This window comes from Pundamilia nyererei, unplaced genomic scaffold (genome assembly GCF_000239375.1).
Source record: "Pundamilia nyererei isolate P.nyererei 1_Seehausen unplaced genomic scaffold, PunNye1.0 scaffold00052, whole genome shotgun sequence".
Taxonomy (NCBI): domain Eukaryota; kingdom Metazoa; phylum Chordata; class Actinopteri; order Cichliformes; family Cichlidae; genus Pundamilia; species Pundamilia nyererei.
The window spans coordinates 1,885,947-1,949,971 of record NW_005187453.1 but is presented as its reverse complement, the minus strand read 5'-3'; the positions used below and the strand labels follow the sequence as shown (position 1 = coordinate 1,949,971).

General features: G+C 41.3%; 1 protein-coding gene across 1 annotated transcript; it reads right to left on the bottom strand.

The window, feature by feature from the left end:
* Positions 1 to 4,025: 4,025 nt before the first annotated feature.
* On the bottom strand, positions 4,026 to 37,821 carry sema3aa (sema domain, immunoglobulin domain (Ig), short basic domain, secreted, (semaphorin) 3Aa). The gene is made up of 17 exons (XM_005733468.1): positions 37,061 to 37,821; positions 25,427 to 25,587; positions 23,989 to 24,051; positions 18,166 to 18,285; positions 17,318 to 17,408; positions 17,106 to 17,225; positions 15,089 to 15,231; positions 14,467 to 14,581; positions 14,292 to 14,361; positions 11,782 to 11,926; positions 11,464 to 11,683; positions 9,949 to 10,040; positions 9,811 to 9,852; positions 9,412 to 9,569; positions 6,187 to 6,254; positions 5,942 to 6,090; positions 4,026 to 4,790 (listed from the first exon to the last, which is right to left on the bottom strand). The coding sequence occupies exons 1-17, from the start codon at positions 37,164 to 37,166 to the stop codon at positions 4,074 to 4,076; spliced, it is 2,580 nt and encodes an 859-aa protein (XP_005733525.1). The 5' UTR covers positions 37,167 to 37,821; the 3' UTR covers positions 4,026 to 4,073.
* Positions 37,822 to 64,025: the final 26,204 nt, after the last annotated feature.

The window sequence follows — 64,025 nt, the reverse complement described above, 5'->3', positions numbered from 1 at the left end:
TCTATCTATCTATCTATCTATCTATCTATCTATCTATCTATCTATCTATCTATCTATCTATCTATCTATCTATCTATCTATCTATCTATCTATCTATATGTTTTAGCGTTATAAGGGTATAAGGTGGTGGGCCAGCAGCGACCTCTGGTGGATCTTCATGAGAAGCATATTTGGGTCTGAGTTTAAGGCTGTCTATAGATGGCACGTGATCACTAGAAAACACATAATTAACAATATTTTTAAAGAAAGACGAGCGTTGCAGTTTCAGGATATGGAACAGGAAGATTGCTGATATTATAATAAACATCAACAATGCATCCACTCTGGCAAGTAAAAAGGTCAGTTTTGCAAGTCATCAAAACTCGAGTTAACTCCCCAGAAAGCTTCAAATGTGGGTGTAGATGTTTGCTAGCAGTGAAGAGCTAGTTCAGTCAAATTCCAGAAATAAAAATCTCACTTATCTCAAGTGGCATCGAGCCTTGCAGTCAGTTTCTATTGCACAAGTTGCCCCTGAGATTTTTGGCAGCATCACAACACAATAAAGGCGCATTCATTATTAAAGCACTATGCAGATTGCACTTTAAAAATGTAACACCAAGACATTCCAGCTTTCCAGAACAGGCAGACATTTGGACACTTGTCATAGCCGGGCACGCACAAGGGACAATATTTTGGTAACGATGCCTCAGTAAACAGTGCCAGTGAGCCGACATGCACAGAACCTTGCAAACTAATTCACCTAACTCATTATGTGCTGTGCCAGGGATATTCCAACTGTGGTTTGCCAGAATGTCTGTAATGACTCTTTAAAACCAGAAGCTTATTATGCTAAACTTTTATTCCAAGAAATAGTCCCGATGGAAAGTGTTTTCTGCGAAGTTAATAAGCAGAGTTTAATACACTGCTGTGGAAATGTTAGCTATGCTCCCTTACCATCACCAGTAGAGCTTTCATCTGTCTAAAATACACTTACTGGCCACTTCATTAGAGATACCTGTCCAACTGTATGTTAATGCCAATTTCTGGCAGCAGCTCGATGCATTTAGGCATGTCAGTATGGTGAAGACTACCTGTTGAAGTTCAAATAGAGTATTAAAATATTTCACCAACTGCTGATCTGAATGTTTTTTCCACACAATCATCTCTCGGCTTTACAAAGAATGTTGAGGGAAAAAAGAAAGAAAGAAAATATCCATTGAGAGGCAGCTCTCTGGGCAAAAAATGCCTTGCTGAATCCAGAGAAGGGCCAGACTGCTCCCAACTGAAAGGAAGGCAACAAATAACCCAAATAACCACTACTAAGGTATACAGAAGAGAATCTCTGAATGTCAGACCTTGAAGGAGATGGGCTTCAGCAGCAGATGACACACTGGGCACCACTCTTTTCAGCTAAGAACAGGAAGCTGAGGCTACAATTCATACAGGCTCACCAAAATTGGGCAACGGGAGATTGGAAAAATATTGTATGGTCTGCTGATTCTTTATTTCTGCTGCAACATTTGGATTGTAGGGTCGGAATTTGGCATTAACAACGTGAAAGCATGGATCCTTTCTGCCATGTAGCAGAAGTTCAGGCTGATGGTGCAATGCGAACCACCTAGTTCAGCCAGTTTACCTAATGAATGCTTTTTTCCTTATATCAGTAATAAAGTGCCTGAATGAGCTGTTTTGGTTGGCAGCCTGCTGTGATGTCTTGAAAGGCATGGCCAGTCACCTCTCCTCAGGAAAGTCCAGCTCTGGAATGGCGGAGTGTAACGCAACAGACATTAAGAATATCAATTTTAGAGCATAACTTGAAAACAAACAAGCAAACAACAACAACAACAAAACAGGTGTATACACACATGAAAGAATGAATCTACATGGTGTTATGAGCAGAAACCTGAGAGACACATTCCAGGGTCAGAAGGGTGCCCTTGGGACCTTTAATTGTAGGATCGAAAGGGTTTTTTTTGGCATGAATGAGAACAAAGACGCTTGTTCTTGTAACAGAGATGTTTATTTAGACAACTGAATGCATGCCAAAAAGAACTGTGTTACAGCAGTGGTAACTTTCAGCTCTCTCACATTTCTAACTCTGAGGGAAAGACCGGATTAGGGACACAACAAACTTTTGAGCGTTGGTAGGGAACACTATCTTGCCCTAATTTATTGCATTGACACATTACTCTTGTCATGAACTCAGAGGGCGCGGGGAGACAGGAGGTACCATTGTTGAATCGAAGATTAAGGAGCTTGGACCTTAAAACAGCTTTGGCTAGGATATCATGAGTTGTTAATATCACTGTTTGGCAAAATTAATTCACACATTGCGTTGAGGAATTTTTTTTTTCCCTTTCCTTTTTTTTTTAACCTCTCACACAAAACACGTAAAAAGACAATAAAAAAGATGCACTTACTGTAGGTAGCATTCACATGCAGTATAATGTGTCTTCTCCTCAGACTAGATTTAACATTTTTCTCCACTATTTCTTACAGAAATTCACAGCTAATGTTTTTCAGTTTGGGGAAATTATCTTACACATAGTAGCTACTGGATGAAAAATGTTGATGGGATCGGGAGAAAATAAAAGAAGAGGAAAACAGTGAGATGATCTGGTATGAAAGGCAAAAAGAGACAAAATTGTGCTTATTGTTGGTGGGATCTCTGTCAGACGTTTTGTTTAATGAACACACAAACCCCTGCACTCGTGCTTCTAATTAATTCATGTTCAGCTCCCTCAAAAAGGGGGATTCCTTCTTGACACACAGACATCCGGCCACTTGGTCCATCAAAGATTGTTTTTTTGTTTTTTTTGCTGCTGTTGCCATTGTTTCTCCAATATACCGATGAGCCAAAAATACCATAATATCAAAAATAAATGCAACCCTTTCACAAAACAATGAGCAAATAAATAATAATCAAGTGGTGTTCTTGTACTGTATATGTACTGTATATACACAGAGAGTTACGTTTGTCGTATATATGTACACAAACAACTGGCAGTCTTGTTTCAGACTGGGCTTTTAGCATAGCGGACAACTGGGATTTGTGCCCTATAAATCCCAGAAAAAGCAACAACAAAATAACTTATACACAGAATCCTTGGGAGCAGAAGGGGTTACGCACGCTGAAGACTACTATGTCGCCTGCAATTTTTGCCCCCCAAAAGTAGAAGCACTGGTTTCGAAAGGAAAGCAAATTTTAAAAAAAAAGTAGTAACTTTTTGCTTTTTAGGAAGGGTGTAAAAAAAAAAAAAAGCCTCTTAAAATAATTAGCTTATTATTAAAACATAACAACAACATGCACGATGCTTTCCGAGCCTCAGTTGGAGAGGGTTATGATGAAGCACTTTTGCACAGTTGCATGACTTTGCAGTGTTTTTTTCATTTCTCCGTCTAATAATGCTTCTGTCCTGCGAAAAACACCGGTGCCATCTGTGCACATGTCGAGGCGAACCGCAGCCCCTCTGTGCCCTCCTGTGAGCGTGCTGCTCGTCTTGAATTGAAAGACGACATGAGAGGTTCTATTCTCCTCTCAAGCAGTTCTTCAAAATAAGAGTTTTGAATCCTTTTCTTTTAGCAGTTCTATGCTCAGGTCAAACGGGCCAGCGGCTCGCACTGAATTCCCGCTTCTTTCAACGTCTCCACGGCTGTCCTCCCAGCATGCTATGTCCATTTGCTTACCAACAAACACCTCACTAAACATTTTTTTTGTCCCGGTCTTATTTTAGTAGCTTATGTACAGGAGGTTGAAGTGTCTGCCAGCCAGTATCCCAGGCAACCAGCATATCCTCACACATTTACAGTATGCATTCCAGTTTTTCAGTCCTCTTCTCATCTTTGTCCTTTTCACAGGTTGTGTGCTTTTGTGTCTGAATGAGAGCTTCACTGACGTTACATGTGCGGAGTTCATGTTTCTACCTAAAAAGTGTTTCAGATGTTTTGCTTTTTCTGCTGTTATGGAGAGGTCACTGAATCACACATTGCATCTATAGAACGTATTTGTGTGTTTTTGTGTGGATGCGTGGGTTTGTGCTTGCATGTGTGTCGGTCTGGTATAATGTGTCCTTTTTTTTTTCTTTTCTTTTTTTTCAAACGCTGCGTGGAGGTCTTTGAAGCTCATGGGTCCTCCTGTTGCGTCCCTTCTTATTTTCCTGCATCCGTCTCCACTTGGTTGCATGTTGGCTGCTCGCCCGAGATCCCCCTGCGAGCTGAGAACCAGCTAGCCTGGCCTGCCCCTTCTGGCCATTTTGGGTTTTCTGGTTGTTCTTAGGTGCCTCACTGCTCAATATACCCTTTTGGGTATTCTGACTGAGTGTTGGCTCTTCTACTGTTAGAGCTCCAGCCTGATGCCATGGCCGACTGAGAGGTGGACTGGCTTGCTGTTTCTGAGCAGTGGGAGCTAAAGCTCTAGGCTGTAATGCAGAGTTGGACCCGCCTGCGCTGTCAGGCTTGCCCTGACTGTTGCCGTTAGGTGTCTTCACCCTTTTCTGTTTGCGCTCTTTCTTCCACACTCTGTCACAAAACTCCTCCACGCTGTTTAGCTCTGGGTGGTCCAAGAGAGACAGGAAATCTCGGTACCACATCCTGTGCTTGGCCGAGTGACCTGCGCCACCTCCCGCGCCAGGAATTCCAGGCAGGATGTCACCCAATCTCTGGGTGGGGATGACCTGGAGGTTGAGGCGTAGAAGAGGCTGGATAAAGCCGTGTTCCACAGCCTGGCAATGGTAGACCCCGGTGTCAAACTGAGTGAGGCTGCGTATCAGCAGACCTTGGTCTGTACGCAGCACTCGGTCATCTAGCTTTATCTGAAATGAAACAAAGAGGAAGACAAAGAACACAATGGGTGAAAATACTGAAAAAAATAAAGATGGAACATGAGAATGAACCAGAGTTTTTAAACGTACATATTCGATAATCTATATCAGAGATGTCTGACTCAATTAATTCACACTTGTCTTGCACTGCTCAAAACTACCCAAAAATAACCCATTAGAAAAACTCTTTCCAGAAATCATGACCCAGTTACTCAGAAAAATCCATGAAGTTTGATGTGAGAAGTTTTGTGACAGAACTATACAATATTCCTTCTATTAAATTACACCCCCAAACCAATTTGTAATAATCAGATCAGGATTTCTGGAAGGAGATACTGCCATTTACCCCCCTTACATTCAGGGGAAGGGATATATCTCTACAGCTGGTATCACTTAACCGAGGAAAGTCACATCAGAAAAAGAAAACACGTTTTACATTATAATGTCAAATTTGGTCAGGAAAGAAGAAGAACAATGAACAAGGGTTCAAAGGAAATGCCTTGTTTCAGGTCTCACTGAATACATGAGTATTGGTAAGAAAGATTGAAGCAAACTCCAAAGGTTCCTTTCAAGCTAACGTTGCTTCACACTGGAAAAACTGCAGCTACATCAATCACCTGGGCTGTCAGCACAGAGTGATGTTGTCCAGAAAAAGTAGAAGCTGGCTTAAACTTAGCAGCAAATCATGCAGCAAGTGTGGGTGGGCACAGCAAATTCTTGTTAGGTTAATTTCTTAGCTGAACACTATTTTTTGCTGAAACAGTAATATCCTTCCATATAAAATTATTAACGGCTGTGTTTCACATTTAATACACCCTCTGACTTGTGGATCTATTACACAGCTGGACTTTTTTGTATCGTATTTCTCTTTTCTTATTGGTACCTAAAATACCACGCCTAGAAAGGCCAGCTATAAAAATACAGCCGCAGTACAAAAGTTAATCTAAACACCCACACCCAGTGGTTTTCACCCTTTTGGGTCTCTGAGGTTAAAGATTAGAAGTGTCATAAGTCACTAGATGATGGAGCAGGAAAGGTGGAGCCCTGGATGGAGATATTTTGTCTGAAGAAATCTAACTATGTGTAATATATTTTATAATCATCTAGCAGTTATATTAGCAAGTCATCTTAGGCATACACACCTCAAGCTTGCGCTCGTCGTTGGGCTTCTGCAGTTGCCAGTAGATGAGCGCTCTTTGAGACTTGGGGCTGCACTCTAGAAACATACTGCTGTTCTCCACACCAAACACACTCCTGTCCTCCACGCTGTCCCCTAAGCCATCCATGTCATCTGCTCAATGCAAAGCACATGCAGACAGACTAATGAGACGCAAATGGCATGAAGAGGAGACAGTGTGTATGTGCTTGTATGAAATTATTAAGGTACCGTGATGCTGAAGGTCTGAACACTGGGAAAGAGGATCTCCATTTCTGATGTCTTGCCGTCTGGTTCGCCTGTGAAAAAACGACAGTGAAACTGAATGGAAGTGGTGGAAACAGACAGGTATGAGGACCTGTGGAAAACTAAGTAAACTGCATGATTCAGTAGCTTGCAGCACTACCTTTAGCAGCAATAACTAGTTTTCTGTATGACTTCATCAGTCTGTCACATCATTGTGGAGGAATTTTGGCCCACTCTTCTTTACAGCACTGTTTCAGTTCATTCAGATTTGTTAGCATTCATTTAGGTCCAGCTCTCTTGAGATCAATTTCAATCAGGTTGAGGGCTGGACTTAGACTGAATTACTGCAACACTTTTCTCTTTTCTTTTTCACCCATTCTGTTACAGATTTGTTGCTATGCTTGGAGTCATTGACCTGTTGGGTGATCTTGTCTCGGCCAAGCTTCAGCTGTCGGACAGATGACCGCACGTTAGAATACCTTAGTACACAGGGGAGTTCATGGGGGACTCAGTGACTGCAAGCTGCTTAAGTCCTGGGGCTGTATAGCAAACCCAAATTAATACCCCACCACCGTGCTGGCTGTTGGTTTATGGTGTTTGCACTTATATGCTGTGTTTGGTTTTCTCCAAACATGGTACTGTGCATTATGGCCAATTCCAGAAGTCTAGTGGTTTGTTCACATGCAATTTTGCAAACCTAAGCTATGCTGTCATGTTCTTTTTAGAGTGAAGAAACTTTCTCCAGGTGATCACACCACACAAGGCATACATATTTGAGTCCTTTTTCAATTGTACTGTTATCATCTTTACTCTTAGTTGGCATGCTAAATGTTAGGGTTGGAGATGTTGCCCTTAAAGTTTTTACAGTTTATCTGAGCCTTGCGAGGTCTGACCTTGGGGTGAATTTGCTGGAAGATTGTGGAATTATGTGGAACACAACTCTTTTTTGTACATAAATGAGTTTAACTGTTCTAATTAAAGTGGATCTGGACAATCCTAAAATGTTTCAATTACTGTCAGTTAACTCTTTTAACCACATGTAACTATTAGCTTCCAATTCCATTGCTGTAAGCTAATACTTGATTTCATAGCTATATAATTACACAAACAGTGAACAGATTTGACCTGCTTCTCCATAACGTTTAGCTAAGAGTTAGCCGACACTGTTAGCTAACAAATTCAACAAATCACTTTTTATCCAAATGCTATTTAGCCTTTAACATACAACATTAGCTAATAGTTAGTTGTACATTTAGCAAAAAACCCCCAACAAAAACATCTTTTTAGTTACTGAATGTGTTGCAACTGTTTCATTTGTTGACCCATGTCATTAGATTTCTGTTTAATTTCTCAGTTTTCTTTATTGCAGGGTTATTACCTTATAATATAAAGCACATTGAGGCCACTGTTGTTGTTATTTGGGGCTATATAAATAAAATTTTATTGAAAATCATTACCCATGCTATCAGGTAAAAACTGTTCAACTGTTTTACAGTAAGTGAGAGATCTTAACCGTTTATTCACTTTGTTTCCATTGCTTTTTTATTTATATCTTCTATGAATTTCTTTTGGCTGCTACTACTTAGTAAATTATACTTTTACTTAACTTATCTAAGCTTAGCTTTGCAAGTATCCAGTGGTATATTTGTAACCTGGTTGGGAATCATTGCTGTACATGACAAGTTATTTCTTATGTACTTTTTTATTCTCACCACTTGGGGGCAATGTTTACCCAATTCCCAAGAAAACAGGCACTAACTCAACCTTTAACTCCACTGTTAAATCACACGGATGAAAAAAAAACAAACAGCAGAATGTAAGAAACATAAACCTGCTGAGCAGTGAAACAGTGCGCTTCATTGCCTTCCGATGAGCCGTTATTATGAAACACATACAGCATTGTTTTGCCCTTGAAACGCCTTGTAAAAGCAGGCCCAGTCTTTGTCCTCTCCATATGAAAAAATCTACTGTGTGATTTGGCTTTTTAATGCGATGGCAAGGCGTTTTCAAAGTCTGGCTTTACTGACTAGCTGTGAATGGCTCCCTAGTTCCTAGTTGTCATGGTTCAAAAAACGCTGATGGCCGCTGCAAAATTCAAATTGGGCGCAAGCCAAACATGAGGCAAGGGCTGGAAAGAAGAGAAAGAACCAAGGTAGGGATAAAAAGTAGAACCACTGAAGGTTTAAAAAAAGACTAAACAAACAAGCAAACAAAAAAACAAGATAAAAAATGCTCAGCATGTTTGTGTGAATTCTCCACACAAAATTATGACCACTTACATCCCACTTTTTTCACAGGTGTCCCTCGTCTGTACATTTCCTGGGCTAACATTCCTGTCTTTTTTGGCCATCTGAGCACGTGCAAGGTTGGGTGTCTGGTTCTCATTCTGGTAGCGAAAATATTTGTAGTGCAGTGGAGAGCTGAGAGAAGCCTGTCCCCACTTTAAACATGGGGTGTGCCACCTCGTCTGTAATCTTGCCAAGCTAGAGTATACCCACTGGCCTACTTCTGTTGGTGTGAGAAGTTCTAGATGAATGAGACGACGTGGGGGTGTCGCACCATGTGTGTGTATGGGAGGGTAGTAGTGGTGTAGTGGTCAGCTTAATCCTGCTGGGTACAACAGAGGGTAATTTGAGGGAGTGTATGTTCCTCCTGGCTGAAGGGTGAAGTGGTCAGGCAGCTCCTGGTGGCTATAATTTATTGTGTGTTTGCTTGTCTTTGGATATTTGTGCATATTTCTTAATGCGTCTTGGTTGGTAGGATGATTGAAGCACAACTCAGAACAACTGTTACTGGCTAAGTTGCTGGATTGTACTTTCTTGGAACGCATAATTAGTGCGTATGTGTGTTTAATGACTCAATTTCGTGCTGGTGTAATATTCAGATTACTTCCATGTTTAGAAGTTTTGGCATACAATGGCTATCTGTGTCTGTTTTTTGGGAGTCGCCACACTTACTAATAAGCCAGTGGAGGTCTGACGCTAGAGAAATGAGGCTGCACATCAGGATGCCCTTGAGCATAACATTTAAAACCAATTGTTTTAAAGCCAACCAAAACAGCAGAATGCAGGTGTACTGATAAGTCCCAGGTGTGACTGCATGTGACGACACTAATACAGGATGTTGTTGAAAAGCAGCGTGCATGCTCAGCAAACCCTCCGAGGATACATAAAGGTTAAAGAAGGGTGTTTAGCGATTGCCGGCTCCTACCTCTTGGCAGTAGGAAAGTATCTCGAGCACTCAGCACCGTCCCAGGCGCAGTAAGGGTCTCTGGCCAGGCAGCACTCAGCGCAAGCTTTCCCATACACTTCGCAACGGTGTAAAGACATCTGCGATACACCCAGGGCTGAGCCAAGGTACAGCTGTTGCTGTGGGAGTCAGAGAGAGAGCAAGGATGTAAAAATTAAATGTTCCTGTGCGCCTCAGTTGGAAGGGTTCTTGCAAAAAAGAAGGTGCTTGTGGGTTTAGTTCTCAGTGGGCACATTCTTTGCTTATGGGTAACAGTGTATGTTTAAAGACCGAGAATTTCTCGCTTTTTTGTTTCACGTGGACCTTTACCCTTGTCAACAGCTTTTGGATTAATTACAAAGTGAGAAAGCAAGTTTTTACCTGCTTGGTGGACAGCTCCATAGCAGTGATGGGAGTAGGCTCCTGTACAAAGCAAATAAACCCCATTTAACACCACTTCTACAGACAATATGTGTTTTTATAGGAAGGCTATTAGCACGCAATTACAAAACGTCATACCCTAAAGACAGTCATCTCTTCCAATACAACTTCCTCGAGGTCATGCCAGCTTTCTCTGGGGATCGTAACCACCTTCAGCACTGTTCCTTTATCTGAAATGCAAAAGACAGCATACAGTTAGTGTATATGCAGGCCTGTGCTGGTCATAGATTAACATCCGTGGTGCATGTATGTACGGTTTAAGTAATAGATTAGAAATACGTGTGTGTGCCTTCTTCAAAATACATGTTAAGTGCAAGAAGAAACATGGAAATAGATCAAAAAATTAAAAATGATTAAAATAGATTCTCTGGAATCTTCGACATGCCTGACAAGTGCATTAAGCTCTCCAGCATATTTTCCTTTGTTCAGTCACGTTTGGTTTTTTTTCCAGTCTTTCTCTGTTCAACGTCCGTGTTCTTTTACTCATCCTAATCTTTCTATTTTATTGCCCAGTCTAAAACACAGCTTGTTCTTTATAACTCTGCAGAGAAAAGCCAGCATCCAGGACTCTCTTCATTGTTGACACTGAGACTGGTGTTTTTCAGTTGCCATTTAATGAAGCTGCCAGGTAAAGGCACTGCGAGGCATCTGTTTGTCAAACTATAGATTCTGATGTGCTCTTTCTCAGATGTGCACACAGAGGCCTCCCACTTCTCTCTCTATTCTTATTTCCTGGAACAATGATACTCTGTGAGTTTCAAAGAAATGTCTTTTCTTTGTCCATTACAATAATCCAGATGCTCAACTATCCAAACATTTTGCTCCTTTAATCAGTACAACAGTTTTCAGCTGTGCTAACATCACTGGGAAAGGGGTTTCCCACCGATCAGTCAGCTTTATAAAGTTGATAAACTGGAATTAAGTACCACAAAGAACCACTGGAACACAGGAGGGGTCTTTGTGTGCCTAGACAGATATTCCATTAAAAATCCCTAATAATTTATGACTAACGGTCCTGTTAGTCGTTAGTTGTCTTTCCCCAAATTTCTGATTATTTTAATCCCATTTTAATTAAAAACAAATTGAGCTCAGTGGTTCAGGCCAAGAAGTTAATTGGAATCAACTGGTACATCAACTGATCCCAATGCCATGTGATGGCTCATGATGATATCCTTTTACACACTCGGGTTGCAATCTCAAAAAGTGAAATTTGGATTCTGCAAGCTGCTTTGAAACCCATCTTCACCCAAGCTCCCCCTATTTCAACATAGACATTTGTTAGTGAGATCAAGCTTTTTAAGAGTATTAGATACTGATGCCAGTACACTGTAAATAAAAATAAAATTGAAAAATTAATTAAAAGTCAGTTAAAAAAAAAGAAAAATATTATTGTAATTTTCAGTGTCTGTTTTTGAGTGGAAATATCTGTAAAAATCTATCTGTGGTTAAAAATGTCTTTCATTTTAAAACAATACACTGGATTTTATTTGAACAGATTTTGTTTGCAGTGTATGCCAAAAGTACTTATGGCGGACCACCCTGAAATAAACATATAGAAGCAGTATATTTATTGCAGTGTCATCTGTTGCATACCTGTGCCAATGAACATGACATCATATTGCCCATCCTCTGCCTCCACTTTGTCCACCACCAGCTGGGTAAACTGGTAGTCCACGTCTGTGCGTACCATTATGGGTCGTCCCCCTATTGGGTGCACCGGGTTGTACATGGCAGGGTGACCCCTGGCGAAGGTGATGACATCATCCGGAAGGTCCTTCGTAGAATCGAAACCTCCAAATGTCTTGCTGGGGCACTGAGATCAAGACGTGATATGTTTGTTTCTTCTAATATCGTCTTATAATGTCTCATTATTACTTAAAAATTTACAACATTTTTGCTAAATTGCCTTACAGTTCCAGGGCGAGGGTAGGGCACCCTCCCTTGGAAGGGCACCCACTGGTAGTTGGGTCCATCTCTGTGGGCATAGGGACCCAGGAAAACCCTCCTGATGTCTGCCATGTTGTACATACACACCGCTGAGCCTTTAAATATGTTACTGTGGAAGGAGAGAAAAAGAAATAAATCCAGAAGGGGTGAGTTTAAGGATCAAGAGTTGGAGGAAGCAAGAGGGTGGTGAAATAAAAGAGATGACAGAGACAAACAAAGGGGATTCATAAATGATCGGTCACAAGACAGGGATTAGGAGCTTGTTAAAAACTGAAGAAAGACAACAAAATGACCCATCATCGCACAAAGACAGAGCGGAGCAAAGTTGTCATTACTTGAGTACAGCAATGACAGATTGGAACTTCTCTCTGATTGCTTCCAGCCTCTTGAGAACAGACAGGAATTTGGGCACACCACCAACAAACCAGGAGACCTGGTTCAGAGCATATTTGAAATCCCCTCCAATATTTTGTGAGCATTTGCTTGAGCCAGATGGGTGGATTTTGCTTTCACAAGGAAAGCAGGCAAGGTCGATCAATCATGCTAAAAAAAAAAAGGGAAGTGATGTGGATTTTATTTTTTCAATTTAAGCTCTTTCGTGGGTCATCCAGAAGACAGCAGTTTGAGTCGTGAGTCATTAAATGGGAGAATCGGGGAGTTTCACATGAATATTCCAACATGCATACTCCACAAGAGTTATTAAATATTCTTGTGGAGATTATGACAGAATAAGCACGATGCTTGCAGTCTTTGGAGAGCGTGAAGTCTATAAACCTTCCGTCATATCTATTCATCTATTTCACAGTTTTATAGATTTAGAATTATTTACTTTATGAGGATAAATGCCCCCAAATAATCATTCATTTACTTTCCAGGTGTCACATTTTACAATTACAGATTTTCTTTTGGACAGCAAATCTCCTTCACTTGCAGGAACCGAATGCTTCAAAATGATTCGAGATGTCCTTTGTCTTGCTGACTGCAATGGGAAGTTGTATCAGCCTAATTAGGGATGTGGCTGGCAAACACACAGCCGACAGTACTCCACAAAGCATGGAAGATGAATGGATTAGCATTTGAAAATGTTAATTACAGAGAAATTCAATTAACTCCAGGGGCAAAAAAAAGACGCTCCAATATCTGTGCTTATGAAGAAGGGTGAAAATGTGTTTGTGCAGATACACACAGACACACAGAAAGAGGCATGCAAATTCACCCCTAGAATGCACACACACACACACACACACACAGACACACACACACAGAGGTACACAATCAGACACTGATCTGTCAGTGGCAGCTTCTTTGTGCCTCATTAAGCAGTGATATTAAAAGCCGGTCCCTCTGAATCTCTGCTCTATTCATCTCTGAAAACCGGCCACTTAGAAAACCAATTAAACCACTCTAATTCCTCAATGCCCCATAATTGAATTTTAAAGTGTACGCGTGTGTGTGCGTGCGTGTGTGGGCAGACGTGGATACGTGGGTGTACGCCCACCAGCGCCCACCAACCTCTGGGTTTTAATACATCCCTGAAAGCAGTGAAAAGCCAAACAGGTCTGGTAAAGCAAGGCGCCTGTCACCATGCGTTAGCCTGCACCGCTCCTCTATTCAGCTCGTCTTATCATTAGCAGTGATTGATGAAGCAGTGCAGAAACAGTACCGGAGACACACACACACACACACACACACACACACACACACACACACACACACAAAAAGCCCTCCTCCTTCCTGAATGCAAATTCATCATCTTCATCATCACGATAAGTGCCACCATCTGTGCCATTTCAACTCACTTATCTGCCCTGCCCCATGCCTTCACCTCTCCACATGCTTCAGTAGAGACACACCCGGCTTCTGAAAACCCCATTCGAAGCTGGGGCGGTGGCCGAGGGGGGTGGGAGGAAAAAAAACAACAACAACAAAAAACCCCCGTGGATTTCTGTTAAGTGAATATCATGTTTCTCTCGCTCCCTCCTGCTCCATAATCTGATTTTCCTACAAGCCTGCCAAGGTTTCAGTGAAAAACAGGACAGGTAGTGAGGAATTGGGGAATCGGATAAAAGCAATCTCCAAATCTGAGACGAGGGGAGGGCTACCCTCGGAGAGAAAAGCATCCGTGAGACACCTGTAAGTGGATTACGAGAGCGCCGTCTGGGAATTTGACAGAGGCGCACTTGGTCGCTTGCATCGTGCCGTGCCATTTAAAATGGTTAGGAAATTACAGATAAAGGGGCAGGATAAAGGAGGAGAAAAGAAAGGCTTCTTGAAAAGAAATACGAGGCGCGTGTTTTTCAAATGCAGAGGATGAAACCTATACAGGAAGGCTGACCGTTGAAATAATCGAGTCTTTCTGATCTCTTAGCAACACATCAACAAAACAATTCTGATACTACCAGCATCTGTCACGCAGTTTGAACATTTGAAACTCTTGCATGCTCACTTTGGAGGTCAAGGGCAAAAGACTGTACCTGGATGTGGTGAATACGGCGTAGATAACTGGATTCTTTGGGTCCTTGGAGCTCATGAGAAACACGTCCTCTAAACAGCGAGAAGAATAATGTGTGAAGGTGAAGCTCTGAGGTGAGGTTGGAATTTTTCCACATCGAATAAAGACACAAATAAATAAAATAAAAACGCACTTACGCAGTTCGTCGAAATGTGTGTCAATGCCATTGACGCCAGGAACCGCGCATATTAGCCGTGCTTTGAGAAAAGTGGTCCATTTGTTGACCAGGCTCCTGTGACCTCCCATGTCATTCTGCAACAACATTTGAAGTGCTGTCAGCTCAAACCTCCGTATGCACTTTTGTTAGTAAGGTCCTTGCAAATATCACATTTATTAAAAATGTTACAGAAGTATTAAGTTTCTGTTCATAAAACATATTGCAGTAATAAAAATAGGACTGCAGTCTCCTTCTATATTGTATCATGTGTGAAGTTTTGTGATAATATCGTATTGTGAGGCGTTGTGTCTGAAGATTCCCACCTCTAACTTTTACTATATAAGGCATTTATAAGGAAGGTAAAGGTTAACTATGGGCATATGATCGTTAACTTTTTTTCAGCAACTATGACTCTGGCTGTTCATTATTACTTTGATTTTCTCATTAGGACACGTACATGTTAATAAATGGCTTTTTAAGGGCTTATAAACTGATAACTAAGGCACATTATAAGAAGTATGCTACTTTTTTTGTGTAACAGAATCGTATTGACACCACATCACACTGTTATAACAGTTTTGTGGGGTTGTGTGTGATGTTACCTTACACAGTTGTCCTATTCTGGCAATAGTAGCTTTCCCAGTGTGCTCCCCGTCCATGGCGTTCTCTTTGAAAAACAGGAAGATCTTGTCATCTTCGGGGTTGTCACTCTCAGGGATCAGGTGTATGCCTACGAATCTGGGATCTACAGGAAAGAAAATAGAGGAAAAAATAAACAAATAAAGCACATAAACTTTGTTCACACTCATAAAATCACCCCAGCAGACACACAAATACAATTTTACAATCCAACCTCTGCCCCGGTGACAATCATTTCACCCCTATTTTACACCTCTGTAACCAATCCCCCCCCCCACGATATTCTCCAGTCACGGCTCGGTAATAGCAGCCCTTCACTTTACACCATGGTGTTATAGTATGTGACTTTACCTCAAGTGAGCGCTCCAAATCCAAATCCCACATAAACCCTGTCTCTAGACCACATCCTCGCAAACACACATGGCTCTGATTGTCCCGGGTAACACTTGAATAAATTTATCCTGACTTTAAGCGCAAGAGGAAATCAAAGCTAAACGTAGGAGCCAAGGCCTTAGGGCTGGGATCTTTTGGCATAAAGGGGGCGTAGGAATCGAAGAAAAGTCGCCGCAGTGAGCCTACGTCCAAAAGCTCGGGGGTTTAAGCGGAGAGAAACAAGCAGTGCCATGTTACACCTCCATGGGCGTTTAAGATATAGAGTAGCTGTGAAAAAGGAGCATGCGGCCAAAGTGGGAGGCAGATTTATAAGGGTTGCGCAGGTGCGAGACCTCTGCTGTGAATTGTGTACCCCACACACACTGCCCTTATATGTAGACCACCATAAATTTGTGTGCGCACACCACAGATAAAACAAAACCAAGCTGCTGACCACTGAAGTCATACCACTGATTACCTATAATCCAAACAAAAAGCTGCTTTATTCAAAGGAAATCCAACCATCCATATAAGCAAGAGGTCATTAAAATGTGAAGGAATGCGTAAATGAATCTGGACTACCAAACTACAGTTTAACCCCAAATCCTTTTAGAATCAGCTGCTATTAGGGATTCATTCCCTGGTTTCTCTCTTAATACATTTGAGTACCATATAACCTTGTTGATAAAGCCTCAATAGAATATCTCCACCCCGGTAATCCATGCAATTACAATCCCCTCATTGTGCAGAAGATGCTGGATTCTGCCGAGCTGAATGGATACAATCCCCAGCGTATTTGTTTGAACAAGGTGAAAGATCGATGAGGATTAACGCTATAACAATGACTTCCTCGGTTTATACTGCTCTTTATTAATATGTCACAGTAATCAGCACTGGCGAGACCCGTGTTTGTGATTTTTGATGGTGCCTGGGGAGGGGGACGTGGGCGGTTGAGGGGGACTGGGAGGAATTTGACTCCACTACGGGAGGAAAACAGCTAAGAGCGGATTAGTTCTGTGGGAAAGAGGGTAGGGGGTGGGGTGGGGGGGGGTGGTGGCACAGCTTGAGGGAAAGGTTCAAACTGACCTTTTGTGGCTCCCTAAGTCCTCTGCGGTGCCGAAAGATAGCCAGACAGACTGAGCAGTCAATAACCCTCACTGCAGCGCTAATCTTGCTAGCACAGGCAAATCCACTGACTTTGTGAATGGGCTCTGATATCTGATGTCTGCACATGAATGGAAATGATTGGAGACTTGAGGCTTGCGAGAGAATTTAATGTCTCAAAGTCTGCTGAAAAGCTCAATGGTATACTTTTCCAAATAATGGCCAATGACAGGGATTTCCATGCAGCTTTTAGGGAAAGGTTGAGGTCTATAGAGACCACAATGGTCTAATTTTACCTTAATAGCAAAGTATTTTGAGTCATGTTATCTAGTTTTTGCAGTCTCAAGTGGTTTATACTTAACTGTTGCTACTAGGAATAAATATAATTGAGAAGTGTTCAGCAGAATACACCATGATGAAAAATTCAACTGCTGAATTGAACATGAGAAACAAAAGAATTCACTCTTAGCTCATCTTCTACGATTTTATTTATTTATTTTTTACCATTCAGCCATCTTGAATCATGCTGCTCTGTTCTGATTGGATGATGATCTCCCAGTGTACGGAAAATGGCAAAGTCCCTTCCCATGAAGTCAGCAGATGTGCCCGAGTACAGCTCTCCATCTGCCAGCGAGAAAGGATAGTTAGGAACAAATGACCAGCTCTGAAGTGACTGCGTCCTCTCTGGAAGTAATAAAAGCACACATCAAACTTACCAAGGAGAAGTGAGGCTGAGAGCATTTTGGGGTCGTAGGGGCTTTTCCCGCGGCCGTTCTCAAATTGTGAGGCCAGTCGGAAGATGTTGTCCTGCGGTGGGAAAAGGTCAAAGATCGAAATGAGGGCAGTGTAAGCCACAGCGAGCATGGTTAAAGGTACATTTATAGCACGTGTTTCAAGTTACAATACATTCTCATTATAGCGCGCTACTTTGGGGGAGTGGGATGCAAAAAAACACTTCCTCCAGACAGGAGAAACAAGAAATGTTTTATTACACTGCTGCCCTTGGTTACCAAATGCACCAAAAAAGGGAATATAAGCAGTAAAATTAAGTAAAAACAGACACGACCTCTGAGTCTTTTAAAGAAAAGCGAGTGAGTTTTTTGTGGCTTTGAATTTATTCAATCAGTTACAGATTGTCAGCACTACTTTAAACTGAAGTGAACGCCTCTATGGTCTACCCCTCCCTACTGCTGGACTGCACGATCCATGCTAGTACATTGATTAACCTGTAGAAGTTTCTCAAGATGACTGATTAAACTTTAATGCAGGATGGAAGGCTGTTAAATATTCGACAGCTGTAATTGAACCATGTAGTGACCGCTTTTTTCCACTGCTTCGCACAAAGGACAACACTGATGAGAAGATAATCGTCAGAGAGAATGAACACGGCTGTACTTCGGACAATACTCAGACTTTCTCTCACATGAATTTACTATAGCGCTGTTGTCACATTTCATGCCTTCTTAATGAATGGTCAGTTTAAGATTTAAATGACCCTTTGCATATATATAACTGATTAAAACCCCAAAACATTTGGTTACAATAAAAGCCCCGAATGAATTACCTCTGCCTTCTTGCCCATTTCCAGATAAGCGCAGATGGGGTGGAAGGCTCCTGTGCCACAGATGTACAGATGGGTCTGGTTGTATGGTTGAAGGACACGGATGAAGTTAGAACACTCCTTCTAAAAAAAGAAATGAGACACAGGAACATAAAGCCTCCGCTATTATAATAACTTAATACGGATCAGGCATATTCAAATGAAAAAACTGGGTTTATCTGTGGGAAAAAACATGATTTTCCAGTGAATAATCCAATTTTACATAAGCTGGTGTTGGTGATATAAAGTTTGTTCTAGTGATGAAGTTCACACAGGTTTCAGTGGTAATCGTCAAATGTAAATAGTTGGTTTTTTTAATATATTAATGCAAATACTTTTTACCAAATTATAACGTAAAATTTGCATTTCTTCTAATAGCAGTTTGCTAGAAATTTAAGCATTTTTATGACCATAAAAAGTAAAAAATAAGAACCTTTCTTTATTTTGGAGACTGGAGTGTGGCAAGCAAACAATTTTTCACAAATCCTAAATATAATAAAAATACTTTTTTAACTTGCAATTACTGAGAATATATTTTTATTATATGAATATAATATTTACAGCATGCATGAAGATCGCTTGACTATAATAATTCGTCTTCATATTAATATGTTTATATGTCAATATATGTGAAGTGCATAACTTTATAGTTACTGTTGCGTGGCTAAACTATTACTTTAAAAGACTGAATTATTTATAACTTTTATATATCCTAAGGTTATAATATGCTGCAGTTATGCTGCAGGCACAAGGTTAAATTATGTTACAGGCTGGTGGAGTTTTGTACAGCATGCATAAAGTTTTACACCACATTTCACATGACAATAAAGTTAAACAATCATAAAAACTAGCATAAAACAGACCTAAATTTTGGCCAGAAATGTGAAGTTTTTGGCTATAAGGCTGTGGCTTACAGGATACCGTGAGATATAAGGCTGGAAAACTGTTTTGAATACATTTTTGTTAATGTGATACCTATCTTTGTTTATGCTGTAATGTTACCAGGGTAGGATATTATACAGCCACATGCAACTTTGTGACCTTTGGTCTTCATGAAAGATCCGATATGTTAACAATAACCTCATTCTGCCAATTGCCACCTTCATATCATAAAGTTTAAATTAACTGGTATGCTTTGTGAAAATAAACTTGACGTTTTTATTAGAGAAAAACTGAAAATAGAGACTAATAGAAAGCAGAATATAATATAGCAAAGATTTGCTGGAATTTAATTTTAAACAGGGACTTTCCAGTTGGTGTGTGAAATTGAGTCTCTTTTAAGGAAATCCCACCTGTAAGGAAAATCAGGCAAATCTACCACAGATCTTTAACGACCCATATGTTTGAATTTACTGAGGATATTTGGGTTGGCGCTGAAGTGCGTGTTGAAAGTCCCAGTGGTGTGAGACTGTTTATTAGAGTGCTAATCAACGGGATTGGTTAATGTAGGAGGCCTATTAGCAGCCTTGAGGAGCTGATTTGGCCACATGTGTTTAAGAGATTAGGCTGGGGTTTGCCTAATTATAAATACATGCTGGATATCTACCTAACAAATAAGTACACATTTGCTCAGGGATTTGCAAATACAGCCCTCGTCACACAGGCAGCCAAATTATCCTTCTTCTTCCCTCCCTAAAACACATGTATCTGTTCAGTCTTTTCAAGCTCGCAGACATTTCGCTTTGATGATTTGATGGTGTCTCTTATATGAGCCGTAAATGGATGCTGACATTTTCCAGTGCTGCTCAAAATAAACTCTGGGATCACTCACTGCAAAGCCGCCTCCCCCCCTCAAAAAAAAGCAGAATTTTCTGTAATTATTCTAAAAGGTAAAAACTGTTGTTTTAGCTCTAACTGTTTCTCCTCAGCAGTAACCTGCACGAAGAGAAAGTTTGACATTTTGGGAAAACCACTGACTTTTTCTTTTTAAAGGCATGAATACCACTCACATATCTTTGTGCCCGAGAGTTAAATAGCTTAGCAAGGTTGTTAGCTGGAGGTCTGTTTGAAGGTTAAAAAAATGAGCTTGTCCATGCATTTGTTTGTATTGTAAAAAGTGTAAAAAAAAAAAAATAGAGTTTGTGGTTTTACAGGAGGCTACTTCATTGATTTTCTCATGGTTGTAACGATAGCTGAAAAAAGACGCTACAGCATAAGGTAGAAAAACAAACTGTACTGAATATCTATGCTGTTAGTTTTTCTGAAACATGAAATTATCAATAATATGACCTACTGTGAGGTACAGCCCATCCAAGAAGATGAGGCTCCAGTTCTGCTGAGCTAAATTCTAGTATTTCTGGTACATTGCCTTAATTAGCAGGGATTGCTAGTGTTAGCTGATAAATATGGTAATTTCAAACAAACTAGCATGGCATTAGCCAAACTGCTAATGAGCTTCAAAATATGAGGTTCAAAACCATATACTGACCACAGTACTGTGCAAAAGGTTTGAGCCACCCTTCATATGCTCTTGGATAATTTGAAGATATCAAAAAAGTTTAAGGCCTAAAAACTACCTACAGCAGTATCTGGGAATCATTTGCTTAATGAGAAATGAGAAAAACTCCAGCTGACCTGACACAGGATCTGAATGATGCATCTGACCCATCAGTCGATCAATCTACTGTTCATCAAAACATCATTAGGAATGCTTTGAGGGGAAGGGTAGCTGTCATGAAGCCATTCTTATGGAAGGCAAACATGGAGAAAAGACTGTGGTATGCTATATTTCTCAAGAAGTGGAAAGAAAAGCAGCAGCGTTTATTAAGTGATAAATGCGAAGTTTAAATGTTTGGCTCAAGTCGTCAAGGAGGAGGTCAGGAGGGAGGAACAACAGTGAGTGTCTACGGCCATCTGTAAAACATGATGGAAGCTCTGTCATGGTTTGGAGCTGCATTTCAGCCAGTGGTGCTGCGGATCTTATCAAAACTGATGGAATTATTAATAATACCATGAGATTTTGATCGACAATTCAGTACCATCTGGAAAGCATTTGATTGGAAACGGCTTGATCCTGCAGCATGACAATGATTACAAACACACTGCCAATGCAAAGCATATCTTGATAGAAAAACACACAAGGGAACACTATCAGTCATTTGCTTATCTCCCTGGAGCCTGAACCTCAATATTATTGAAGGAGTCACCTTGACAGAGGATGGAAATAAAGACAGCCTTTGAATGCTTTTCAAGAGAAAGTCTGGAGAACTTTTCCTTAAGATTATTTCAAGAAATTACATGAAAACTTTTTGTATCCACAAGTCCACTGGACTCCACTTGTGTTTTGTGAGCATGTGGTCTCGCCGTCCTTGGGGCACATGCATAGTTGATGAATTAATTCAATGCCTTAACTATGCATGTGCCCCAGGCCGCGGACTTCGAGTGGACTTCAAAGAACTATAACGGGAATGACTGGGCTGTTGTATCTCCAGTTGTCCATGCCCGTGTGTGCAACCAAGTTAAATCAAGGCTCAGGAGAGTTTAAGCTTTGGTCATATCAAATATTGATTTTCAAGCTCATTAGAATTGTAAAAACTCAGCTTTACCCTATAATACTGTATATATAATGTATATTTATAGATGTTTCAGTAAATCTCTGCACCTATTTACATTTTCCAATAAAAAATATAAAGAAACAAGGGGTGGACCAACACTTTTGCGCAGTACTGTGCATCTATCTGTCTGTGGTGGAGACTCCATTAAGTCCTTTCCACTTATATTTCATTGATTGAACAAACTAGATCGATGTTAATCAGTGAGTGTTAGAGGTGTTGGCAGGCAGATTTTGTTACCTGTTGAAATGGGCAGACTGGTTAATTTCCTGTTTCCTGTCTGTTTGCTGTTACAGCATCTTAAAATTTATCTTACAGACTGTAATATCAATATTCTTGTCTAACTTTTGGAAGAAAGCAAATAAATCTCCTTTAAGTGTAACTGTTCTCTTAATATAAAATCTGTGACATGCTAACAGACTGGGGTTTTCCATGTATTTAAACACCTTTTAACTATGTGTGTTATCATTAACTTAACTTGAAGCCCTGTGGCTGACCTTAACCCTGCAAGTTTTTGTGTGTCTGTGGGTCTAATGGTTTTTCCCTCTGTGTACTGCTGAACAGCGAGCGCGCATGTCCCCCCACATCATTCTCACGGCCCTCGTTATATACATTTCATCAGCTTCTATAATCCCCTTCAGGGTCAGCTCTGTTTGGGATTTTACACGGCTGTCTCAGCTAGAATCATTAGCTATGTGGTAGGTAGGTCACACCTAAACACTGAGAGACGGTCGTTATGGTCACTCAAACTTGCGGCTCTTTCTTATTCTGTGGAGAAAAATGACTTCCCTGATCACAAACCATGTCATTATGTGAAAACCGCAACACCCGCAGAGGATAAATGAGTCATTACCAGATGATATTAATGGCTCTCGTTGGATTGGTTGTTAATGCTGACCTCCCATGGGGAAAATAGGTGGACAGATTTGTAAACATTTAAATGACTTGAATGAATTTTGAGATAATGTTGAGTTCTCTAGTTAAATAAAGAAAATGCACTGGAAATGTGGGATAACTCGAGAGTATTATTTTCCCATTAATGTCTACAATAGCTGGACAGCAAATCCGAAATGACATCAGGCACTTCTACGAAATCGTAAATCCACACTCTGAACGCTTTGTTCGGTGAATCAAATGCAACAACTTGGACCATGTTACACAGCCATTCTACCACGGATAGTGATACAGCCATCAGGCATTTTTTAGGGGGCAGCTGTTACATTTGTTCTGCCGCTGTAAACTGTGGTTTGGGGAAATGCATCACTATGGGAGCTCTGAATGCTTTAGTAATGTCCTAATCAAGGCCTCTCCGTGCTGTACTCTGTCTCTGCTCTCACCGCCTCATTTTCAAGGGTAAACATTTTCACAGCAGGCAAATACCTCATCATTGCATTTTGTGTGATGTTGTGCTGCCAGAGCACACTCTTTCCACTGCACGAGGGAGTGAAGGTGAAGTATTGCCTACGTGGTTGTGCGAAACCCAAAAAGTCGCTAGTGAGTTAGATCCCAGCGGAACCACTATGATTTAAAAAGACTGCGCAATTCCTGATAATCCTAAAAAACCCAGCAGCACCGCACTCGAGACTCATCCAGCTATGAAATTAGGATCAGATACAATGCAGCCAGGGCCTTTCCAAACAGAAACACACACACACATACAAATAAAGCACACTAACACCATTGTGCTTACAAAGTCAGCAGCATAGAGTGCGTTCAGCAAACTTGCGACATGTGAGCTAACACATCGCGTCAGATAACGAGAACTCAAACAATACACTCCCACATAAATATGCACACAAACGCGCACTCTGAGGCACATAGATAAACATGCTCCCAAAATTAAACTGTACATCGCAGAAGCAAATAAGCTCATTGTCCTTGTGCCCCCGACACGCTGTGTACACTATCGTGTGACTGAACATCTGCTGTACAGTGTGTTTAGATGTAGGTGTCATTGTGGGACAGCCTATAGAGAGTACAGCGTGCCAGAGGTGAAATGGAACACGAGTGCTGCACCACGACTTTTATCTGAGCTAATTTAATACCTCTTCGTGCTAGTGTTTCTTTAACGGCTGCTGGGCCCTGAAATTATTTCTGTCTTATATTGTTATTAGGATGTTAAAAAAAAACAAAAAAGGGAAATTTGAAGACAGAGCAGACATGTCATTTCCGTGACAAAAAGCAAACATTACACGGAACAGCTCTAATCATGACGCTGTTATAAATGTGGACTTACCCCTAGGTCTTTCCCTGCCCACTTGCATTCATCCCTCTTAGAGGGGGTGGCGGGCCACGCAATCTGTGCAAATGAACAAAAAAAAAAAGAAGAAAAAAAGCAAAGTCATATCATGCTGGGGGTTGAGAGGAACATTTAAAAGTCATTTCATGAAACACTAAACTGGAAGGCAGTGAGTCGATAGAGTGAATCAGAGGAAAGAAGCAAGCCTCGTGTAATTCCAGGACATGATTAAGAAAGATATTTCCTGGATTACCCAGTTCTTTATTTCGCTTTATATCTTTGGCAATTCCATCAGAAACATATGTGCACATATAATAAATATAAGGATTGTAGAACAGCGCAAGATTGACTGCATTAAAGGGAAGTAAAGAAGAGTTTTATTGACAGACATGAAAATGAAAAAAAGAAAAAAAATCTGATGTTTTATTGAAATTGACTAATATACGTTTTATTGCCCTCTCTGACATTTGCTGTGTCAATACAGGCATTTTATACAGTCTAAACAGGGGTTCTGGTTTAAATTACAGCGTGTCTACGCTTGAAATCCTCGCCATAAGGTTGTACTTTTCACTTCAAATATGAAAAGAAACCAGGGTTTTGCTACTTTGCTTTGGAAGAGATAGGTCTCATTGTCATCCATCTGTGGCCTCTGGTGTCACATGAATTAAACACACATGGGGCATATGAAGTGTATGAGCATGCATGTGTGAGCTGTAATAAGTACGGGAAAGATTATACTTAATTATACCGCAAAAATGGGTGCGACAGAGCTGAACTTTTTGCTCCTGGCCACACAGATGTCTGCAGACAATGGAAATGTATGCATATCTCCATGTCCAAATGTATGCACGTACACATATCCACACTGTTATGTGCTTACAATAGACACACGCACTGCTCACTCTATTCCTAGATTTATCTCCTCTCTAGATCAGCTGACTGTTCCCCTCATGGGATTCTGCATTGCACATTTTTTAGGATAATTACATTAGATTTGCTTAATCACTGCTTTTTTGGCCTTTATCTCGTAATGATGCGAAGATTAGAACAAAAGAACGAAAAGGAAAGGCGGGGGGAAAAAATACACATCCGAGCCAAGGGCAAAAGATTTAAAAGACGCACTTTCCCCTTTCCGCATTGACTATGTATTTTTCAGCACTTTCATTCCCTTTTTCAGCTCTCTGCAGCCTGCAGGCAAGTCTGTGTCAGTCTTGTGTGTCTGTGATAGAAGCCCGAATCAGATAAAAGAGACTGTTAACCTAGTCCAGGTGGAGTAATGGAATTATGGACAGCCTCGTCTGGACCGAGACAGACAGTGGGAGGGATGAGGGGAGGGGAGAAAGTGATGGAGTAATGGACTCCAGAGGGAGCAGCAGGCAGGGAAAGATGGAAAGAGAGAGACGACTTTTAGACAAACCTGAAACGAGAGTTTTACCTGTTTGTTGTCCCTGTTGATATTAACGAGATCAAATGAGAAAATGTGGTCCTCAGCTCCAACCAGCAGTCTCCCTCGCTCCTCGTCCAATAGGAAACTGTCGTAGCTCGAGCTGTTTGCCAAGCCATTGAAGGTGATGAGGTTACTAGACTCTAACATCTCTGGAAGGAAAGAAGAAAAACACGGTGATTCTTAGATGCACAGAAAGGGTGAAGAAAAGGCTATACGACAGAAGAAAAGCTTTTTTAAATGACAAAAACAAGTCTATATTTATCCAACGCACTTCCACCAAGTTTGGAGTAACCACAAAAGACTAGTGTAAAAAATGCATTTGCAACACACGGTATCTTTTTGATTAAATATTGCATGAAATCACAATTATTCATATCTTAAATCAGTCAGTACCAGTGAATGCTTTTTAATCAAAGCCACGTTTCAATGGCAGGAAAAAAAGAACAGACAAAGAGTTCTTCCCTATCTATGATAATGTTGTAGGATATTAAGGAGATTTCATGTTTCCTTAATTGTGTTTCCACACAAACACTGGCACGGACACTTGTCAGTCAAGTATAGCGTGAGACATTTTAAGTGAACACAGCATGTCCCAATCAGGGATGCGGTTCAGACTGCTCAGCCGTGTGATTGGCTGAATAATTCATATGGAGTAAAGGCCAGGGGAGACACTTTGTGTAAGCAAGTATGTGCGGAGGTGTCCATGTATCTTTAAACGGGTTACTATGTTACATAAACGAGTTTGCGGCTGCACGTATACTACAGCACATGTGTGCGAAGCCATCATGCATAAACTTATAATATGTGGTCAACCTGAATGAAAACCAAAGACCTGGCATATCGGCTGAAGTCTAGCCAGTCAGTTAAAGTTTAATCAGCAAAGACTCTGCAGGGTCAGCTATCACAAGAGCAACAGTATTATATTAACAAAGAACAGCACTCCCACCCCGGATTATCTAATCGTTTATGCTCGTGAACCTACTTGCCCGAAACAACCAAGAAAACCAATTTTTACAATTATGCAAAGTCAAAAGGGAATTTCATAAAAAAAAAAAAATAATAATCTACAGCATGACCTGACATGGATATTAGATTAACTGCTTAGTACGTGAACTAAATTATAATAATATAATAATTATCACAAGAATAAGAAAGAAAATATGTATCAAAAGATTGTTGTTTGCAGTCCTAATTAAATATGAAAGAAAATCCTTTACTGTGTATAAAAACACTTTAGTACGGCCATTCATGTGATGTTTTTATTTATTACATATTTCTGTTGTGGAGAGAATACGTTGACCAAACCCATTAAATTATATTTAATTATCATTGTGAATAAAACTCTGTAACATCATTACATGGCAACAAAAATGAATATCCAATATGTCAACCATCATTTTTGCTTTTCACTGTATACTGCTCCAATAACTATCTATCTATCCATCTATCTGGAAACACGCACAAGAGTATACAGTCCAGTGGATTGTGATCTCCGTGCTCTCCCGACAAAGCTCTGATTGACGGGCTGCTATAGGAGCCATCTGTGCCCGCTCACAATGTGTAAGATCTTAGACATCTGTGTCCACATAAAAAGTGGATTGATGGAAAGGGGATACGGAGGAAGTGGTGTGTCAACCAGCTCTGTGGATCGAGGGCTAGCCGGGTGGATGAGGGCTGTGAGAAGGAGCGGTCATCACCTAATAAAGACGCTTGCAGCTCATCTGTGTCAGTTGGATTTCTGTTTGAGGCTACCTTTGAGGTTAAGGAACCTGGAGGGGAGTGGGAGTGAATTTGTGTGAAATTTTGTACTGTACCACACATGGGTTGAGCGCATGTGTGGGGGTTTCAGTGCGTGTAGGTATCTTTTCCTACGCGGGCCATTCCCTGCACACACATTCACATTTGCACACACTCGGCTGCCACGGGAAAATAAATCCACAGTGCTCAAGGAAGTCATTGTTTAACTTAAGAGCAATTTTCATAAACATTTTGTTATCATATGCTAACCAGTCGGGACCCACTTTTTTCAGTTTACCAATAAGACATGACATAGCAGGGTCAGGAAATGAGTTTGAGAAGGGAAGTCAGGAAATGCTGTTTCCAGCCGACAGGACGCCAGAAGAGGTCTTCTCGTGTTTTCGCTATGGCGTAACGGAAAAAGTGATGGACGTGGCAGAAAGCCAAGCTGGGCATAAAAAATGAGAATGAAATGGAAAAAAAAAATAGAAGATGAAAAACAAAGGAAGAGAGGAAGACTGGACGATTTCAAAAACAGCAAAATAACAAACCAGAGGACACATTTCAGTTTCATCATCGTGTGAATGTGAGTTGAGTTCGAATTGCGGTCCAGTTGTCAGTATCTGAGATCCTTCATGAAAAGTTTCCTCCAAATGGGCCAAAAAAAAAAAAAAAATCACCGCACACATATTTCAACACGTGGTAATCTCTGACAAAGACAAGGTGGCCTGTGCGCACAAAAACACACAGAGAGCCTTTATCTGGGGCCGGGATCTACTGCGGTTTGGAAAATCGGAGGAACTGGGGCGTAAGCACCTAAGGACCTCCAACCTAAACACAGACACACTCGTTTGGAAAAGGGAACAAGCAAAGATAGAGAGCACAAGGCACAGCTCATACAAAATATAGTAACCAAGCAAACGCTCACACAGTCAGCGGACATATAGAACAAACACACACACACACACACACACACACACACACACACACACACACAAAAGAAAAGCAGGTCTGAAATGAATTCACGGCGCTCTAGTTTTTAAAATGCCTGCCACACCCTTGAACTTACATGCAGATATTGACCTAAATGTATACACCACATTAGTTCTCTCTGAACACAAACACACACACACTCACACACATGTATATACATATATATATACACACACATGCACATAGTCCAAGTTGTAATCCAATCAGAATTTGTGCTTATGCAGCACGAACTCGTGGAACAGTGAGCGCACTCAGCAGCTTCCACCTCCAGCGCTCTTCCCTTGCCCGGACCCCCGACACACACACACAGACACACACACACAGAAACACACTCTTGCTCACGTATGTGTTCATACAAAGCCACATGCCCCCTCGTCTGCTTACACTAGCCATTGAACACGGAGACGTTTGAACACATACTGGTGCATGCTTATACATTTCACACATGCACACACACAACTCTGTGTCTGTTCCTCACTGTCTCTTGTTACACACATCCTCTGTCTGCTGTCTTTCTCTCGCACAGTTTCCTTTTGCAAAAGGCACAACGGCCGATGCGGACGGCTTCAGACAAATATGCCAAAGGCACACCTACACACGCAGATGCAAATATGCAACCACACCGGAAATTCCGTGCCATCAGTGTATTCTTTTCCCTTTGACATTAACACAAGAGTGAATGGCCATATATGCTGATCTACATTATGACACGTGTAGGCTACTCGACAGCCGTTATACGTCTTTGTTTTCATATTCAATAACTGCAAACAAATATTCAAGGACGCAGCTTGAAACAGGCAAATACAAGCAATTCATTCAAATAAATTACCATTTGCTCACCGTCATACTCCATTATGGAAAATAACCTGGCTCTTGTCTTAAAAAGCTAGAGGGGAAAAAAAAGCTACATTCAAAATTCAAGTGCAATTGTCTATGGAGTACTCTTCACTCCCCCATTCTCCAAACAGCCAGGCGTTTTAGACGCCTACATGCCACGCAATAGCAGAATAATGAAACCACATGAAAGAAAGGCGACGAGGCATTAAATTATGTTTATCTGAATGCGTGTATGTGAGGATGTGTGTGCTGTGCGAGTGACACGAAACATAAAAGCCCGACAGAGGAAAACACTTGACTGGGAATCAACAGATGGATAATATTCCACTAAAACAATGTCGCTCTTTTTTAAAGTCTTTTTCCCCCCCTTGTTCATACGTCCAAGTGAATGCTCGTTTTATTCGACCACGTCTTGTTTATATCCTCTTTTTTCTTGCACGGTGTGTGATTTAGACCTCATAGGTGCCGTTTCTGTGGATTCAACGAGTGTGTAAATCTAAGTATTACGAAAGACCTACTCCATTCACATGCACGCGGAGGGAAAAAATGGCACGTGTTTATCAAGCTTAGCTTTGCAGAAGCAAAGGCGAACAGTACTATAATATCTCCAGCGGTTTGGTTTGGCATCTCAGCTCTTGAATGCTTTCTTTTCTCTCTGTGTGTGGTGCAGTGTACATTTTGCCTCTCTCGTGATGGCCTCGGCCACAAAACGCAGGTGTGAGGCAGAAAAAGAGGAGACAGCCGCCGCATGGAAATTTGCAGAGAGCTTTGCTTAACAAAGTGCTCAAACATTATCCTAAGCTCAAGGATATCCACACATGCCTTAAAAGTTCACCTCCCCTCTCGGTGTTCCTCCCTCCCTTTTCGCTCTCTTTCTAAGCACAGTAGCAGGTGTGGGTTGGTTTCCATGGCGACTGTCTGTATAACACAACCTGGACTGTTGGATTTCTCATTCAGGTGCAGCTGAGTGACAGCTCTGACAGGAAATGTGCTTCCTTACACACGGTGCCCCGAACTCTACAATTAAGAGGAACTCCCATGAGTGTTTTACTCTAGAAGAACGGAGCACGTGTGTGTGTGTATGTGTGGTTGTGTGTGAATGAAGCCCGTGTTGATGGACTATTTACTACAGCCACTCTAAATATGTCACAAATTTGCTTTTGAAGCCACAGTGATGGTGCTTTGCAGGAAGAATGAGCAAGTTTCCTTTGATTTCTACACAGTTTCAATAATAATTTTCTATTTTCTAACCAAAAGTGACTCACAGCCATAACTCATAGTCAAGTACCATATCTTATGGGGCATTTTAATACCATATTCTGTCCTGTGAATATGACTCAGTGCATGTGAAAACAGAATATGCATCAGAGGCCCTAATAAGGAAAACGTGACCACAACCCAAACCGCACCGAATCTATATGAATAGTTTAAGTATGTGTTGAATTTCACCACACAGCTCATTCATCTTTTTCAACCCAAATGCTAGACTTCCTTGTCACCGTATGCCATGCCTGTTTTCCCTCGAGAGAGAGAGAGAGAGAGAGAGAGAGGGAGAGAGAAAAAGACAGAGCGAGGAGGAATACAGCATACAAGAGGACGGTATACTAGAAAATCTGACGGGAGGAAAAAAAAGAGAGACTGAGAGAAAGAGCAACAGACAGAAACCTCCTTCAAATCAAGGATAATGACAAAACAGAGGCAGAAACCCGTAAAAAGCTTGCGTACAACAAAAGCGGTCAAATATGGAACCGTTTCATTAGCGTGTGTCTCCTCCTGTCATTGGACGGCTGGACCACAGACCAGGGCTACGACCACAGACGGCTCGAGGCCTGGCCGTGCCTACCGCACTCACACACCACTAAATGTTCACGGTATAATGAGGCCTGCCCTGGTTCTTATTACTTTTAAGGAAAACACAGACACACAAGGGAATCTAAACACTGACTTTTGTACGTAAGCAGTCAGCCATCCAAACTTCTCGGAGTATGAACAAACTGGCAGAAATGGTCGTGTCTATCCAAGCACACGTACGCGTAGACTCAAAGAAAAAAAATAAAAAAAAATCGTTCCTCTTGCAAAGCCACTGGTGCTATCACCAGGCAGTTTGATGGATGGACTTTGAGAGGAACCAGGCTGTGGTTATGGTGGTCATGTCTGGAGCCACTGCCTGTTAGTGCAGCCTGTCAGCTGTACAGTGTAGCTGAATGTCAGCTCTGCCATTTTATTACAAATTAATGAGGCAGGGCCAGGAATCTGAACGTGACAGCAAACACACTGATGCGACACAAATCCACGGGCGAGGATGCACATTTCAGCTCTGTGCAGCATTTTTTTTTTGCACACCCCCCCCGGGGGGGGGGGTGTTGTGCAAACAAATTAGGTTTCATGTCAAAAACAAAAAAAAAGAATTATTGCTGTGTGCACTTTGTTAAAGGCAGTTCCACTGGAAAATGATAATGACAGCAATTTAAACTGTCAAGACTAATATTGTCATAATGAAGCAATATGTTTTCAACCCCTCCTCATTATGTCTTATGCTGTTCCTGTTATTTATGACAGGAATAAAACAGCAAGTCTGAGGAAACGGGGAAAAAATGACCTCACATTAAATTGAGTCTTAAATTAAAGTGATTTTTAAGGCGCTGTTATTTCAAGTTGACCTCTGATTTTGACAGTATAACACTAAAATTGGTAGAGTCAGATTAAAATCGTTAACAGTGTCTATAATTTTTATAAATAGCCACTAATGCTTAGTAATATCAGCCTGTGCAAAAAATCATTACACACTCTACTTTCTCTTAACATTTTCTTGTTAGCCGCTCCCCTTTTATTCGTCTGTTGTCGGTCCCTCGGTCCGTCTTTCTGCAGAGATGTCCCCCTCATTTGTAACGCGACTCTGCTCAGATTGAACGGTGCACCCTTTCTCCATCTGACTGACAAGACTTAGCAGGTGGCGGGACCCATTCATACCCACGGTTCAGCAATCTGCACCATGCTGTAACCTAAGCCTACATCCCAAACACAGATGCAAAGACACGGGATATTTTTCCCGCGTGCATGCCCGTACTGTGTTTATGCGCGCGCAGGCACAAAAAATGCACAGCGAACATACACAATTGCAGTGCGCACACATATTCATCTCCCGGCAAACACCAACTGCGCTGACGCTCCCTTCTATTGTGACATTTGAGTGCACATGCAGATTATTTTATTATGACAATTTAAAAAAGAAAATAGCTGATTAAAAATGGAAGCGATGGGAAGAAGACACATGCAACGGATGCTCATAGAAGTTGCAAATTACACAAAGGGTTCTGCTGTCTTCCTCCTGCATTATATTCTTATATGCCACAGGATGAGATCAGCTGGTGCGGTATAAAAGCTCAGTGAAAACAGATTTGCTTTTTTTCATGGATTTGATGAATGGATTTTTGTTTTTGTTTCCCAAGTGGAGCTGGGTATCTGTGGGGCAATGAGTGTCACATAAATACACACATATGCACAAATTCATTCTGCCATCTTTAAACTTGTGGACTCGGGGTGGTGGGAGCTCACCAAACTCTGTGGTCAGGTTTGTGAGTCAGGGGAAGGAAAAGTAATATATTCCGATGTAACACAGGGGCATAGTTGAAAACCAAACCAGTGCAAAACATTGGTTTATACTATTGGAATGTGGCTGTGTGGGAGAAAAGATGAGGGCAGTTCAGTGTGTGTGGGTGTGTGTGTGTCCAAAAAGAGTTGAAAAGAAGGATAGCCAAAAGATATGTATCAAGTGAGCTGCAATCAAAGAGACGGGAAAAGGAGACGAACATAAAAAAAAATATTATAAACACACACAGAGCTTGCTTGAAGATTGTACTTAAGGTCTGCGGTGTTGTGGTTCCTCAACTGAAGCGACTGAGCCGCAGGAGAGGGAGGAGGGTTAGGGAGAAAAGGACGATGAAAAAGAGAGAAAGAGAGAGACGAAGGCAGGCATCTCCAAAGTTGCCGCGTTGTACGAACACCTTATAATTATCTACATCCGCTCTGTCAGCCCCAGCCCGCAAGAACGGACAGATACAGCAGAGAGAAGCTGAGAGCGAGACACCCAGATGCTCATTCACATATCAAAGAATAAATAGAAAAAACACACAGTGACGAACCCAACGCACATGCAAACACCCGCAAACATACAAACAGGCGCATATTTTCACAGGCGAGCAGGCACGCCCACACACAAGCACACATGGACGCACAGACAGGCTTATTATGGGGGCTGAGTCCAGACTGACTGCGTCGAGTGCGGTTCCACACCAAGTGTCTATTTTGAAGGGTTGTGAGCCAACTCCAGATTCCCCGGCTCCTCATCAGCTCCACCCATCGAGCCAGCGTGGGGCGTCTGCGACGGCGCTGAGAGGTCATACCTAGGCTCCATAATCAAACACACTGAAAGTATTTATCAGGTTGTTTGATGGGACATTTTAAAGTTTTTAAGTCTCGCTTTTCATTTCATTATAAGACCGACACACTGGGTCTTGGTGGGAGTTTCACAGAAAGGCCCCTCATGCTGCATGCACCTCAGATGACCTTTAGGGGTCAGTCTTCCTCCTGATGGCACAGTAAGGGAGAGTGCTGTACATCGACTGTTCAGGAATGTGTGTGCAGGTATGCATTGATCCATGGGAGTGTACCCGTGTTTTCTCCTTGTAATTCGCATGCATGACGTATTGCAGTGGTCGCAGTTCACTCTAAAGTGATGATTTCCACATGTGTTGCTCAAAAACTCAAGGTGGTAATGACTCACTTTGAGTAACAAGTCGGCCTTTTGCTTTAAAACATTACACACACAGCGTTAAATTCTTCTTCACGCAAGCAGAACTGTGATGAGATGGTATCAACACGTGCCACAAATTTAAGCAAGATCATTTGAACTTGGACTTGAGTTTCACCTTACGCCTTCCTTGCTTGTGTTACTACTTCAAGGCGACGTAAGTAAGCGCTATTTCGGTCTCAAGGAGACTAGAAAATCATTAACTCTTTTGATCAGCGTCCCGTCCCCGCAGAGCACGATCCCTTTTTTGCTGAACGTCTAACTGACCCCACAGGGAAATCATTTACTCCGCGCTTGCCCTGCCAGCCGTCCCATGAGAGGTCATTTTATCTACCTGTCTCCCATTTCTCAGTCGCTCTCCGTCACAAACTGCTCACTCTGCAATCTTCCGCCCGTCCTTTCCAGAAGAAGAAAATCGCTCCGTCTTGTGTGACTATCGGCCCCTGGAGGCGTGTCATCAGTGCTCATTTGAGAATGATTTCATGGGCCCCTGCTCACATGCTCTGTGTTTATATGACTGCCACAAATAACAAACCTTGCTAGTTCTTGTGGGCGTCCTATGCCTGGGAGTCTCTCCTTCACTCTCGGCTCTCGTGCTGGACTTTTTGCTCGGTGCTTGCCCGACTGTCCTTCCCGGGAGCTTTCCTCCTTGCTGTTTATTTGACTTAATTACGAAGCTGGATTTGCATGGGGAGAAGGGATGAGTGACACCTCACTCGAAGCCCGGCCTCCCATCCTTTTGCGTCATCAACTGTACGCCTGCCAGCTCTTCCTTCATTAAACGCGAATCTCATCTCCTCCACCATTTCTACCAGCGTCCTCCCTTTCCTCCCTCCATCCGTCACAATGTGGGTGTGAACTGCGAATTGTCTCCTGACAGACATCAAGAGAGCCATCAAACACCTGTGGGCCCGAGACACAGGCGCAGATGCTGGCGAGCGGTGACACACAAAGAGAGCGGCGCACGATACGCTCTCATGCCTTTACACCCCACGCCCGCTCGCGCTGTGACATGCACAACGGCGCAAGCCAACAGCAGAATGCAATCACGCATAATTATAGAAACACTGATGCAACGGCACAATAAAAGAAACTTATCTGTGAGCTCATGCATATGCGCGCGGGCACATGCACATGCACACAACCAGGTGTCTAATTATATGGGGACACGCAAGACCTGACACATTTGCGCCACACACACTCGCATGCAGAGACACCACTTACAGTCTAAGGGGAGGAAATCACAAGAGAGGGTGTTGAGTTCTCACACCAAGATGTGGCAAGAACATTCGCACACATACATAAACAACAAAGCTTTGATGCACTTTTAGCGCAACAAAGAAAAAAGAAAGAAATCCATAAAAGTACGTCTAGCGTGACAGGCTTCCCGAGCAGACCTGCTCTCACTCGTCCATCACTCACACAGTCAGTCAATACAGACTTTGATGGTTGATGACATATCTCTTGTCTAGTGCTGTTGTCAGCAACATGTTCACTTGTCAGACTGAACAGTGAAGAGGATCACAAAAAGGGGGCAGGAGGGAACTATATTCACATTCTTTAAACAGATGGCTGGGTAAAGAAGGGATGACATCGTCTCATCATGCCTAGAGGCTTGGCTTCGTGTGAACTGAAGAGATGGAGCCCAGGGGATACATGACTTGCAGCAGGTGAGTTCAAGAATGATGCTTTCCAGATTTATTCAGCTCATGTGGAAAATGCATGTCATCACCCTTTGAATTCCCGTATGATGATGGCTTTATTTTTCTTTTTTAGAATTTTAAATACTATTTCACACAGATTTTATTTTGGATTCAAAACACATACAATCATACACATTTGGAAGTTGAAAGGGTGATAAATGAAAATATACTACTCCCAAATTACAACGTGCATGTCATATGGCAGGCCTCTAAACATAAGTTATAGTAAAGGTTTTGTCTAAAGATAGAGAATGAATTTGTGACAAACATCATATTCACCCTCCTCAAGCCCGAAATGTGATTTTCCCTCAACTTGGACTGAAATCATGTGAGGAGCAAAAGCTCTGGGTGACAGTCGCGTACTTTTCAACCGCACGCTCGTGTTTTCGGCTGCAACCCGACGGCAAATCAGCCTGTTCGTAAATTTTCAGAGGGCACGTCTTACGAGGGAAACGGGACGAAAATAAAGAATTGAGAGACCACACTCCCAGGCATATACTTTCGGTCATGTTTTAGGACAAAGAACCACAATAGCCTTCCCTCACTGACATTAAAAAGCAAAAGAAAAAAAAAATGCCAAAAATGTTGCCAGTTATTTCTAGCTGCGATGAAAAGTCTGCTATTACAAAGAGCCTGATTTAGTGTAGGGTGTGAGAGAGGAGACGAGACACAGAAAGAGAGAGAGAGAAAGAGGGAGGAGGAGAGGAAGAACCGGCGCTCCGCAGTCTCCCCTCAAAATAACACACAAGGAGAGAGAATAACATGTTTGCTATATACGTCAAAAACTTACACGTGCACGATGTAAAACAAACAAAAAAAGGAAGATGAAAAAAAGGAGAAAACTAATAAATGTCTCTTTTACCATTAATGTATGCTCTAGTGCAAAAGGTGATTTAATACACACACACACACACACTCCAACTGTTGGATCCCTACAGGATACAGTAATGTGAAGTAGAGAAATCTACCTGGCCCCATAAAGAGGGGCTCTGTGTCACAACCAAAGCAGATCTCCTCCTTTTTTTCAGGAGTTTTTGGGACAGAAGCCATTAAAACAGAGGCTCTACTGCCCGTGCAGAGCACTTAACAGGGCTGTACAGTACTAGCACAAGGGGACAGCACAAGGGAAAATTGGTACAGGGGCCAATATATACATTTAACTTCAGGCAAGAGCCATTCGCAGCATATGGAACCAATTTGACTATTTGTAAGTGGGATAGTGACAGACAGAACCGGCCAGAAAGAAGGGGTGAGTTAATGGGAGTGAGGAAGACAGTAGGTTAAGGAGAGAGTCAGATCATGTATGCTGACCAAGAGGGAGAAAGAGTGAATGAGACAGACACAGAGGCAGAAATAGATCCACAGAAATAGAGGAGGAAAAAGCCATACTCAACATGAGGAAGAATAGATGAAAAGCAAAGCATAAAAGAGAACCCATGGGCAAGAAAAATAAACTGGACAGGCTAGTGTTGGCTAAAAGCGCCAGCTACTACGGTGAGCCTATATAACCTGGAGCCAGGGGAGAATGGAGAATGGGCTTACCCTTGTATGACAGCTTTAGTCTGGGTACGTTGTGCTTTGGATTAACTCCTCTTCCTGGCTGCACCGCCCCACACAGCAGCACTACAATCCCAAGAAGGTATTCCATGGTGCTGGAGTGCTGCTGGCTGGCCTCCAGACCAGGGGGGCACTCACAGCCCGACCAGTGCCCTGAGAAGAGTGCCTTCCACTGGGGTACACCAAGCTTGGAGAGTCCCTACACTCAAGCCCTGAAAGTAGAGATTCCAGGGAGAGGGGTGAAAAATCCTGGTTGCGCTCCCCAGCTCAGAGTGCAGACTGTGGAGGGGGACTTCTGTAGTGTGAAGTCGGTAGTGGTGGTGGGGTGCTGCTCACATGGCTCCCCGTGTGGAGGTCCAGGCAAGATAGTCCCCCAGGGTGATCTGTCCTCCCCCAGGTGAAGGCGCAGCAGCGCTTCAGCTTGGTGCGATTTAGAGGAGAGGTAGATGCTGTGCAAAGGTAAATCAGAACACTTATCCACAACAGTAAGGCTATCCTGTCCTAGAGATTAAAAAAAAATAGATATCTCTTTCTGCCTTCTTCTCTTTGAGCAGACACTCACAGCAACCCTCTAATCCTTGTGTGCAGCTCCACCAGACTGCGAGAGAGAGAGAGAGAAAGAGAGAGAGAGCTACACCATCCACAGAAGGGGAGGGGAGGGGAAGGAGAGCGGCGAGAAAGAGAGCGACAGGGAGAGAGAGGAGAGAGAGAGAGAGGAGGGCGCTATGACTTGAAAGAAATGATGAAGCCAGTGTAGTGGATAGAACTATTGTGAATGGTTCGGTTTTTATAGTTTCCAGTCATCCCTCCCCATTTCCTGTTTTTTTCCTTTTGTTTTATCATTCGTCATCAGTTCCTCTCTAATGCTATTCTAACGACTTATTTTAAAACTCATACGCTTTCAGTTTTTCACCCAGTCTTTCTCTCTGGGCACGTACAGTCACTCACAGCTTGATCTCAGGTTGTAACGATTACCAAGGAGAGTAAATACTTTCACACAAAAGAGCTTGACTTTAATTTAAAAACTCCAAATAAATACAACTGACAGAGCCGACATTTTTTTAAATGAATACATTAATTTACTTATTAATTTAAAAAAAAATTTTTTTTAAAGAATACTTTACATAAAGGTCTTAGACATGAAATACATTATTGTCTACATGTTTATGTTCTCGGTTGAAATCTGGAAATTGTAATCATAATAATAATTTAAAAAGTTAATCATTGGCTCAATTTTTAAGTGAAACAGTGAAAAAAGGCACCTTTTATTAAATTATTGTTTACGTAATGTGTGATTTATTTTATGACAGACATCATACACATGTTTATGATTTTTTGCGATCTTCTAACACATTTTATATCTTTTATTGCAGTTGTTTCATCGTGCCGTCAGGATGTGTGATTATACGCCCAATAAAAATCCCCAAATCACAGTTTTCCTGTTCTTTTTTTGGTTAGCACTGTTTCCTCGCAGCAAGGAGGTCCTGGGTTCAAATCCACCGGTCGACTGGGGACTGTCTTGGTGGAGTTTGCATGTTCTTCACCCCACGGCTGTGTGGATTTTCTCCGGGTACTCCAGCCTCCTCCACAGTCCAAAGCCATGGATGGGGTTGGCGATTCTAAATTGGCCGCAGGTGTAAATGTTAGCCCTTTGACCTGTCCAGGCTGTATCCTGCTTCTTAGCCTACGGTAGCACTTATGCAACCCTGAAATGGACAAGCAGAATAAGAACAAGCAGAACCTAACCAATAATATGGGTGGAATTAAATACATAAAAGGAGAAAGTCTGATAAAAAGTCTTGCATTATTTTATTCAAGATGAAACTTTTGACTTTTTTTTTTTTTAGGTTTTTATTTATTTTATCATTTTTTTTAATTTGAAACTTTCAGTATGAAGATGGTGGTGCTAGAAAAAGTACCGACATGTGAGTCTCAATTCCTTAATAACAATATTATATTCATGCTTGGCCTAAAATGTGATTTCTGTCTGATATACTTCTTTGAATTTTGAATTGCAATATTTTATTTATAAATGTTTCCACGCACACGGAGAATGTAGCGCTCCAGTGTGTTTTCGACTTATCCAGATGAAACCTCATTGTTAAAGGGAACACATGCTGGTAGTTAACCTGCATAGTCTGAGAGGGATCCTGTCTCTGCTAAAGTCATTCACATCAGCGAGGCAGGTCAACAACACCCCCTCCTCTTAACCCCCGCCGGCCCCTGGAGGTGCTGGTGTGTGTGAGAAAGAGGGGGCACCTCCTGTTTCCTCTGAGGGGTGACATAGCAGTGGTGAGGTGATAAAAGCTTTGATAAACAGGAGTGCTGATGTGTCAACTCACACACCTCAAGACACTAAAGGAAAACAACCTGAGAACTGGGCCGGTGAGTGTGTTGTAGTATGAGGGCACCCCTGTACGCCAGCGCTCCCGCCAGTGTGTTTGTGTTTTGAGGCTTTTGTTGCTGTATCATACAGCATATCTGATCTGTGTATCTGTTTGTCTGGAAGATTTTAGCATAAGCTTTGATATCAGTTGCCCCCCTCCAAACAAAAAGTTTTGTTTGTGATATCTGCCTCTTTCAAGAAGGTTATTTCCAGTTTATTACAACTTGTATTACATTTTTGGAGTTTCAAACATCTTCTATTTACTAAAGTATTCTTTAAGCGAGTGGTTCTGAAGGTGGAGCCAAAAACCCCTCGCTGAGGAGTGTTTTAATATAAACAGACTGGGTAGAAAAAGTTCAAAACACATCTTGTACCTTTGTGGCAATATAAACTCAAATATGACACCGCATGCTCCACAGGTGAAAAAGGTTTTTGTAAAGCAAATAGCTCTGTCATCAATAGGTTAACTACAGAGGTCAAGAAATGCAGCAGCATATAAGAGTTTAAATAAAACCTAGTTGAGGCTTAGTTAAGTTTTCTAGAAGAGAAGATGGAGGAAAACTGTTGAACTATGATAGATGGTGTGCTGTGTCAGGTGGGCTATTAAGAACAATTCAAATCTTAATAACATAACATAAAATGTTTTACAAAATCAGGCTTAATGATAATCTTGATCCTCTGACCTGTCTGATATTTAAACCTCGGGGTTATTGGTCTTCTTCCAGCTCCAATATTACCACAACTTTAACAGTTTAATTAATTAAAGCTATGGCGATAAGCAGTTTTCCTTAAAACCCCTCCCCTTTTATGATGCTCAGAGAACTGACCTGTTGATTTAAATTATAAAGTTATTTATTTTTTGTACATTTACAGTCCTTATTTCTGTCTTAGTGGGTGTAATTGAATCTTGATGCGCATCCTTGTTCCATTATGCATTCACTTCCACCACCGTGGTGTCCCTGGCTTCGTATCTCATCACCCCTTTAGTCCAAACAGCCTTTTTAGCTGTTTACCCACAACAAAAAGATGTGTGGACAGACACGTGAAAGTACCCTCTCCCGTCTCACTCAGCCAGTCTCCATCGACCTCGGCCTCTCTCCTCTGCCCCGATCCGCCACCTTCCTTCCATTTATCTGCATTAGGCAAACTAATAGCGGCGCAGCTACCTGCATCGATCCTCACCCCTGGAGTGAGATGTGCTGGAACACGCCTTTATGGGTTGCCCTTTAGGGAGTGCAGCAACAGTCTGACCTATCGTTGCGGATCTATTTGCGACACCCCCCTGGCACGCCGGCAGCCGGAGCGGCCCTGAGTAATGACGGCTTAATAAATGGTGACACGCCGTTGGCGGCAGAATGAGATGCCCATTGACAAGGAGCTTCCACAGGCTTTCAGCGCCTGACGGTAAAAATAGAAGAGGACACGAGACACCCTGCTTATGAGGACACAGCAGATAGGAGAGCGGCGTCAGGCGGGTCTGTGTGTGCGGCGAGTGTCAATGTGCTGTTACTGATATGACGGTGTATCTTCATCCGGCGGTATGGAAACCGCTGTTAATGCCTTGTGTGCGCGTTAGAGAAAATGATTATGGTAAGATGATGCCAGATGTCTGTTTTAAAGAGAACATCGGAAATGTCCCACCCAGTACTTCGCGCACACCGCCCTCTGACCTCTTCTCTTCTTTAGCACACACCTAAAACCTTCCTGCTCATATCCTAACTGACCCCAAGTTCCTGAGGCCATTGCCACTGGGAGCAACACCGCAAAACTCCTCGCTGTCCCGATAAATGACATTTCAAGTTCAAGGTACGGCCAGCCATCATTTCCTTGATACTGCCGGGGTTCCTCTTCTTGTTCACTTCCTATTCCCAAACACCCACACCCACTCTATGTTAACAAAGGTCACACAGCAGCCCCTTACTCAGCAAATGACATATCCAGGAAATGAGAGGAAAAGGTCAGGATAGATAGGAGGAAGGATAGAGGAAGAACAGTAGTATGTCGTGGGAGTTATGTTGGAGAACAGCTAACCAAGGGCCTAATGTTGCTTATTTGGCAAGCAAAAGAAGGATACTAGGGTCAGTGTGGTGTTTTTCATATACGCACATATGTGCGTGGGACGGGCAGGAAAGAGGTGATCATGTAACACCTTAAAAGATACAGTAACTTGACAAGTTGAGAAAGGAAACTGTAAAATATCAGCTATAGTAATCATGACAGTATTTACTGCAAAGGGAAGGAGAAGGAAAGAGTAAGTTAAGACTGATTACTTTGCAACTGCGTGCCTTTCCATCACACACATTTTGTTGTGAAAAAGGAAAATCCCTTTATATGTCACCACCAGTTGCGCGAATGCTATGTCACAATTAAGCATTTGCCTGAGCATGTAGCAGTGTATGGGAAAGCAAGCAAAAAAACCAAAACATCTGTGTGGACAATCATCATTGGAACGCGGTAAATGTATATTTCTCTGTCAGAAGTTTACAAAGAGCTATATATCAAAGTAGATGAAGCCTGAAAGTATTTTTCCGTAACCATGTGAAAGTGTTTTAATATTAGGGTCTCTAATAATTCTAAAATCCAGAGAAACAGAGAATTTTTGAAGAAAAAGCAGCTGAAGTGGGACAGAAATAAGCCATTATGTGACCCCTTGCTAAGCCTTTTAAAAGGAAAAATTAAAAAAATATAAATAAATCACAAAACATATAAAATCATCCTCTTAATTTACTGGCTCTCCAGTCAACACCTGTTTCTGCTCTCACATGCTCTTTTGGCTCTGCTCTTTTACTCGTCAAACAAAGTGGTGGTTTCATTAAAAATCAATTCTAGAGCTCATTAACAATGCTTCCTCTACCCCAGAAGAGCCTCCAACTCTGGTGGAGGGAAATGGGAGGTTTCCCTCCATTTCATCGCATCTCGAAAGGTCAGAGGTCGTCCTTCAGGTTTACAATGTGGGTCACGCAACCCCATCGTGTGCATGACAGAACTTGGGTAATCTCTTTTAGCGAGAAGCTCCGCCGACGCAAACTAACACGTGGTTTCGCGTGGTGTTTCCGCATCCACTCAAGACAAGGACGGGAATCGGAGTGCAAATAAACAAAAGTGGAACCACATTGCACGAGGGGAAAGCTGTAACATCTGTTGCAGTGAGGGAGGGATGGATGAAGGCAAGCTGTTGGGTGTATTTATTCGTCGCTGATACATTTCAATCCATCTTCTGGTCTCCTGTGGAGCTCTGACTCACACAGATGTGTCCACCCCATACATCTGATGACGGTGGTACGAGGGATATCAGGAATCGTTTACAGGAAGGAAGGAAATTTGACTGAAGTGTCACACTGATTCATAAAAAACTGGATTATTTCCTGCGCAATACTGCTGACGTTCACATGGGAGGGGGAGATGTGGAGGAGTTGTTTTCGCTGACATTAACAGGCTTGCACTTGTTGAGCCACAATTTGATGATGTCACAAGTGTAATCTGTCCTTCTCGGTAACTTCAGGTCGACTTAAAAGAAAAAAAGAATTATGTTTAGTTATTGAGCAACCTTCAGCTCTGGGGTGAAAGACTTCTTGCAACTTGGTTGGTTCCAGAGAAAGCTCATCATGCAGCATCACTGATGCGGAAAAGACCAATAGAAACCTTAAAGCGAGGGGGGAGTGGACTAATCCAGGACCTAAAGGATTCCTTTAAATTGTATGTATATGTAAATGCAAAACACTCGCATTTCTGAATGAGGGTTTGTTGGGGGAGGACTTAAGTCTGCAGTTGGGCTGAGACAACAGCGTAGTAGCTCATTATTCCCTGTGTGTAGTTAAATCAGGGAGCTTATAGGCCTCTAAGAACTCTCTCACCCCTTCCTCCCATCTCCACCCAGAGTCAAAGTGAATAGGGGCTGTGACAGATCTCCTCAAAGAGCATTAACTTCTCTTCTAGGTCGGTGAAAATAAACCGAGTGGCAAGAATTTTGTGCGGAAGTAACGATGACACAAAAAGCATCAGAGGGGATCCCTGTTCATGCCGTGTCGGCTCAGAGATTAAGTTTGATCCTAATAGCATTTGTTTTGCCATCTGTTAATAAAGTTTGACATTTGGTTAGACAAATCAAATGTCTAAAACTGTTATCTGGCTTTAATCATCACAGCATATGTGTGTATGTTTGCAACAGGTGGACCAATCTGATTGAAACTTTCCACGGACATCCTCACACATACAGTGACTATTAACATCTATACCTTTGTTTTTTAATCATTTATTATAACTCACAATTTTTTTTGAGTTTTTTAAATACATAATGTTTATTTTTGCATCGCTGTTTTTGTTTCATGTGTCACGTTCTCAACGTACGTCGCCCGTATGTAATCTAACACTCACTAAAATTTGTATCCGTGACGGAATTATGTTTGAGTCGCCACTAAATACAGAATGGAAAATTTGTGCTGCAAGGCGGACATGCCTAATTTAAAACATTAGCACACACAGAGGCGACTGTGCAGTTTACAGGTTTTGCCTTTAGCTTTTACACGACATGTTTCCCCAACTGTAGTGCAAAGTAAAAGGAGGCTAAAGTTACACAGTTCTGGCCTTGTTCACGTGATGGAAATCTGAAATAAGCTTTTTGCCTTTTGATAAAGAGAGACTCGAAGACTGAAATACTTATAAAGACAAGTTGTCTTATCTGTCATGGTCACAGAATGCAGTCAGAACACTGTGCAATAAAAGATAATATGTGTTATATCTGAAAGATTACATGGAGACAGAATAAAAAAATCTGGAGCCTTCACTTTATTAAGGTCATCTTGACACAGACGAGAAGAAGAATCTTAAAATTGTCCATCACATGCAATAATCAGGTTAAAAAAAACCCCAAACAATCTGTGTAGTAGATATCTTTAAACTTTAATAGCAACAACTTGCCTTTCTTATAAGACTCACGTGTACCGTTTTGTTTCACTGTACTGGAGTTTCAGCTTTTACAAGCAGGTTTAAAAAAAACTGCTCTAACATCTTTCTGTTCCTGAAACTAAAGTTATTGTTTTTAAAATAATACTACACATTTTTTACAGCTGGCACTAATACCTTCAAATAACGACAGCTCAAAATAATATGACAAATATATGACATCATCAGTATCCGACCAAACAAACAGACAAAGATGTCAAATATAATTTTAAATCTAATTTGTCTGCATCTTCAACTAACTGTTATTTTGATTCAAAATTACTCTGAAACTGTGCAACTAATTTGTTAAAGTGAAAAATTTCTTCTTATTATTAATATTGTTATTATTATATTATATTATATTAATGTTTTTTTCTTTTTTACATTTTTTTGGCAATAATTTTATTATTTATTATTTATTTTTTCACTGGATAATAATAATTCATTGGATAAAAATAATAATGACAAGGAATACAAACCCTTGACAACCAACACAGACTCTAAAGAGATTTTAAAAATGATTTTTAACTTTTTAATGTTTCGTCAGGAGTTGATAACTAAAAGTTGTCAGTATTTTTTTTCCAAGCTTGGATAATTTGGGAGGTCTGCATTAAAAAAGAGAGCATTAAGTGGAACATTTTTGCATACCAAATTTAAGATTCATCAAAAATTTCCATACTAGATCAGTTGAGTTCTGGTTAAGAATAACCCCCTTTCTGCTGCTGTTGACCAACAGGGTGCGGGTGAAAACTATGCTACTACTGGGCAAAGACAAAGGTGGGTAAGAAGTGAGTGTAGAGGCTTTATATGTAGGGACTGTGACTGCTTTTAGGGGAGAAGAAAGAAGAGCACAGAGAAGGTTAATTGATGAGGTGAAAGGACGACATGCAGAAAGTTGGCTGACAGAAACGGATGCAAAGGACAGGGTGAGAGGGAGGCAAATGGTCTGCTCTGGCGACCCTTAATAGGCAGCAGACGAAAAAAGAAGAGGATGAAGATGAGTCATAACTGCTATTTACTTTCGCACTCAGTATGTAGCAACAAAATGCCAAACAGATGCCCAAACACACAACCTAACTCTGGAATGCTGTTGGCTCCCATCGTGTTTCATCCATATCAAGTTAGGTAACAACATCTATACCAACTAACATCATCTCCAAGCATAAACAGCTTGTATATCCATGTCTGTGTCACACAATCCAAGAATGTGACTGTAATGACGAATAAGGCCTACGTTTGCGTTTTTTTAGCTGCTTCATAATTTATTCTGTCAGGAAGAAATTCTTTTAGTATTTTATCCGTCTTCGTCTGCAGGGCCGACAGAGCCGGAACAGTGACACAGCACTCCATCCCGCTCTTCTATTAAATATTTACACGCTTGTGAAACATATAAAACTAACCGCCGGCGCTCGCATTACTGCGCAGCAGAGGAGTCAGATTTAATATGGCTCACATTCGCTTCCAAGAATATGTGTGTTAAACGAGGAGAGCCGGAGAGACATACAGACACACAGAGACACCAACTGAGTTCGTCCTGCTGAGCGAGTGGTCAAATGGGAGTTCTCTTGTTTTTTAAGTCAACCTGAAGCGTGAAATCCCACAGCGCCCCTTAAACTTATATCTTTATGTAAAATGTCTCAACCTATTTTATTTATGACATATCTGACTTATTCACTAGAGCATGTTTGAGAAAGTTAGCCGAGGGATTCTGGCTGGCACAGAGTTTCCGCTTCCACCATTAATGCGTTTTTATTTCTAAAGTGAAAGAACTAAATCAAAACAAAACGTCATTAATGTTAGTATTTGAGCCTGGCAGACATAACTAATTGAATTACTTGTCAGTGTTAAGAAGATTGATTAATGAAGTCTTACTTTCCAGGAATAACATTAGAGTCGCAAAGTCTGATTTCGTTAAATTGGCCCTTTTAAGACATATGCACTGTTTACAGTTTATGCATGCGACTGCATCCATCACATTAATGAAGCATAGATAAGTAAAGGACACTGATACTTTTCTTCTCAATGTGGAATTATTTTCTGGCACTGAATGTTAAATTTTGTACAGTGTTATTGCTTAAAAAAATCAAATCCTTTGGAAAGTTGGGAAACTGAGCAAAGTCCATTTTCAGCAGTAGGAGATGCAGCTCTTGCCAGTTCGGTGTGCATAACTAATATATTGCGCGAACGCTACAATAAATCACTGCTCTCAGGGAGTAATAAGTAAAGTGATAACATTCCATTCAAACGAATAAATGAGAAGTATAATATACCTTGAGAAGTAAGGCCAGCATTGATCACTACCATATGATTGCAGTTAAAGCTATCTGAAAGTAAAATTGTGCATTTTTGAGCTTGCTCGCCAAATGTCTCCCTTTCGTATAATAGATGCCTTGTGCCATGTGGGCGATTCAGCCACCACATATTTCCCCACTTTGCAACAGCTGTGTGAACAGCCTCACACATCCTCACCAAGGGAAAAGTGCGCTGCGTTTTATCAAGAGAAACAAAACTAATCACAAGTACACCACCGTTCTGTCAGAGCGGCTAAACTTTTTCACCTCTCGTCATCATTTGTCTTACCTTCAGATAAAAACCATACTCCTAACCAGAGCTCTAGACCCTTGTTTTTAACCTTTTAACCGTAATTACCTTTTCTTATTTATTGTCTCAGCCTTCTCCCAAAACCATTAGCGCAGTATTATCAGGTCAGCTTTATCAAGGCTCATAGCGCAGCCTGGGGAACTCCAGGAAACCTTTGTACCTCATTCAGTGTGTGTGTGTGTGTGTGTGTGTGTGTGTGTGTGGGGGGGGGAGGTTCATGTCTGTCACCTTTAACTTTTTTATGAGACCTCGTGTCATGTAACCTTGAGAACAAAACTGTCATGTACTCCCATTCATTACAGGGCAGACAAAGTCCTGGTATTCTGCTAGCTTTACAGCATTCATATAGAGCCCTGGGTGAACACAAACCATCTGTGTAAACACAGACTTCTGACAGGCCTTCATGGTGAGCGATGAGTCCCACCTGTACAAAAGCACAATGCCTCTGGAAAAATCTCCCAGGCTTTCTTAGCGGTTATGTTCTCATAAAAGTCACACATGCACAATCATGCATACTCTTGCTTTAAACCTGAGAGAGGTCATTCGTGATAAGAGCAGTGACTGAAATGACTCACTCCAATTTGACGAGGCATAATTGAAGGACAGCCTGCCACGTTAATGAATGATATATCCTGCCATCTCCGTTCTCTCTAGCGCAATCATCCACTCACAAATTGATGCTTCACATTTGCCGTCCCTTAGACACCTTGTAAATCAAGTATAATTGACAGACAGAAGTGATGAAATGCAAAGCGGTACAACTAAATGACTCCATCAGAGCAGCTCCATTAAAACCTCCTAGGTGACCAATTATCTTTCACTCTTTCTTGGCACATAGGCGCATTCTAAACAGAAAACTGTTGGCTGCACACGAAAGTGTAGAGCAAGTTTGATGCGGTATGCAGATTCGAAAGTGCTGTTTGAAAAAAGGTAATGCTAGAGCAAATATTTAATGAGTGAGGATTTCTAACCAGCTACAATTATTCATACTACATTAAAAATACCTTTCATAAGATGCGTACTTCCAAATCTGTCATTCCTGCAGCAGAAAACTTTGGTCACACCTCTGGATTTTAAATATGAAGCCAGTGCTTTAAGTTAAAATCAGCAGTTGAGCCACTTGGACTGGTTTAAAGATGAGCATTTTAAATCCTTGTGATGATGTGATGAATCTGTTGAATCACTCATTAGGATTAGGATTTGTATTTGGACAGCTGGGTTCTCACCACTGACTGTATAAAAAATTAAATGGATACAGCTTTCAGGTCTGAACAGTGACGCCAGTAAAGAAGTGACCACCTGCATTTGTTTTAATGGCCGCTGGGGGTGAAAGCTGTGGTTCTAAAAACTTCTGGTCCCATTTTTGCACACGGATGACTGCTAACCATGTTATGTTAACTTGTTTGCTGGGCGTGTGACGATCATGTTGACAATGGCAAGTCACGTGAATAAGGCCCTGGTCACACGAGCCTGCAAACCAGTCCAGTCTGGTAAACACCAGTCACTGTCACCAGTCATAGTCTTTCCCGTACAATATGAAGTGCCTTAGGCGACTGTGGTTGTGATTTGGTGCTACATAAATAAAATTAAACTAAATTGAATTGATTGGCAAACATATAACAGTTTTATGACTTGATCTCTATAAACACTTTCATAATTGTATCGTCTCAATCTCTCATTTTGGATAATATTGAATAAAAAATTATGTCTATTTGGTAAATCTCAGTCAGGAGGATTATTTAGCCTATGCTCATTGACTAGTGACTTGTGACTGACAGGTCGTGAGCCTATGAACACAGTTAGACACTCCTCTCTCATTAAATTCAGTTTCAAAATGTTCACCCTGGCTTCACAACAGGATTTCACAAACTAATAGGTGACATCACTGTAGCCACACTATGGACTAATGTATTAAGCCACACCTCTAATCTTTGAATTCAGGTGATTTCAGTCCATTTGCCACAGGGGTATAAAATAGGGCACCTGGCCATGCAGTCTCCAGTTACACACATTTACTTGCTGAGCTCCAAACCTCCTTTGACATTAACATCAGCATGAACAAAATGTGCTGGGAGATTCATGGCATGGGTTTCCATGGCCGAGCAGCTCCTTTAGATGTAAAGTGTAGTTAATCCAGTACTTTTGTCCACATAATGTGTGTCTTTTATATTATGGCAGCTGTGTATACTTCAACCACAGGTGGCTGCTGACATTTGCTGTCTGTTAGGTGTCACTTCAGTTAATTTGAGCCACTGAACTGAAGTTTTCAATGACGTCTGAGATGTTGATACAAATTATGTGACTATAATATCACAAGCTATTACCTTGCTTGTTCTAAAAACCTGTCCAGTATTTAGGCAAAGTCTAAAGCAGCTTCTTCCTTTTTCGCTTTTCCTCACAGGAAAAGACTGTCAAGATGGCTCACTGTTGGTCAAAAGTCAGAATTAGCATAACAGAAAAAGAGATATTTTTATTTCGACAAAAAAAAAAAAGTCTCTTGAGAGTTCTCTTAAAGTATTCACCAGCATCTGTCAGAATCCATTTTTCCAAAAGAAAAAAGTCACTACTTATCTCCTCATCATCCACACACTTCAGTCCTTTAATGTATGTAAAGGAATACCTTCCTCGAACTACTTTTCCTGACAGACTGCAGACCGAGACCCATTCTCAACTTAGACTATTAAACCACAGAGATGGATTCAAAGGACCATCCAGAGGATGATTAGGTTTCATTATGGCAAATGAAACACCCCATTACTCTTTACTATCTTATAATAAATGTCTTTAAAGAATTTCCTTGTGACTTTGAAAAAAACAAAAGACTGTCCAGAGATCAGGAGGAATGACCATGATGCTGTCTCCTCAAGTGACCAAAAAAAAGCAAGAAATAAAAAGACGGAGAATGAGAGAAAGAAGACAAAGAATCACGAAGGTCAGCTATTTGTGTGTTTACAACAAGCCCTATTTAAAATAAATAAGTCAGTGTGTCATTGGTATGTTCTCTTTGACCGGAACAACACAGTCCATCTGGGACATGAGCGAAAATATCTCAAGCTCAAGCATAAAGGACCAGCTTGAACAGTCTTCTATCTGGGAAATTAGGAGAGAAAGCAGACACACAATCAATTCACAGGACAAATGACGAGTTGTGGTTTGTTCCACTACTCAGTGTCGCAAACAGGAACCTTATTTCCCCTGTTAAAGTGCTGATAATGCACAGCCGACCGTCATCTAATACCAACTTGTGCCACGTCTAAAACAACTCACAGCACACACAGCGCATTCTGTTTGGACAGTTCCCTGGAAATTTTGTTATCGCTGCATGTCCAGAAATGAATGGAGGGAGGGTGGACAGTGGGTGGACGATGGAGGGTTTGTGGGGGTGGAGACTTGTTGGAAATATTAGTGGATGGTAGCCCCCCAGCTGAGGCTGTCTGGCAAGGGATCAGTCTCATTCCTCTTCAGTCAAAGGCTCCTTTTCTCTGACCCGACAGTCCCGATGTCTTGGAGAACTGATGCGAGAAATGCAGCTTTAAAAACAGCCTCTGGTCCTGCTGGTGAGAACTGGGCAAAGCTCGCTAACACACACACGCATAACTGCATCATGCACGGGCATGCATACAAGACTCACTGTACTCTAGCCATCTTGCACTTCAGTAGGAAGAGCCAGCATAATACTGTACATAAGTAAGGGGCTGTGTGTGTGCGGTGGGGTGTTGGTTCTTGATAAAAAGAAAAGATTAAGATGATATGGATATACTGAGTGTCAGAAACAGCTGTATTGCATATGTTTTGGCGCCGAGTCATCCCTTTGAACTACAGCCTTTGTCATGACTGTAAAATAAGATGAAGAAGACTGACAGTTTAAGAGACCACATCACTCACCTGAGCGATGAATGGAGCATAATGGTATATTGTTCAAATTAGCACGGCTTTTATTTAGCTAGAGTCGCAATTTAAAAATACCCCGAAGCCTGAAGTCTATTCAGAGCTTCATATGCACAACTCATTGATAAAGCTGCATTCGATCCAACTTTTTTCTTCTTTTTTTTTTGCACAGTTGTCTGCTTCCAAATGGAGCAAAGACAAAACAAAAAACAGAAAGAAAACTTTCGTGCAGGCACAAAAAGCTGTGCCAACATACAAGTTTCCAGGCTGGTGCCACTGTGGTTCACCAGTCACCTCAGGCACAGAAACTCATCACATCCTGTTTTTCCTGTGCCAGCTAGGTCGGACAATAGCAACGCATCACTCGTCCCCGTGTTTTTCTTCAGGGTGGATTCTCGTTGGATGATAGATGGAGCAGTGTCCTCCTGTTTCCCTCTGATGTTTGGGATCTGGATTATCCCTGAGCTCAGTGTGGTTGTTTTGGGTGGATTCTGCTCTAATCTCGTGTGCTTCTGTCACACTGCGATGAAAGACAGCCTGTTGGTATTGGCTTAATTCTGAGGCTGACTCACAGGCACAGGTGCACCGTGAGAGAGAGAGAGAGAAAATTCACACTACTGGGCGCTGAGCCTTACAGTACATTTGCATCATCAATAATATTTACTCTGAAATCAAACTGTACCAAAATAATATGGTGTTCGTCCAAAAGGAATTAAAAACAATTAGCTGTGTGGGGATTTCTGTGAACACTTCATTCACCCTAAAACCATAAAACATGCCCATATGAACCTGATTTTGCAATAACTAGACAGTTTCCTGTGTTGTGCTTATCCCCTCCCTAATCCTTTAAAAGGGTACAGGTTTTTAACACAAACAACTCATTGCATTCTTTGTCGTGGTATGTTGAACAGCTGAAAAGTTTAACCTCGTCAGCTAAGCTATTAATGATTAACACGACTATATGTTCAATATAAGAGATCACCTTAGAAAAACAGCTGTCAGAGCAAATATGAAGACAAAGCCTACATCTCAAAACAAGACATGCCCTCTGACAACATGCCTGCCCTTTGAGTCATCTATTATAATCCGCACGCACCAACACTGTAGAATCATGCTATGTAATCTCTGCAGCAAGGACATGTCCAAAAACACCTGCGTGCCACAGGTGTGTTTGAATGTTTTAGAGAGTCAGCAGCCTCTTCTTGACTACTCTTCTTGCATTTCGTTCAAAGACTTGAATCAAACCACCCACAACATGCAACTTTGCTCCCAAAGGCCAGAAGGCAGAATAAATGAAATGTTTAAAGTTTCCAGGCCTGTAAAGATAATTTACCCAGTCTAATTTTGGCATTCTTTAAGGTTTTTCTTCGGGTGAATTAATTACCATTATAAATAATTAAGTAAAGAGGAGTTTGGCTGTTTGTTGGCTATATAAAATGTGGTAGTTACAACACAAACCCCCCATCATGCTGCTACACAGCATGAGGCCTCTTATCCTACCCAGACAACTCCTTTATTTTACACTTGACCAAGAACCAACATGTTTTGATTTCAGCGATTAAACAATAGCATTTAAAACATACATGTATTCATGTCAGGGTGGGCGAGTCTTCTTATTTGGCTGTCTACCTGCTGGGCTGTGATGAGTAAACAGCAGTTCTGATGGCGGTTGGTGGTCTAGAGTCTTCAGGGTTTACTGGGGATTCGTTCCTCTGGGGAGCAGTCCTGAAGAAGAGGGGATTACCTCAATCCTCTCTCCCTGCTTCACCCCTTCCAAATCGACACTTCAGATTCAAACAAAGGCCCAGGGACTGTGGGCCTCAGGCCCCTGGCGTGCTGCTAATCCCATTCCAGCTGGACAACAATCCGTCTGGCTGGTGGCCCCTGCAGGGCTGTAAGCTCCTAGTAAGAGGCTTGAAGGAGAAGTCAGACAGCTCGTCAAGGATGAGGACTTAATTAGGCATGCAAAGTCAACCTGGCTAATTGAAAAGATTCGACCCGAGTTCCGCCACAGGAACACAAGAGTGGGAGAGAGCATTTTTTGGAGTTTTTCTGTATTGTACAAAGTGTTTTGTTGCCAAGCACAGAAAAATGCCAAGGATGAGCTACCCCATACTGATTCAAAGTTGGCAACATGCAAAAAGGGCCTGTTTGTAAGGTTAATTGGGCTGGACAAAGTGTTGAGATAAACTATGGAACAACATGTCTTGAGGTTTTCTTTGGATCTGTGCTTAATCTTTCATGACTGGCTTTATTGGAGGGGTCAGAAGTGTAGTTCTGGAAGGGATTGTACAAGCTGGTGCTATTGAACGACTCAAGCATAGGAAAAATAGGGTGTGCTCGACAGTATGTGACTTTCTTCCCATTTGCCTACACGGCGGGAACGTATTTGCGCATTTGTCAGTTCACTGTGTTCACCATGACTATGTGTGCGCCAATAAACTCTCAAGTGTGCTTGGAGGAAAAACGAGTCACTCTGGTAGGTTTGTGTACCCAGGCTGAGCTGATGTCAAAACTCAGTCAGCACTCAGTGGACAGACAAAGCACACACACCTCGGCGAAATAAAACAGAAACTCTCTTGACCCCGTCTTTCTTTCCACTCTCCATCAACACTCTGTTTAAGCATGCCATCATCGCTCCGGCATAATGTGTTTAGAAATGTTGCACTCCCTCAACCTCTCCGACTCTGTAATGCATTTTGCTACACGACCCCCATCTCTCTTATCCATAATGTGTTTGAATACGCCACCTCTCCCCAAACACTGTGTTTAAAGAATGCCACACTCTGCCTCTCAGGCTCAATCACTGTAACGTGTTGGAGAGCGCAGGCTACCTCTCTCTTTGTGTAATTTGTTTGACGACGCTAGCCTCTTCGACGCCTCTTACACCTAATGTGTTTGAGCATTCACAGAATCGCAGAATCACATACACCCACATGGACACATGTACAGAGCAACACACATACATTGGGATGATTTTTTTTTTTCCTTTTTGCTCTGAGCACACAACCGATTAAGCTGGATGCAGAGAAAATAACTAATTCATGAGGCGAGGCAGCAGCCAATTCTGCCAGCATTTATTACACATTATTGTAAGACCAGGGCTTGAATAGATGAAATATACTGAATATATATATAATTAAAAATGTATTTTAATGCATCATTGAGGCTGGTTGTGAGGTAGGACATTTATTATTTTAGTAGCATGGCTGTGTAGAAGGCAATATTGGTGTGTTGCTTTTGTCCAGAGTGAAATATTTTAAAAATTCATGATTGGGTTTGCTCATACATGCATGGTTACCAGATACACTGTGAAAATGGGTTTGAGTTGCAGTTGAGGTCTGGCAATGTTTAAATGATTCTCATTCATTTCTTTGCTTTAGAGACTGTGGTATATTTTGGGGGTTTCTATCATGCTATGGTTATTTAAGTGAAAGCATGTGAGTTAAGTTTCTCTTGTAAGCAATGCAACTGTGTTGTACTGATCTGGCTTATTAACTTATTGTTAGCTCAAGTTAACAAGTCTAAACTTAATAATTAAATCAGGTTATGACCAGACGATATAATTGTGTCAACAATTCTTGATTTAGTGTTGTAAATCCTTTCATCTTTGGTGACACTTTTTTCCCTTTGCTAGTTAGTGAGCAAGTAGCTAGCAGGCTTTTTTTCTTCTTTTTTTTTTGCCTGTCCCGTTTGGCTTTTTCGCCATCAGAATTATTGTCTAAAGGCGAAGAAAGATGGCCAACGGATTTACTTTACCAAATGGACCATCCCAGCCTTGCCGTAATGGTCTATTTGATTCACCTTTTGTGGTTTATTTTATTTTATTTTTACTTGCTAAATACGGGACAGATTTGACTGGGGAAAAGAAAGGGGAGAAAGAAAGAGGGCAAGAAAAACAGTGACATGCTTGTGAGCTCCGCCGGCAGCTAGCTGTGCCAGAGTGACCGAGCCCCAGGCCGAGAGGCTGAGGGCACCTCCACCCCCTAGTAGCTAGCAGGCTAATCCTCGATAATGAACATTACTAGTGCTATAATTTAGCTTGCTAGTACTACTCAAAATCATGCGGTGCAAACACTAGCAGAAAAAAATATTTGCAGCTCTATATCGTCTCTTAAATACTTGTTGTCTATTAATCACCTACAGCTGAAGTGTGGTGGGATGAAAAGGGCAAAGAACCCAGAACTAAGTTTTTATAAGGGGCTGAAAAGAAAAACTGAGCGGATACAGCTTTTGAGACATCTGCAAGAAAAATGGAAAGATTGTGAGATTCTGACACCTACACACACACACACACATTGTATGAACAGAAAGCATTTTGTCACTGTCAGATGTCCAAGTATCAGTTTTAGGCTAATTTATTTCTGTAAGTTGAGCTAAAGCTTTATCACAGATTCAAACTTCTATCAACAGGAATATTAATCTATGAGAAGTACGTAAAGTAAATCTTTTTAGTTACAGCTACAGGATTGTGCAAACTTCTAATTCCCTTTTTTATGGTCTTGAGCAATAGCTCTCCAGGCTTTCTGAAGGCCTTCTAAAGTTTTTCTTTGGACATTGGCTTTTTCTTTCATTTTCAGTCAGGTCTTTGTATCTGACCATTTTTAGAGGGTTTTTTTCTCTGTTAGTTAAACCACTTAACGCTGACCTATCAATTATTAAAGCAGAAAAAGCACTTAACTCAACGAATAAACCAGTATTGTGCCCACACATTACCAAAAACTTGACAAAGAACCAATTTTAAATTGTAAATTTAGTATTGTTTCACATTTGAGGAAACTGGACAAGAGGGTAAACCTGCCAAAGCTTTTAAGCTAAAGATAATTTAAAAAATATCCAGAAAAGGCTTATGTATGCCAAGAAGATGAACAGGGTCATGTCCTTAACAAATACAGAAAAATGTAGCAAAGAGCAGACACAGGACATCTGGTGCATCTGGTCCTTCAGTAGATCCAACTACTGTTCACTGAAGCCTCATCAAAAATGGTCTCAGTGGAAGGATGGCTGTCAAGAAGCCATTCTTAAGGAAGGGAAATGAAGAAAAGGCTTATGTATGCCAAATTACACGTCAATCCAAACTGGAAATTTTGGGCTAGAATTGTTCTCAGTATGTTCTGAAAGAACGTGATTTGGGTCTGCATTTCATCCACTAGTGTTGGAAATTTTGTCAACGGTGACGGAATTATGAATGCAGCAAAGTACCGTCAAATTTTGATCCACCAAGCAATATATTTGGAAAGTGTCTGATTAGCAACAGCTTTATTTTTCAGCATAGCCACTGCCAACGTAGTGAACGCATACCTGGACAAAAAAAGCACGCAGTGGAACATTTTCAGTCATGTATTGGGCTCTCCAGAGCCCAGATTTCAACAATATTGAAGCAATGTGAGATGATCTTGACAGAGAACGGAAAAAAAAAGTCAGCCAACGTCCAAAAATGAGCTTTGAGTCTCATTAAATGGGGCTGGAGAACTATTCCTGAAGAATACTTAAAGAAATTACTAAAAAGTTGAACAAAGAGACTTCAGGCTATGTTGAAGAATAACAGTGATCATGCTAAATATTGACTTTCAAGCTTGTTAAAATTGCACAAACAATATTTTTGCCTTATATACCGTATTTACGCATGAGGTGAGCTGTAAGATTGACCCAAACAGAAGGCAAACCATTTATGTGTCTGATACTCAAAAAGAGAGTCCAAAAAAGAGCAAACAGAAGTCCAAATAATCACTGAGGTACATGGAAGGGAAACCGTGGGGGAGCTAAGCAGACAGGAATATAGTATCTTGTTACAACAGAGGTCAGAGGGAGACTGGCACTATATATATACAACAAGGGAAGTGGTAACAGGTGGGTAATGTGAAACAATTGAAACTAATCAAAGTAATGAAACCCAAGAAATCAAACTAAATGGAGGCAAATGGCTGTCAAAATAAAACAAGAAGAAACTGTAACTGAAAAATGGAGATACAGAGATACGAATCAGTAACACTGAACAAAAGTGAACTAGACACAGGGTAACAAGATAAGATAAAATACGATAACCTTTATTACCGGTAGTTCCACATGTGGGAAATTTGTTTTGTTACAGCAGAAAGTGGACAGTGCAAAGTTACATAGCAAAAATGAGAAAAATGATAATGAATAATGAAACAGAGGGTGGCACTAAAGATTCAAAATACTTGAGGAATAAATTGTGATAAAAATGTAAATAATAACTAAACTTCAAACTCATAATATTCAATAATAAACAAGAATTTTAGAAGTCATTGATTAGCGGCAAATTTGAATGCAGCATGGGAAATTCTTTTATTATCATTCTTTAGAGAAAAGGAAAAATGGTTTGCTCAGTTTGTGAAATCAGGTGTCAGCAATTCATTCTTTCCTCCTTTATCTAAACTAAAACGTGTCTTTGCCCTAATTATTCAGTGTCTCAGCATATCCTCTTTATTCTCCTCTAATAATTTCACTTGGATCAACATATTTCTTACTTCTAGGCTCCTACGACTCTCAAAGTAAAACCCGCGTTGACCCAGAGCTGTGGAAACCAATCACCCACAGCTATGATGCTAATGGTCTTCATGGGGCGATGGTACTGTGCACAATGCAGTCATAAGGGATTAGAGCAGCTCTCTGCACATGGACCCATCACTCATGGGTGAGGACAGCTGAGAGAAAAAGGGAGTTTCAACAGAAAACGATTTAACAACTTTGCATCTGCCTTGAATTCCATTTCTCTGTGTGATTGTGGATTTCCTGCACTGTGACTGTTAAGTAACCCCCCTCCCCAAATAAACAAACAAAAAACAAAAAACCAACAACCCCAAAACAAAACAAAAGCAAAAACACGGATTAGCTTTATTATTTTTGCCTTTTCTCCAACACTTATTCCTTCTGCACGTCCCAAGAATTAGACCATATCACAGTCATATGTATAAATAATCCATTGGCTCACAGTCTGTTATCATCACACTAATCTTCTTGTCTGTTTAATATCAAATGCAATGCTTCTGGAATCAGCTGAAATAACACCGCTGGTGTTTCAAGCAATTAACCTTTTCCACTGTGTAAATGGCTCGGGGGGGGGGAGAGGAAGTCAAGTGGGAATGAATGTCTGCCTGTGCGCTTCATCCAATCTGGGAGAATACATGGCACATTTCAGGGAGGCCCCCGCTAAGTCAGGAATCGTGCAAGAACCCTGCACAGTCTGTGCATGTGTGCGTGCGTGCGTGTGTGTGTATGTTGAAGGGTTTGTGACAAATGCAAAAGAAATCAGTGTGGTCTCCAAAGCACCGTTTGGAGCTAATATAATGGGGTGAAGGGGGGGTTGATGTGTGGAAGCTGATGGTAATGGGGAGAAAGGGAGGTAAGACATTAATAAAAACCAAATCAGTCAGGCTTGACATAAACACCCCTTTGTTCTTTGATGTGACGGCAGCAGCCACACAGTCGGGAACGTGATACATCACACACAGGACCGCTGAGGAGTCTCCCCCCCACACACACACTTTCACCATTCCCTTTCTATTGCTTCATGAAGAGCGTATATAGTCACGTTCTCTTTGGCTCGGTCTTCAACTTGTCACGTACACACATACACACCCTCTGAGGTTTAATATCCCCTCCACCTCCATCTCCTACCTAGAGGCCTAATACCCAGAGCTTGATAATAGAGCGCTGTGTCTGATTCGTGTCTGCAGGAAGGAGCCATGAAATTACCTTCCTATGCATCAAGGGCTATAGCATAAAGCTGCACCTCAATCACCAAGAGAATAAGACCTATTGTTACAAGCCAGGGCTTTTAAGAAAGTAAGCGATTCGACTTAGAAAAAAAAGAGAAGATGATAAGACTTGATATCCCTGAATAGCACGACCATCGCTCAGAGTTAGAGCTTTACAAAAATCCAGGTCAAGCCTCTCTGTGTCTTTGAGATCTTGGAAGAAACTCTGAGCATGTGATTATATATTAACCCCCAAGTGCAGGAGATGCTCTGTCTTAAGGTTCAGTGATGTTTTATACTGGTTTCAGTTGGGCTAGTTCCTTTTGTCTACTTGGAAGCTATAGTTGGTGTTATCAAACCTGACAAGAACAAATGGCCATTATCCTCTTTTCTAACGATACAATGGTGTGTTCCATAGAAACAGTGGCATTCAATGACCCTGAACACTATAGGTAAAAACAGTTTTGCTTGGAAGGTCTTTAATGGGCAGGGGTCAACATGTCATGTTTGTGTTGCCTGGAGTGAATAACAATAGAGCGGGGTGGCGATGGACAAGGGACGGCAGGTAGACAGATAATTAGATGGATGAGCAGATTTGGTGCTGAATCTTATCAGCAAGGAACAACAGGGAAGCAGACAATATTTGATGTCCCTGTCTCTTTGGTGGAGCCACATACACATAAGTCCTTACATTCAATGTGAAGCTAAACAGTACCCGCCTACAAAACAAAACCTTCAAGGCAAATAGTTGAACTGCAGTGTTTGGGATTATGTTGAATGTGTCTGACTGAAGCTTAACAAAGTCAACAGAGGCTGAGTTGCAGATGCTTTCTAGTACATTAGCTACACGTGCTTTCCATATGGAAAACAATCATATATCTAGTTTTTGCTGTAATACATATTTTCAAAACAAAAAGATTTTTATATTCTGTGACTAAAGGTACTAAGTTGCTTTCAGGCTACTGTTTGGCCATTCAAACTGGCTCTGATCCAAGGAGAACATGATGATTTAGTCTGCAGAGGACTGAAATTATTTTTTGATAAGAAACAGGAACAGACCATAATTTATTTAATTTTAAGTAGAATGACTCAGGCCCTCTGAGCAGAAGCTACTCTCAAAACACTGGTGACCCAAAAGAAAATAATACATGTATATTTGTGTGTCTTTGTAGAAATACCACCCAGGGCAACAATTCAATATTTCAAATTTAGGCATGTGTCATCTTAGACTGAGATAATAACACAATTTCCAATATGGTTTTATGTAACTTTTAGCGGCAATGTTAAAGCAAGTGATTTAAAATTCATCACTCATGCAGCATAGCTCTGATAGAGCAAGCAGCAGAATAGCCTGTCAGCCTGTTTCCATGATTAACCTCTTTGGTCCTTGGGGTTAAGCTGTATAGTATTTTCTTCTTTGTGATTCTTATTTAATATATTTTAGTCCAAGGTAATATTTTGTCATTTTATGTTTCAAATGTCTGAGGTTTGTTTTTGTGTGTGTGTGTGTGTTGAATTGTGGGATTTCCCGTTCTGATTCCTTATTATTATTGGACACCTTTGAAGCTGTGGAGGAGAGGAAGTCACTGAACAAACTGTTATTCATCATGGATAATCCCGACCACCCTCTGCACCTCTTCCTGGACAGGCAGCACAACACTTTCTCTGACAGACCGATTCAGGAAATCTTTCATACCACAATCTAACAACCGCTATGATACAAAGCTCTATCATTCTGCCAGGGGATCCTCTACCAGATGTTATAAATTCCCTATATGTATTAAACTTTTTACCAAATATGAGATAAATAAAGAATTTCTCACTCTCACTCATTCATTATTCAAGTATTATGGGAGTCTTAGCTCTTGGATGTCCATTCTAGTGATGAGTGTTAGTTTCACTTGATCTTGTGTTTTGGTTTTTGCCCATTATTACTGATATTTGTATTAGTTTTGCTATTATTTATGCTTTGTGTTATCTAGTTAAAGGTTAGTATTCATATCTGTTTTTATGTCTTTTGGTTCTTTCCTATTTTACTGTTTTAGTTCCCCATTCTGTGTTACATCCTATGTGCCCTCCCTTGATTCGCCCATTATTTCAACCAGTTGTTGGATCAGTTCACCCATGCCTCATTTCCCTGCTGTAAAATTACCCCTCTTGTGTGTTAAGCCCTTTCTCACCTTTGCCCTTTGTTGTCCACATATGTTGCTGGTGCCTGTACTACAAAGTGAGTTCAGCATACCCCAGGTATCTTTCTGTTATCTGGATTCATTTACTGTAACATCAGTAATAAAAATAAATGGTCCTACGAAGCTGGTTATCAACTCACAAGAAAGTGGCAGTGTTGTAAGCATCTGACCAATCACAAGCACGGATACCTGATATAAAACCATAATAGTAGAAAACTCTGAAGAGGTTAAACACTTGATATAGAATGAAAAAAAAAATACTGTAGCCGCTGCAGGCAAATCAGAAATTAAAGTTTAAAAAAACGTATTAATTTCGCAACTATATTCACAGACTCTATGTGATCAGCAATACTTTTTTAAAGTATCCCCCCCTCCCCCCCATGGACAAAGCTGGGGAGCGAGATTAATTTTGTTAATTAGGAGCCAGATATTCATTTACTTAACTGGCTGAGCAGGAACCGTAATTCAAGCGATGGCTGTTGGTGGTTAATGACTTGAGCTCGGCTGATGGGTTCTGTTGTGGTGACAATACTGTACACGGCGATCGATCGAATTTTCATTAACACTGAGCGTCAGGCGTTTCAGAAGGGTCGATCCCGAACCGGGACTGACATTGACCCAGTTCCCTCCCCGCATGAGACCTATGTCAGCGCATGTCCATCATCACCGCTATCAATAGTCAAAGCCCCTGGAGGCAAAATGTGTGTGAATTGATTTTTATTACTTGTGGAAGCACTGGACCTCATCCAAAAACCTGCATCCATCACTATGAACCTCTGTTATCAATTCACCATTATAGTTCAATTAAAGCTCAGCAGATTCCCACTCAAATGTCTCGCTTCATTTCTTAGGTGGTTTTGCTGTGGTTTGAGTGAAAGCACACTTAACTGTGGTCTCAAATAAAATGGAAAATCGTTTGTTGCTTTGTTTGTAAAGGCAAAGCCTCTCAGTGGCTCTAATTGAACATGCAAAGGGTTATATTCCTTCCTCTTGTCTATGTGCTCACACACCTTACAAAGCAGATAATGTTGGACAGAAACATAAAGCCACCAGCATTAATAGTGTTTTTGTTCTTATTAACATTCAACATGGCATGCAAAGAACAATACAAATTTACCTGTACTGTATTTACTGTATTTCAGTCCAGTCCATGCACCCTGGACTGAAATACTGTATCTTTAAGCACTTTGCTTCTGGCAGCTTATTGTAAAAACCTATTAAAAATGCCATAGATAATGGTTTGATGGGCGTTAAAAAAAGCAGTTTTGCACCAACACTGTGATCCCAAAAGAGCTATTAGCCTAAAACCTGGCAAATCTCAGCAAGGAATCCAGTCTGTACTTAAAAAACTGAGGAAATTGGACAACTGGACAAAAAAAAGAAGTGACAAGACTAAAAAGCAGATGGACAGGGTAGCTGTCAAGAAGCCATTCTTAAGAAGGGAAATAAGAAGATAAGGCTGAAGTATGCCAAATAACACAATCACTGCACTGAAAATCAGTGGCAACAGGTATTTTGGAGTGATGACTCCAAATTTGAAGTTTTGGCTCAAATTGTCATCAGTATGTATGGAAGAGGTCAGCATGAAAATGATCCCAAACACACTGCCAATACATCAAAAGTATATTTGGTTAGAAAAAATACACAGTGGAACCCTATCAGTCATAGATTGGCCTTAGTCATTGCAGCAGGTTGGGATCATCTCGACAGAAAATAGAACAAAATTTTGCAAATTCGATTATCACTGGAGCCTTTTGGTGTCCGTCAAATCAACACTGTTGATGGTCTCACACCATTTTCAATTTTTTCCGTGTACTGTAATGGGAAAAGTCTTAGCAAAGTCTCTCTTTCTCTCAGTAACAGCCTCGACTACCTCTCCCTCCTCCCAAGGGAGTCACTCCAACAGACAGGACCAATTTTCTGCTAATTGGGCCTCAGGAAATTGCTCCTCGTTTTAATTTACTGTTGGATAGCCATGAAGACATGCGATCCACTGCTGCTTTTTCCCCTCTCCCTCCCTCCCTTTCTTCTCTACAGTGCGTGCAGGTGTGAGGCACGCACTGAGAGGCGTACAGCACAGCACCTTCTCTCTTTCTCTGTTTGGAGAATGAAAGTATGCAGCCGGAGATTAAAGCCAAGCTAAAAGGTTAATTCACCGTGGCACACATATGCATTAAATATGGCACAGTTTAGGTTAAGAGGTTAGACGGTTACACAGTAGAGACTTAATTTGAAGGTTTTCCAAGACAAAAGTGAGCTGAAAGAAAACAATGAATGTGTAGAGGCAGAGCAGGATGAACTTGTCCGGATTGACCAATCAAGCTATTTTAAGAAATACAGACTGTCACAATATTATCCAAAGCACCAGGGCATGTTGAACATGCTGTCCAAACAGGAAGTGTATTCATTGGTGAGCGTATTAAGACCGGTTATCAGGTGATGACAGCCAGGACTGTGAGCTCACCAGGATCAAATGACGATATCTAACAGAGCCGCATTCTCTAGACGACTGTCCAGATAAGATTAATTGCCATATAGTGACAAAACTAACACAACAACTGTAACATTAGCAACAGAGATTACTCTGTTAGCAATTACCGAAAAAATATCAGGGAAAATCTACACCACACTTAAGATTTTGAAACCCTGATAGTGATAGATGGGTGTAACACTTGTTCCCTCCTCCATGGCTTACAGGATAAGAGAGCCACATTTATGTTCAGACCATGCTTTAGAAATTTCATTGGAAACACTGACTGGGAAAAGCATCGCTTGAAAAGGAATTTTTTTCAGGCTGCCCCCATAAAGAAAATTAATGATGGTTTCAGTTAGATTCTTGGTGTTCACAAATACATCTTTACAAATAAATACAGCCTATAATGAATGGATACCAGTACTCTGCGCGTAGATTTACAACTTCAATTTAACGACTCACAAATCGTAATACACATTTGTAGAGCTTGTTTCCATTTATGAACTGTGAGACTTGCATTTACCTCCAGTACTGCAATTATTTCTCTCCATACAACAACAGCGTTGCCAATGTTCAACTCGTATAGCATAACAAACTCCATTAGGCTCAGCTGAGAGATTTTCTTGCCATGTAGCATGACAAGTTCCTGACCTAAACATATGACTATTTATTTTACTAAATGAAAGTGTCAACCTTCCTGCTGACAGACAGCCTGCCCACTTCAAGGGCCCATGGATCAGGGAACAATCCA

Coding starts and splice junctions, on each gene's coding strand:
- sema3aa (XM_005733468.1), bottom strand. CDS start 37,166: ATGGAATACCTTCTTGGGATTGTAGTGCTGCTGTGTGGGGCGGTGCAG. Junction 11,684..11,781: donor CCTACCCTCGCCCTGGAACT/GTAAGGCAATTT, acceptor TCTTGATCTCAG/TGCCCCAGCAAGACATTTGG. Junction 10,041..11,463: donor TGTCATGTTCATTGGCACAG/GTATGCAACAGA, acceptor TTTGCATTTCAG/ATAAAGGAACAGTGCTGAAG.